Consider the following 72,089-nt stretch of genomic DNA (forward strand, 5'->3'; position numbering starts at 1 on the left):
AGCAGCGCCTGCTTCTTCACGGAGTAGTGGCAGGAGGAGGAGTCCGCGGTCCTCAGGAGAGCCGGCGCGTGCGTGCAAGCCAGTCTCGGACTCTGCAGGCGGGCGCGGCACGTGGTCCTGGCTGCGGTGAGCAGCTCCAACAGGGTCAGGAGGGTGGATAGGGTCATGGCCCGGTCTGTGTTCTTCTCATCCCCTCCTTCTCCTAGGAGCAGAAAACAAGGAGCGGTCAAGTTCGGTGAACAAACCCGGTCTGTGTTGCTGCAGGGTCTTTTCATCCTCTCCTTCTCCTAGGAGCAGAAAACAAGGAGCGGTCAAGTTCGGTGAACAAACCTGGTCTGTGTTGCTGCAGGGTCTTTTCAGCCTCTCCTTCTCCTAGGAGCAGAAAACAAGGAGCGGACCACACTGGACAGGACCACACTCGTGCTTTAATTATTTGGAAAGATTTCTCCCTGAATTGACTTCCCTGAGGTGAAGTCTGCTATTGACCCATCTCAAGCTCTGCCCTCCTTTCTTGTTCGACCAACCACAACGGTTTGACCCAACAGGGGGAGAAAAAAAAACGTTGTGATTGGAGGATTGCGAAAAGAGGATTATTATTTATACTGCAGATACTTATATAAACCACTTCACATGAACGGAATAGTAGCACAATAGTTACAGCTCTTGTAAGGCAGCTGGAGAGCAGATATGAAGAATAGAATAGAATAGAAATACTGTATTCATCCAGAGGGAAATTTGGCACTACAAATCGCTCACAGTAAGCAGTAAACATTTAGGTAGACAAGAACTAAAGTCACGAATAAGAATAAAAATAAGCCTAAGAACAAGAAACTCTCCGGGATATACATTTCCTATGTTATGTATATACATTCTAATATAAAATATACAGTACAAATATATAGTAAGAATATACAGTAAGTGAGTGTACAGTAAAGTGTAATATTGTACAATGTTGGTTTAAAAGTATTGTACAATATTACACTTTACATTGATGCAGGGGTGTAAAGTACTTGAGTAATTGTACTTCGTTACAATACTTAAGTACTGTTTTGGGGAATTTGTACTTTACTCAAGTATTAGTAGGTTTGTATACTTGTACTTTAACAAAAAAATACATACTTTTTATTCCTTACATTTAAAATGCAGGCATACAAAGTACAAAGTACAAAGTAGAAATCTCGCAGGTCCAACTATTCTAATTAGTATATTTGTTTTTCTGGCAGAACTAACGTTAACGTTATTAATCCTGCGGCCGCACTTTATTTAAAAACAGCCAATCAAATCCCCATCAATGGAAAATTAACCCGCTCATACCCAGGCTGATTGGTCCTTGTGCAAGACTAGGAAGCGGGGATCTTTGATTAAACACCTGCTATCAGAAGAATAGACAGCCAGAAAAAACGGTACCCATACTTTCACTTAATTATAATTTCTGGGTACTTTTTACACCCCTGAGATGGTATCAAGCACATTATCTCCAATTCATCACACCACTGATTCTGGTCCCAAGTAGATTCAAGATTTGAGACTATTTATCGTCATGTGCACACAGTTAAACAGGCAGTTTGCTGTACAATGAAAATCTTAAGTTTGCTAGTCCGCCCTTCACACAAAGTCACACAGATAACACAATACTTAACTAAAAATGAACAATTTAGTGGAGGCCTTCTGCATGAAGCACAAAGTAATATTGCATACAGTACATAACAATAACTGACAAATACCTCCTTCTGTTTCAGTACCTAGTCTTTCTCCGGGAAGAAGCTTTGAGCAGAGCGCACACAGGGCTGGGTCGAAGGGCGCAAGAACCTTCTCCATGACCTCTGTTTGAAGAGAGGAACTTCGGTTTAGAGGACGGATACAGCATATAAGCGTTGAAGCGACAATGTGTATAATATAAATATCTCTTATCTATATCAAAAGGAATGTCCAGTTCCACACCGGGTGGCCAGTGTTTAGTGAGAACACACCAACCTGTTTGGTGTTTCTCACGTCCCTTCAGTATAAGTTTCAGGACACTGGTGAGCGACCAGAGGCAGGCGTCCAGTTCATTACAGGGGCTCGCGGTCTGAAACACGTCCACGCACTTCTGCTCCCAGACGGGACTGGTGGTGCCCTGTGGGGTCAGGGAACAGAGAGTGACGTTAGGACTGGTGGTGCCCTGTGGGGTCAGGGAACAGAGAGTGACGTTAGGACTGGTGGTGCCCTGTGGAGTCAGAGAACAGAGAGTGACGTTAGGACTGGTGGTGCCCTGTGGAGTCAGAGAACAGAGAGTGACGTTAGGACTGGTGGTGCCCTGTGGGGTCAGGGAACAGAGAGTGACGTTAGGACTGGTGGTGCCCTGTGGAGCCAGGGAACAGAGAGTGACGTTAGGACTGGTGGTGCCCTGTGGAGCCAGGGAACAGAGAGTGACGTTAGGACTGGTGGTGCCCTGTGGAGCCAGGGAACAGAGAGTGACGTTAGGACTGGTGGTGCCCTGTGGAGCCAGAGAACAGAGAGTGACGTTAGGACTGGTGGTGCCCTGTGGAGCCAGAGAACAGAGAGTGACATGCTAGGGATGTCCCGATCCGATCACGTGATCGGGGCCGATCACGTCATTTTCAGAAGATCAGGATAGACAAAAAAAATCTGCCATTTTTTTTTTAACAAACATGACCATGTTCACGTCTTAAACTCATACTGAGGCCTTAGTTTTGGTTTTAAATTGCAGATCATCATTCATTTATTTATTGTCACACAGAGCAGAAGAATTTTGCCAAAACAAACCAATAGTATCCAGCTGCAGAACGGCAGACCAGCCAAAATCTCAGACCCAAATTACATTATTATTATTATTTTTTTTTTTAATCCCAATTTCTCACATTACATTCACGCTGAATGTTGACGTTATCCAGGTGAAAAGTTAACTTCATTCAAGCGAGGCATTGCAATCCTTGACATAAATCATTTAATGTATAATTAAATCAAAGGAAATGCGTTTGGGTCTGAGAGTGTGGCTTGTCTGCGGTTCTGCAGCTGGATACTATTCGTTTGTTTTGGCAAAATTCTTCTGCTCTGTGTGACAATAAATAAATGAATGATGATATGCAATTTAAAACCAAAACTAAGGCCTCAGTATGAGTTTAAGACGTGAATATGGTCATGTTTGTTGAATAATAAAAAAAGAATGTATCGGATCGGGAAAGATCGGTATCGGTAGATACTCAAAATCACATGATCGGGATCGGATCGGGAGCAAAAAAACGTGATCGGGACATCCCTAGTTAGGACTGGTGGTGCCCTGTGGGGTCAGGGAACAGAGAGTGACGTTAGGACTGGTGGTGCCCTGTGGGGTCAGAGAACAGAGAGTGACGTTAGGACTGGTGGTGCCCTGTGGGGTCAGGGAACAGAGAGTGACGTTAGGACTGGTGGTGCCCTGTGGAGCCAGGGAACAGAGAGTGACGTTAGGACTGGTGGTGCCCTGTGGAGCCAGGGAACAGAGAGTGACGTTAGTTTGAATAAATACCTTTCAGACCTCCAACTACAGTTGTATTCATCCCAACCCCCCCCCCCCAATACTGTACTGATCTGAACTCATACCTTTTGTTCACCTAATGTTCCAGGATCATCCCTAGATCAGACAAGCTACTGACAGGAGGTTATAGTAAAGGTTTTCATTGCTTGGTAATATACCTCAGACAGACCACCTCAATGAAAATGATAAATATACGGTATTACAGTATAATATATTATTTAGACTTTGTCTTTTCCTTGCCTCTAAACAGTTTTAGATTATGTTTGTGTTTCAATAACCGGAGGTTATGGTTGTGTGCTTTTCCAGTTTCTTCAACCCCTGTCTACTCCATGCCGCCTACGTTAACTCCTCTCTACTCCATGCTGCCTATGTTAACTCCAGTCTACTCCATGCTGCCTACGTTAACTCCTGTCTACTCCATGCTGCCTACTAGGGATGCACCGATATGAAAATGTGCCACCGATACCGATTGTTCAACTAACACAATCGGCCGATACCGATTCCGATATTTGTGGCAACAATTTTTTTTTTTATATTTTAAATCTTTTTTTGTATCTTTTTTTTTTTGTAATATATATATATATATATATTTTTTTATGAAACTACTGTATATTTGTGTTACAAATTGTGCTCACAGATATGAACATAGGCCTCTTTACTTACTTAAAAAAAGGAAACATTAAGAAATAGCACTATCTCTCTCCCAGTATGTTCTGCAGGGCTGCAGCTAGATACTAGTTCTCCCAGCATGGTCTACCTGCTGGGCTGCAGCTAGATACTATTGTCTCAACCAATGAAATTTTCAGACAGTCGATTCTGCCAATTACGTCACACACCGCTTGCACCCGCCTCTGCTGTTACCACCAATCGGCAAGCGCGTAGACATTTTTTACTTCGGCTTTTGTCCGCCATTGATTTTGAGTTGACGAGAGCTTTTCTACAACAACAACAATGGCGGCGCGGCTGACGTTTAGCTTTTAGCTCCGCAGGATGACTTAAATGAGGCATAATGATTTTACTGCAACTAATGTTATAATAAAACAAAGCCTTTCTATACATGTGTCTGATTGAAAACGTTATTAACAGATTGCAGAATGGGTAAAACTCAGGGCTCTGTGAGCAACGGAAGGAACTGAGCTAGTATGAACGCTTGCTACGTTCGGGTAAATAATATGCTGATGTTATTGAACGTGTAACACTAACTATATAACGTTAATGCCACAAAACGAATGCCTTGTTAATCATAAGTAGTAACTTTGATGCAGTAGCTTGTGTGTGTGTGTGTGGGGGGGACTGGGGACGGCGTTGTGCAGGTCGCGAGTGAACCTTTTTTTGTCTTGACGCTACACAAATTGATGGATATTTATCGGCTACTGCCATCGGCACATTTGAGCTTATCGGCCGATTGCAGTCAACAAGGCACTTATCGGCCGATACCGATACCCGACCGATACATCGGTGCACCCCTACTGCCTACGTTAACTCCTCTACTCCATGCTGCCTACGTTAACTCCTCTCTACTCCATGCCGCCTACGTTAACTCCTGTCTACTCCATGCTGCCTACGTTAACTTCTCTACTCCATGCTGTCTACGTTAACTCCTCTCTACTCCATGCTGCCTACGTTAACTCCTCTACTCCATGCTGCCTACGTTAACTCCTCTACTCCATGCTGCCTACGTTAACTCCTCTCTACTCCATGCTGCCTACGTTAACTCCTCTACTCCATGCTGCCTACGTTAACTCCTCTACTCCATGCTGCCTACGTTAACTCCTCTACTCCATGCTGCCTACGTTAACTCCTCTACTCCATGCTGTCTACGTTAACTCCTCTACTATAGGGACATCTATGGATCTCAGGGAATGTATTCCCAGTGTCAGAAATACTGTGTCTGTTACTTGGCTTGAGTAAATTGTAATGAACCAAATGAGAATATCAATTAAATTTGTTTTTATCTTTGACTGTGAATAACACTATGCTCAAATTGACCAGACCTGATAAATCTAAGCAAATTCATAGATGGAAGATGATTAAACAGAAGGTTTTGTAGAACAGTACTGAATTCTGCCATCCGGACACATGCAATTTGAAATATGATTATAGAATATAGAATATCAGGCATAAAATGGTTATGCGATTAAAATGCAATTAATTAGATTAATTAATTACAAATCCTGTAATTAATTAGATAAAAAAAATTATCGCCTGACAGCACTAATATATATATATATATATATATATATATATATATATATATATATATATATATATATATATATATATATAAATACACATATGTGTGTGTGTGTGTGTGTGTGTGTGTGTGTGTGTGGCTAAAGTGGATAGAAAACACAGTAGGCCTACTGTGCAAAAGTCTTAGGCACCCAAGAGTTTTTATATAAATTGTCTTAGATGTAAATACATTTTTTTTATTAGTGTGTCAGTAGACTACTCATAGTACATTTTCATTTAATTATTTTTTAAAGCATCTTTGTGGTTTAATAATGCAACTAATTATAACTTATTATGTATTGTTTTTACTTTTGTTTAACTGTGTTAATACTGCAATGCACTGCTCGCTGGCCTCCCGGCCACTGCCACTAAGCCTCTTCAACTCATTCAGAACGCAGCGGCCCGCCTGATCTCAAACCTACCGAAGTCGGCCCATGTCACCCCACTTCTTAGGGACCTGCACTGGCTCCCCATTGCTGCACGAATCCGCTTCAAGGCCCTCGACCTAGCATACCGTGCGGCAAAGGGAACCGCTCCCGCCTACCTCCGGTCAATGGTCTCTAACTACACACCCTCAAGACCCCTACGCTCTGCATCTTCTGGCCGCCTCAGACCTACTCCTATCCAAGCTCCGGGAGGGTCATCAAAGAGAAGTCGCCTATTCTCAGTCCTTGCCCCACAATGGTGGAATGAACTACCCACCCCAGTTAGGACAGCCGAATCACGTCCAATCTTTCGCCGTCGACTAAAGACGCACTTCTTCAACCATTATCTGAATTAAAAAAAAAAAAACAATAAAAAAAAATCTAACCCTAACTAACCGTACTGTCATGCACTTGTCCTAATAAACTAACCTACACTAGCACTCAACACTTTGATGAACATTGTTGCTCAGCTGATAGAGTTGTGCCCTTCCTGATGGCTTGTCGTACAGAACTTGTAAGTCGTTTTGGATAAAAGCGTCAGCTAAATGACTAAATGTAAAAATGTAAATGTTAATAAATAAATACAAATACAAAATACAAATATATCGTGTATCGTGATATGGCCAAAAAATATTGCGATATCATTTATCATATCTAATCTAATCTAATCATTGCACATATTCAGAATCATAATCTGCAATGAAAACATAAGATAGAGGTGTGGTTCCACTGTAGGCTTGTGAATAATAAACTAGAATTTGTATTTATTGGCGTAAAACTCACAATACTCTTCAGCTGGTAGAAAACATGCGTCGACACAGTCTTTGCAGCCAGATGAGATATCAGACGGTCTTCAGCCTGGAACAGATCACCCTGTTGGAAGAGTGGCATGAATAGACAACAATCTTCATCAACCAGCTTAAAGATGCACTATGTCGTTTTTGGAGAGTGGGAGAAGTGAACAGATTATATATATGGTGCCAATGGGTGACTTCAACCTGCCTGACTCTTCCCACTCTGCCACAGTGGTCTCTCTCCTACAATTATTCGACCCGGCGCCCACTGGCATGCACCCACCCACCCACCCACCCACAAAGCAGGCAGCTCCCTAGATCTCATATTATTCTCCCGTGACACCAGCATAATGAACACTATGGCAAACTCCCCTCCATGTATCAGAACACTTATTTTCACTAACTCTTATACTAAACCCCAAACCATCAACTCTAACTCACGCTGTCTCATTCAGACGCGCCCTGTCCCCCTCGACCCTCTCCTCTGTCAGCTCTACCCATAAAGGAACATGCCAACTTTTTGGAAAATTTGCTTTTTTGCCATACCCTGGAGTTAGACAAGCAGATACATACCCTTTTCTTCTCTGTACATGCATTTGTTCCCAATAGTCATGAAATACACTCCAAATACAATTCCAAAATACAATTTTTTCAAAAAACAACAGGGCTTTTGAGGTGATGAAATCACTGAATAATTATCTGCTTGGAAAACGAAAATGTCTAATAATTTTTTTCCCACATGGTAAATATACACAGGTCACAAGTTCACAACATGTTTTACAGGAACGTTTGGTTTTTTTTTTTTAAATATATATATATTTAAATTTTTTTATTTATTTCGAAGCTTCGAATTAAAATCGGATCTCGGCCCCAAAGCTTCGAATTCCAAAAAATAAATCGAAGGTCAGCCCTGGTCTCTAAACTACACACCCTCAAGACCCCTCCACTCTGCATCTTCTAACTACACACCCTCAAGACCCCTACGCTCTGCATCTTCTAACTACACACCCTCAAGACCCCTACGATCTGCATCTTCTAACGACACACCCTCAAGACCCCTACGCTCTGCATCTTCTAACTACACACCCTCAAGACCCCTCCGCTCTACATCTTCTAACTACACACCCTCAAGACCCCTACGCTCTGCATCTTCTAACTACACACCCTCAAGACCCCTACGATCTGCATCTTCTAACGACACACCCTCAAGACCCCTACGCTCTGCATCTTCTAACGACACACCCTCAAGACCCCTACGATCTGCATCTTCTAACGACACACCCTCAAGACCCCTACGCTCTGCATCTTCTAACTACACACCCTCAAGACCCCTCCGCTCTACATCTTCTAACTACACACCCTCAAGACCCCTCCACTCTGCATCTTCTAACTACACACCCTCAAGACCCCTACGCTCTGCATCTTCTAACTACACACCCTCAAGACCCCTACGATCTGCATCTTCTAACGACACACCCTCAAGACCCCTACGCTCTGCATCTTCTAACTACACACCCTCAAGACCCCTCCGCTCTACATCTTCTAACTACACACCCTCAAGACCCCTACGCTCTGCATCTTCTAACTACACACCCTCAAGACCCCTACGCTTTGCATCTTCTAACTACACACCCTCAAGACCCCTCCACTCTACATCTTCTAACTAGACACCCTCAAGACCCCTACGCTCTACATCTTCTAACTACACACCCTCAAGACCCCTACGCTCTGCATCTTCTAACTAGACACCCTCAAGACCCCTACGCCCTGCATCTTCTAACTAGACACCCTCAAGACCCCTACGCCCTGCATCTTCTAACTACACACCCTCAAGACCCCTACGCTCTGCATCTTCTAACTAGACACCCTCAAGACCCCTCCACTCTGCATCTTCTAACTACACACCCTCAAGACCCCTACGCTCTGCATCTTCTAACTACACACCCTCAAGACCCCTACGATCTGCATCTTCTAACAACACACCCTCAAGACCCCTACGCTCTGCATCTTCTAACTACACACCCTCAAGACCCCTCCGCTCTACATCTTCTAACTACACACCCTCAAGACCCCTACGCTCTGCATCTTCTAACTACACACCCTCAAGACCCCTACGCTTTGCATCTTCTAACTACACACCCTCAAGACCCCTCCACTCTACATCTTCTAACTAGACACCCTCAAGACCCCTACGCTCTACATCTTCTAACTACACACCCTCAAGACCCCTACGCTCTGCATCTTCTAACTAGACACCCTCAAGACCCCTACGCCCTGCATCTTCTAACTAGACACCCTCAAGACCCCTACGCCCTGCATCTTCTAACTACACACCCTCAAGACCCCTACGCTCTGCATCTTCTAACTAGACACCCTCAAGACCCCTACGCTCTGCATCTTCTAACTACACACCCTCAAGACCCCTACGCTCTGCATCTTCTAACTACACACCCTCAAGACCCCTACTCTCTGCATCTTCTAACTACACACCCTCAAGACCCCTACGCCCTGCATCTTCTAACTACACACCCTCAAGACCCCTACGCTCTGCATCTTCTAACTACACACCCTCAAGACCCCTACGCTCTGCATCTTCTAACTAGACACCCTCAAGACCCCTACGCTCTGCATCTTCTAACTAGACACCCTCAAGACCCCTCCACTCTACATCTTCTAACTACACACCCTCAAGACCCCTACGCTCTGCATCTTCTAACTACACACCCTCAAGACCCCTACGCTCTGCATCTTCTAACTAGACACCCTCAAGACCCCTACGCTCTGCATCTTCTGGACGCACTCCTATTCAGGCTCATCAAAGACAAGCAGGCTGTCCTCGCCACACAATGGTGGAATAAACTTCCCAGTTCCCAACAGTCAGGACAGCTGAAACCCACCCAAGGAGTGGTCTGGTTTGTTCTATACTACTATGCACTCAGAGTGTAGCAGTCAAGTTTGACACGGTTTGATGAACAATACCACTTACCCTTCACTGCCAGAATTGTGGCCTAGTTAGCTAATTATATTGTTATATTGTTTACACTGCCTATTTTTACTTTTCTACTGGACTATAATTGTATTACCTGTATTATGTCTTCTACTATTACCATGTACCTCCACTCCCGCCCTTCCACGTGCTGCCTGAATTTCCCCAAGGGGATCAATAAAGGAATTAGTGAATAAGATATTAGTGAAATTAAATTATTAAAAAAAAAAAATTGAGGACACCATCAAGGACCCACTGAACCAGGCCTACTCACTAGTTTAGACATGAGATCCATCTCCTGAAACAACAGTCTGGACACCTCCATGAAGTAAAGGCAGGCTTCTGGCGACAAGCTTTGAGACGTCAGCTTGGAGCTTATTTTCTCAACTAGAGTCAGGGCAGTACAAGTTAAATCAGAGCAACATAATTGCGAGTAGTCCATGGGTTGGACGTTACTGGAATCTTTCTCCAACACAGCAGGCACTAGTCCATCACATACAGCCGAGGAGATCACTGATGATAACTCGAGAGCATTTTGTACAGGACAAACTCCCTTCAAAAGACTGCTGTAGGCTTCCGCTTGAGAATCAAAGCGGTATTTCATGTTGTTCATCATATCCATGGAATGATTTCGAACAAACAACAGCAGCACAAACACAAACGACACAAAAAAAGAAAGCTACATTGAACGAGCAGCACTACAGCCACAGAGACACAACAAAAAGCATGCTTCTTCCGTATGACGGTGTACCACGTGATAAACACGGAAGTAGAATGCTATCAGAAAATGTGTTCATTTTTTTTTTAAATCAAAGCTACTACAGCAGCACAATAGCACTGCGCGTGGCTAACACTAAAAAAATTGATTAAAAAAAGAATAAAAACGAATGTGGTTTGGACGCTATACCACGTGATAAACACGGAAGTAGAATGCTATCAGAAAATGTGTTAACGGATAATGTTTTTTTTCTTTCTTTTTTTAATCAAAGCTACTACAGCGGCACAATAGCACTGCGCGTGGCTAACACTAAAAAATATGTGATTAAAAAAATAATATAACAAGAATTGTTGTCTAACGACAGTAGCGGTTGGCGCGTGGGAGCAGGATGCTGGTTTGACACATTATAACTATGACAGCGGAATTCCTGCATCTGGGAGCTGATTGGCTCGTCGCGAGTAGCGTATTGATACAATGGTGTGTTGGCTTCTTTCTACTTAGCTAGCAGCTCGTTATTATTCCAAGTAAGTCGTTGTTTTTACAATACAATACGAAAGGAACAATGTGTTTAAATAACTGTGAGTTACTATCGAAGACATTTGGATATTACTCGTATTATTATTATTATTATTATTAGTTATTGTATAAAGAAAACTCTGTTCTCCTCAGCTAACGCTACGTTAATGTTAGCCCAGTGGATCATGTTAACTTAGCTGTGTGCTAGCTTGCTAACTTGGCTAACAGGGTTAACGTTACTAGGACCTAATTGTCGCTGGTGTTACTGGCGTCAACGTTAGCTATTCATCCTCGCTATTTTTTATTCATTGCCTTAGTTGTGTGCCTTTGTTAGCAACGGTTCACCTTTGGTGTGGTGGTTTGTGTTCTTAGGTAACTAACGTGAAAAAATACCGTTACAGCTGTCTCTCAATCTATTGTTCGTTGTTTCTTTTGGATACGTCACTTATGTTACTTGGTAACATGATGAACGAATGTCAGCTAGCGATTGCCAAATAAGTACAGCGTTAACCCACTTATAAGGTAACGTTAGATGATGGTAGCTAACGTGCTAGTATCAGCCATTAGTAGAAATATTGTAACGTTACCAATAACGTTGAGGCTAGCTAGCGATATTAGCTGTTGGCTATGTTGAAAAAGAAGCATTTGACTAAATATATGCATTCATATCTGCGGTTTGTTTTTAGTTTTGCCATAACAACTAAGAGGAAGGTTTGCTTGAAGCACTTGCTATGCTACCTAGCTATAAGTTATTGCTTCTTGTTAGGGAAGACAAATGTATGTAGGTGTCAAAGGGCCATGGAACTACCTGATGTTGTCCCCTGTTGCAAGTAGTCACGTCACAGTACAACATCAATGTAGTACAACCAGGTAGTACTGTTGGGAGTGTTTCCTTTATCTTCACATAGGTTTTATTTATGTAAGGCACACTTTAGTGTTTATTGCCTGCAGTGTGCACACTTTCCACTACTCTCGCCCTTCCTAGCTGGTCCAGGTCACCTCAATTATTATCCTGAGAATGTGTCAGAGACGCTGTCATGTGTTGTTGTAGGAAAAGTTAGTCAAGATCGAAATCCAAATGATGATGAACCTCGTCTTTTTCTTCACAGGGTCAATCCCTCATCTGGCGGAGCTGTAGAACTGCCAGCACTGCTGAGATATGCCCAAAAGAAGCCCTCTTCACCAACTTGTCAAAAGGTGAACATCAATGTAATTTCCTACATACTACACATACACTCATACACCGTACTGCAGGAGCCGTTGCTTGCTCAAGGGCACTTAAAGGACCATATAGACCGCCGCAACACTTCCGGTATTCCTGAATCATGGGAGAGAGAGCGGGGGGGGGGGGGTTAATGAATGTGGATGAGAGCCTTGACAATAAGTGGTACTTGTAGCTACGGCTGTGGGGGTGCTGGAGACATGATCCAACTTTTATACGCCTCAGTCTCCCGCATGCGGAGCTCGGGGAGTAGGTGCGGAAAAGTGACTATAGCTCGGCAGAGAAAGTGCTGATCAACTTGGGATTGGTCTCTCCGTGTTCAGGAGACTCGGCTGTATAAAAGTCTCTTGGATCATGTCTCCAGCACCCCCACAGCCGTAGCTACAACCACTTAATGTCAAGGCTCTCATCCACATTCAGTTTAACTTTTACTTATCATTACCGGAGATGGTTCTATTTTAGGGTAACAGCAAGAAGTTCTGCATGTGGGTCTCATGGACAATGAGAGCTAGCATGTTTTTTTTTCTTTTTCTGGGACACTGCAACTAACAGTCGAGACTAGAGGTGTCGTGGGCCTAACTTGACAAAACACCAGTGAAGGGAGGTGCCCACTTGAAAACCCTGCTGATATGCTGCCTCTCAATACCTATCTATCTACACATTGGAGTGTGGTGGCCTTTAGGAGCCATGTGGTAGGGTATGTACTAGCATTGGCATTGTCATTACCTGGAGCTCGCTCGACAGGGCCCGCTTGATGGGGTACTGGTCTGTTGGAAGTTGCCAATGTGTTTGGGCTTTGGGGTCCGTAAGGGGCCATGTACTTCCATAGTATAATTATTTATAGGCTTGTTAAACTTCCTTTTGGCAATGTGATGGGGTTTCTTCATTGAGCACTTGTCTTTATCATTGGGGCACACGTATCATGTGTTTTATTGTAAATAGGGCGTGTGTTGTAGTTGATCTCAGCTTACCTTACTAAACGCCCTTCACACTGCCATTGGTGTTGAAAAAGGGTGGGAAATAAATAGACCATGAGACTTGAAAGTTGCTAGGGCATAGGTTATTCAACCTTGTGAATATGACAGCAACGCTTTACTCTAGCTAACACTCTACTACAAGCACATCAAACCTAAATTGGGCGCTTGTGCCCAGGTGCTCCCGGTTGATGCACAAATTTGAATGGCTTGTTGTAAGTTGTAGTCGTTTTTTTTTTGTCACAGTTCGCTACAGGTTTTCGGTACAGTGCGGGAAAGTTTGGCTTTCCATGTTCCACTCAGTGGTGATGTTGTGTGCTGTTACTGTGAACTAGGGCTGTCAACGAATATTCTATATTCAAATTAATAATCCACTTGTGAAAAAATATATATATTAGATTGTGAAGAAATAAAACCGACTTGGGCCTGAATGTGCTGCATCACTTTAATTGAGCTGAGGAACGTGTAGTAACAAATGGACAACAACCGTGACCATCGGTCACGAAGACGGTGATTTGCACTCTGAGCAATCTCAAGCCTCGGTTGGAAATACTTTGTGGAACCTCGAGACAAAGTTGTATGCAAGCTGTGTAAACTACAGCCTTTTTTTTTATGCTAACGCTATTTTGGGAGGTATAGCGTCAAGAATGTAAGTAGCCTACTTTTCAGTTTTTAGCACTTTATTGTAAATCATCCCTCAGGGTAAAACTTTATTGAATAGAGAAAGAAGCGTCATGTAGGTCCCCAATGGTTTGATTACTATTTCCCGTTTCATGCCATGGAAAAGATATTGTTTCATGTTTATCACACATTGTTCGGAGGCGTGTTGGCGTGTGTGAATGTCCTTTCTATATGCCGTAAACTTTAATTAATTTGATCTCCCGAGAGACAGCTCTTTCTCAATATAGCCCCAATTCCTCATCACACAATGAGAGAGAGGCTGCGTGTGTTGGTGTGGTGTAGGTCAGGTCTTCTAGCTCTGGCTTGTCGTTTGTTTAAATTACAGGATTACATTGTAATCTCTCAGTGGTGTGCATGGACTGAGCGAACAACATCCGGCCCTTTTGCGCAAGTTATATTTTGGGAAGGGGGTGAACTTGGAGTTTTGAAGTTAGTTCCGCATGCAAAAAAAAAGAAGTCGGCACGCGCGTTCCGTTAGTGGTTAAAGTAACGTTGTATTCGTTCGGTACACAGCACGTACTGAACCGAAGGTCCGGTACAAATACTTGTACCGTTACACCCCTACTTGTAGTAAAGTAATATAGTAACGTTAGCTAAAGTAAAGATGCTGTCACTGCTGTGGTTTTCACAAGGGTGAATTACCTACGCCTAGTGTCGTGGAATATTTTAAAGGAGCCAAGACGGTGAACTGTAGAAATTCAGATAGTAGTTTATTTTCTGTGGCCACAGAAAGTATCCTCAGTTTACAATCGGAGTAACACAAACCAGTGTAACACAATTGTCTGACCAGAAAGTGAGAGAGAGAGCTCTTGTCAGACTTGCTACACAATAAATACACAGTACCTCACTGCATTGTACCTCACTGTTACTTTTTTTTTTACTCTGTATTGTATATATGTATATTGATTGACTGAACACTTTTTGTTTACGTACAGTACTCTTGACTTTGTCTATTTTATACTTTATATCTATTTTATCTAGCACACTCTCAGGAAATCATATGGAAAAAAGCGTTTCATGGAAAAATATTCTCTATTTTACTATGACAACTATTAAAGAAACTTGAAACTTGTTTGACATGATGAAAAATTTAAAATGGAAAACATCTATGAGATTATGGGTTTTGTCATATCGGACACAAGATTGATGATGAAGACAACAAGAAAAGAACAAGATGTGATTTTCTTGATATCTAAGTCAAGCTGTCCTGACCCCTTAAGTTGTTTTAAGAACACCATCAGACTGTCGCCTGGCCTACATTTACATTTACATTTAGTCATTTAGCTGACGCTTTTATCCAAAGCGACTTACAAGTTCTGTGCGACAAGACAGCAAGAAGGGTATAACTCTATCAGCTGAGTAACAATGTTCATCAAAGTGTTGCGTGTTACAGTGTAGGTTAGTTTATTAGGACAAGTGCATGACAGTAAGGTTAGTCGGGGTTAGATTTTTTTTTTTTTTTTTTTTTTATCATTTCAGATAATGGTTGAAGAAGTGAGTCTTTAGTCGACGGCGAAAGATTGGACGGGATTCGGCTGTCCTAACTGGGATGGGTAGTTCATTCCACCATTGTGGGGCAAGGACTGAGAATAGGCGGCTTCTCTTTGATGACCCTCCGGGAGCTTGGATAGGAGTAGATCTGAGGCGGCCAGAAGATGCAGAGCGTAGGGGTCTTGAGGGTGTGTAGTTAGAGACCATTGACCGGAGGTAGGCGGGAGCGGTTCCCTTTGCCGCACGGTATGCTAGGTCGAGGGCCTTGAAGCGGATACGTGCAGCAATGGGGAGCCAGTGCAGGTCCCTAAGAAGTGGGGTGACATGGGCCGACTTCGGTAGGTTTGAGATCAGGCGGGCCGCTGCGTTTTGAATGAGTTGAAGAGGCTTGGTGGCAGTGGCCGGGAGGCCAGCTAGCAGTGCGCTGCAGTAGTCGAGGCGGGAGATGACTGTTGATTGGACGAGGAGTTGGGTGGCTTCTTTTGTCAGGAATGGGCGTATCCTTCTGACGTTGCTCAGGAGGAATCTGCAGGTTCTGGTTGTCGCTGCGATGTGAGCCTAGTGTCTTGTTAAACTATTTAAAGCTTTGTACAGAGAAATATGTATTTAGACAGAGCTATAAACATGCTGTCTGTACATTGTACACACTAATAGGCCCAGTAAGCTGTACAAATGATGTAATAGGATGAAACGTATAATATTTTCCAGGCGGCTGGGTGGTGCAGCGGTCATTGCGCTCGTCACCAACGCACGAGACACCGGTATCGAATCCGGCTGTCTGCGTTGCCTCCGGCTTGGTCCGGCCGTCATACTAACTCAATTGGCAGAGTTAGCGGGTGGGAAGTCGATGGGTGGTAATCTGGACGTTGTAAACAGCGACTCCTACAGGTCGGTTGGGGCGTCTGCACAGCAGAGACAGGAAAATGGCGGGGGCAGTGTGAGCCTCCTACACGTTACTCCTCGCCAAATGAGAGTCCGTGCTGGCAGGTGAAAAGATGCGACTGGCTGCCTACACATGTATCGGAGGGGACATACGATGGGCTTCTATCCTCCCTACAACCGGCCAGTGGGGAGCACATGCGAGCAACGTTCAAGACAGGGGAGGGGAGAATTGGCACGGCTAAATTGGGATGGGAGAAAAATAGAAAAAGAGGAGAAAAAGTGGATAAAAAAATATATATATAAGTCATGTGTCAGGGAGTATATTTCCACCCCTTTTCAACTCTAATGGCAGTGTGAAAGGTAGGCTAGGCTGAGTTGTACCACATCTCAACCTATTAACACAACATTTGTTAAAGACGGGTACAATCTCTGGTGTGAGGGAGAGAGGGAGAGGGAAATACTTGCAGCAAGCTATCTCATTGATTTGGGTTGAATTCCCTTTTGCGGCTGTTGTGAGGTTAGAGGCTGGCGGTTCAGGGTCTGGCTCTGCTGTGTTTTCTTGATGTAAAGTCATAAAATTGCATTATCCCACCCATGGCACGGGACGCCATTGTGTCTGACGTAGGGCTGGGCGATATGGCCAAAAATGTTATCGTGATTTATATAAAAAAAAAAAAAAAAAAATCATATACCGGTAGTTCGATATTCTTTTGTCATTGCCGCCATCTTTAGTGTTACAGCCCCTCACACTCCAGTTCTCAGGTTGCAGCTGGTTTGAAAGCGAAAGTACCAAAAAAAGTGCCTGTGGCTCCAGGGGCGTTGGAACAGTTCTGGCTCTGCTAGTTTCTTTTCTATCTTTTGGTGCTTTTTTGGTGGACAAACCACCACACGTGACTCGCGACTGGAGACTAGCTCTGCTAGCACACATAGCCTACTGTGTACAGACGGTTTCAAACTGTATTTTAAATTAGAAGGCAAACCAAATAAATGGACAAGAGAGAAATAAATCTCACTTTCGTCAGTATTGTCAATTGGTCAAGCAAAGCCATTACTTTAAGTTGCAGGCAAGAAAGACAAGTCTGTCCACTCTCTGGTTTTAAAGCTGCCCTGTTGCAGTTCACAAAAAAAAAAAATTAAAAGTATTTTTTTATCGACCACGTTTCATATCGATGAGGAAAAATATATCGTGATAATTATCGTTTTATCGCCCAGCTCTCTGATGATCAATACCGGCATATAGTGATACACGTATAGTGATGCATGATATATCGGCCATGGCCGTTTTTTTACACATCGGTATCGGTCCGATATCAAGATGGGGCCGATATGGGCAGATTTTTTTTAAATCTTTTTTTTTAAATCTTTTTACATGTTTTGGCCTTAAATAGTTTCAAAATATCAGTCATTTCTGAAAATAAGTTACAAAAGTAAAAAAAAATTATGCGTTTTGGAAAATAGCTCTTTATTTGATTATCATAAAAAAGTGTTTTCTATACAGAGATATCGACATCGGTAAATATCGGTATCGGCCACAATTTTCACATCGGTGCATCACTACCGGCGTATGACGGGATGTCTAACTAATGAGTGTGTGCGGTCAAGGAGGTATAATAGGAACTGTGTGCTACACAAAATGTGCAGTCCGTTTTCATCTTCATCACCATGTAACATTAGCAGGTTTTCCCCCGAAATTAGTCCCAAAATTCCCTGATCCTATTTCTATGGGTCCCAGGATGATGAGGCTTGAGCCCTGGAGAGGAGAGAGTGTTCATTCACTCCCTGCTCGCACATTTCCCTGTCAATCTGGACTATCGAACCTTAAGGTCACAGGCCTGCTTCCTTATCCTTTTAGGAAACCGATATCCCATTACAAACTAGCCCTGCATTTGCATGTGCCCTCTCGTCTCCCCCATCCCTGTCTGAAGCAGCTGCAACCATCGCCCGTCTCCGTCGTAGCCTTGGCACAGAGTGAATTAAAGTTTCACGTTTTGTTTTATTTGTCACATATAAGGTAGGCTACATGTACATTACATTGAAATGCTTGGTTCTGAGATTGTGCTTCATACAGTGAGAAAGGTAAAAAGAATAAAGACCAAACACTATACAAAATATACAAAACTAAAGTGCAAAAATGAGGTAGTGATGTAGTGTAAATCTTTTTGTAATAAATAGATACAAATATGGTGTAGTGTTTAAATTAAAGTGAATGTTAAAGGTGAATGTGTGCATGTGGATGTGTGCAATGACTATAGATGGATGGGTTAGTGTTGCATAGAGTCATTGAGCATTCTGATGGCCTGGGGATAGAAGGCGAACCAACATGTGAAATCTGAAAGCAGCAGTGTTTTATATGCAACTGGCATTACGCTGCTGCTGAAATATAATACACCACTTCGAAGTTAACTTTCAGCAACAGGAAAACAGACATGCGACTTCACAATAGTATCCTATAGTAGTGTTACACAGGGTTCGCACGAGGTCCTTGAAGTGCTAAAGGGCTTGATTTTTTGCCCAAAAAAAGTCAAGGCCTGGAATTCCTTAAACCGCCCCTTTTTTAACAAAGTGCTTAAAAAGTCCTTGAAATTCAAATCAACCATTTCGCATTAAAAGTATTCTTCACCCATGATACAATTGTTCTGAATCAAGAAATAAATTTATTTTATGTAACTAATTGTCGGAAATTGGTTTTAAGTCATAAATATTGGATCCGATTTATTTTCTATAAAAAAACAGCGTTTTAAAAGTTAATTGTATCCTTTTAAATGTCCTTTTAAAATGAAAAATCGTGCTTAGGAAAGTACTTGAAAGTCCTTGAATTTCATTTAGCAATGTCTGTGGAAACCCTGGTTACAGCAAACACAATAATTCATATCTGAAATAAAACAACATTCGGAAGATCTTGATATGTTTTAGTTTGGAATAAAGTGTTCCACATGCACCAATGGTTTATTTCTTCTTCCTGGAGGTGGCCCTTACTATGCGCAAGTCTTCTATAGTCGTGTTCGGTGGGCCAATTGTCATTTCAAAATGCACACAGACCAGCAGACATTTACATTTTAGAAGCTGATATCTAGCTCTACGTTCGTTATTGCTCTGTGCCATTTCCCCTCGCAGGTTATGTTGTGGCTACATTGAGCCGTCAATTAATGGAAGGTATATTACTCTCAGTTACTTGTATTATTAAATTAGAACATAACGTAATCATGCCTTTGCAGAAACAACAGCTTTGTGGATGGTAAAATATCCGTTGGTTAATAATAAACTATTTGTATAGCACCTTTCATACAAGAATTGCAGCTCAAAGTGCTTCACAATAGCAAAAATAAGGTGGGCATAACATTTGCACAAAATTGGCAGATCAAGAGCAATGCATAAAATAAGTACATTAAATCACATAGTTCTTCACATTAGGATCTAACGTCCCAATAGTCCTCTTTGTTTATGGTTTGATACATTTTATAATAGACAGTCAATGTAATACAAGAGCAAAATAGTGCAGTTCTGAATGACTGTTTTAAACAGTTTAAAAGCCTGACAGTCTTTCTTCCTGTTCGATACCCACACAGTTTATAACTTGACAGTCTTTCTTCCTGTTTGATACCCACACAGCTTAAAACCTGACGTCTTTCCTCCCTGTTTGATACCCACACAGCTTAAAACCTGACAGTCTTTCCTCCCTGTTTGATACCCACACAGCTTAAAACCTGACAGTTTTTCCTCCTTGTTTGATAACCACACAGTTTAAAAGGTTCACCCTCTTCAAAATGTTCCGTCTGTCAGAACGGACACAAATCTGTCTTGAGACGGACACGGTGCCAGCCCCGTCCATCAAACGGATACTACTCCTCATTGAAAGATAATTTTAAAAGAAAACAGACGTTGATGGACAAACAAAACGTATATTAATGTAGCCACAGCTGTTTCTGTGGGCAGTGAAAGCTCTGCTGTTTGTGTGTGGATCGGGGCCATTCCCACCAACTGCCACACAACAAGCATTGGTTTACAGGGGTGACATGAAGGAACTAACTGGAACTATCTGCCAAAAAGCTAAAACCTATAGTGGCTAACTATGCTGGCGCCCGAAACGGGTCAACTAACCCTGGAGCTAGCTCACACTGCAGGGTTCCCACTCGTCCTGGAAAACCTGGAAAATGTACTAAAATTACCAAATATGCTGGTAAACAATGTATGTTGTCTTGGAGATTTCTTATAGTATTTTAGCACCTCACTTAGATCGCCTATGTATAAGTGTGTGTTTTATTTGAAACTCGACTGATGGTAGGATTATACTATAGCAACACTGCCCATTTGTGGCCCACGCTTGTCTTTGTTTTGGCCAGTCATGACATTTGACAAGCTCATGCTTATTTTCCTTATTTTTTTAAGTGCTGTAAAATCCTAACTGTAATGACTATAAAACGTACATTTTGTGCAGCTAAAAAGTACATAATCTTGCGTTTTACAGCAATGTACAGCACAGCGCTACTTACCTGTTAAATGAGGTCATTTACGAGGAAGTGTTGGCACACAGGAGCTGTCGCTCCCAACAAGAGGACCTTATTGTGTACAGTTAACAGTAAGACACTTCATCATGAACCCGGCACCATTAAAAAGGAGGAATATAACTGTGGTTAAATGTGTCGATACTTGGCCTACCGGAAAATGTTATGAAGATGACCGTTTGTGAGCAAGTGCTGTAGAGGAAAAACTCTTGTCCTGGGAAAATTATTTCTCAAAAAGAGTGTGAACCCTGACGGCAGTCCTCTGGGTCTTTGTGATCTACAGTGCATGTAGAAGAATTGCATTTTAGATTGTGGCGCTTTTGTAGGCCTTGTTGACAAGTCCATGCTGTGTGCACTTATCTTAACTCTGACTTAGGGATGTTATTTTGAGGGCCGACTATCCGCTGTCATTTACCGATTGAATACCGGGACTAAAGTGCTTCCCTGTTCACTTAGCAGCAGCAGGCTGAAGGCGAATTCCACTGAAATTGACTTTAATGTTGTTGTCCTGGAGAAGTATTGATCTCAAGAACTCGTGTTTAAAATCCAGCAAATAAAAGTTTCTAGGAAAATACATGTTTACTATCGCATCAAAGCAGCATACCGTAATTCCTCTAATAGTAACCCCGGCTTGTATTTGTTTTAACTGTAGCGGGTACCAGGCTTGTATTAGGAGGAGGCCTATATTTCAAATTTTCAAACGGATCATAATGAATAAATCAACATTTTGTGTCAGTTTGAACCCAGTAAAATACCAGACACCGATACCTGTTATTTGACATTATTTGTGTGACATCTGTCCCCTGTTTCCGACCAGAGGTTAGGTGCGGATGAAGCTTCCACGTGCGACATGTAACAGAATGCTGAACCATCACTGCAGACGGAACCCGGAGCTGGAAGAGGAGCTGCAGATCCAGGCGGCCGTGGCCTCGGGGGATGTGTACACCGTCCGGAGGATGCTGGAGCAGGGCTACTCGCCCAAGATCCGCGACACCAACGGCTGGACGCTGCTCCATGTCTCCGCTGCCAAGGGGAAGGAGAGATGTGTCCGCATCTTCCTGGAGCACGGAGGTCAGCCGGGGCTTTATTTTTTTTAATAGAAGGTTCTTTCTGTGCAGCATGGAGGTCAGCCGGGGCTTTATTCTTTAATAGAAGGGTTTTTCTGGACCATGGAGGTCAGCTGGGGCTTTATTTTTTAATAGAAGGGTTTTCTGGAGCATGGAGGTCAGCTGGGGCTTTATTTTTTAATAGAAGGGTCTTTCTGGAGCATGGAGGTCAGCCGGGGCTTTATTCTTTAATAGAAGGGTTTTTCTGGAGCATGGAGGTCAGCCGGGGCTTTATTTTTTAATAGAAGGGTTTTTCTGGAGCATGGAGGTCAGCTGGGGCTTTATTTTTTAATAGAAGGGTCTTTCTGGAGCATGGAGGTCAGCTGGGGCTTTATTTTTTTTTAGAAGGGTCTTTCTGTGCAGCATGGAGGTCAGCCGGGGCTTTATTCTTTAATAGAAGGGTCTTTCTGTGCAGCATGGAGGTCAGCCGGGGCTTTATTCTTTAATAGAAGGGTCTTTCTGCAGCATGGAGGTCAGCCGGGGCTTTATTCTTTAATAGAAGGGTCTTTCTGGATGTCAGCTGGGGCTTTCTTTTTTTAAATAGAATCGTCTTTCTGGAGGTCAGCTGGGCTTCCTTTTTTAAATAGAAGGGTTTTTCAGGAGCATGGAGGTCAGCTGGGTTTTCTTTTTGAATAGAAGGGTCTTTCTGAAGCATGGAGGTCAGAGGTGTTCTGGTGGATAGAAGGGTCTCTGCTGCATGGAGCTCAGAGAGGTGTTCTGGTGGATAGAAGGGTCTTTCTGAAGCATGGAGCTCAGAGAGGTGTTCTGTTGGATAGAAGGGTCTCTGCTGCATGGAGCTCAGAGAGGTGTTCTGTTGGATAGAAGGGTCTCTGCTGCATGGAGGTCAGAGAGCTCAGAGAGGTGTTCTGTTGGATAGAAGGGTCTCTGCTGCATGGAGCTCAGAGAGGTGTTCTGTTGGATAGAAGGGTCTCTGCTGCATGGAGGTCAGAGGTGTTCTGTTGGATAGAAGGGTCTCTGCTGCATGGAGCTCAGGTGTTCTGTTGGATAGAAGGGTCTCTGCTGCATGGAGGTCAGAGGTGTTCTGTTGGATAGAAGGGTCTCTGCTGCATGGAGCTCAGAGAGGTGTTCTGTTGGATAGAAGGGTCTCTGCTGCATGGAGCTCAGAGAGGTGTTCTGTTGGATAGAAGGGTCTCTGCTGCATGGAGGTCAGAGGTGTTCTGTTGGATAGAAGGGTCTCTGGAGCATGGAGCTCAGTAGGGCTGACCTTCGATTTTTTTTTTGGAATTCGAAGCTTCAGGGCCGAGATTCGATTTTAATTCGAAGCTTCAAGATAAAAAAAATATATATATTGATAAAAATTATATATATATTTTTTTATATTTTTTTGTTGTGGGACTTGTACAGCACTTTGTTCAACTTTGTCAGTGCTGTAAAGTTTAAACATTTTTAAATCTTAGACAAACAAAACACTTGCTTTCATGAAATATTGTAAACAGTCATTTGAGGCTTTATAAAAGCAGCACAATGAACACAAATCTGTCAGTGCAGAGTCCGACCTCTTAAATAACAAACAGCATTGCTTGTTGTAGTTAACAAAGAGAGGCAGAGTTGATTTAGCACAAAAAAAATCACTTATTATTTTGTATTTTTTAATAATCACATTTTATTTTCATATTCGAATCCCATGCCCATCGAACGAAGCTTCGAAGTATTTAAGACAGCCCTAGAGCTCAGAGAGGCTTTCTGTTGGATAGAAGGGTCTCTGGAGCATGGAGCTCAGAGAGGTGTTCTGTTGGATAGAAGGGTCTCTGCTGCATGGAGGTCAGAGGTGTTCTGTTGGATAGAAGGGTCTCTGCTGCATGGAGGTCAGAGAGGTGTTCTGTTGGATAGAAGGGTCTCTGGAGCATGGAGCTCAGAGAGGTGTTCTGTTGGATAGAAGGGTCTCTGGAGCATGGAGCTCAGAGAGGTGTTCTGTTGGATAGAAGGGTCTCTGGAGCATGGAGCTCAGAGAGGTGTTCTGTTGGATAGAAGGGTCTCTGCTGCATGGAGCTCAGAGAGGTGTTCTGTTGGATAGAAGGGTCAAGTCAAGTCAAGAGTTTTAATTGTCACGGCATACAGGTATACAATGAAATGCGGGTTCTCTGCTGCATGGAGGTCAGAGGTGTTCTGTTGGATAGAAGGGTCTCTGCTGCATGGAGCTCAGAGAGGTGTTCTGTTGGATAGAAGGGTCTCTGCTGCATGGAGCTCAGAGAGGTGTTCTGTTGGATAGAAGGGTCTCTGCTGCATGGAGGTCAGAGGTGTTCTGTTGGATAGAAGGGTCTCTGCTGCATGGAGCTCAGAGAGGTGTTCTGTTGGATAGAAGGGTCTGCTGCATGGAGCTCAGAGAGGTGTTCTGTTGGATAGAAGGGTCTCTGCTGCATGGAGGTCAGAGAGGTGTTCTGTTGGATTGAAGGGTCTCTGGAGCATGGAGCTCAGAGAGGTGTTCTGTTGGATAGAAGGGTCTCTGCTGCATGGAGGTCAGAGAGGTGTTCTGTTGGATTGAAGGGTCTCTGGAGCATGGAGCTCAGAGAGGTGTTCTGTTGGATAGAAGGGTCTCTGGAGCATGGAGCTCAGAGAGGTGTTCTGTTGGATAGAAGGGTCTCTGCTGCATGGAGGTCAGAGAGGTGTTCTGTTGGATAGAAGGGTCTTTCTGGAGCATGGAGCTCAGAGAGGTGTTCTGTTGGATAGAAGGGTCTTTCTGGAGGTCAGCTGGGCTTTCTTTTTGAATAGAAGGTCTTTCTGGAGCATGGAGGTCAGAGGTGTTCTTTTGGATAGAAGGGTCTCTGCTGCATGGAGGTCAGAGAGGTGTTCTGTTGGATAGAAGGGTCTCTGGAGCATGGAGGTCAGAGAGGTGTTCTGGTGGATATAAGGGTCTCTGGAGCATGGAGCTCAGAGAGGTGTTCTGTTGGATAGAAGGGTCTCTGCTGCATGGAGGTCAGAGAGGTGTTCTGTTGGATCGAAGGGTCTTTCTGTAGCATGGAGGTCAGAGAGGAGTTATTTTGGATAGAAGGGTCTTTCTGGAGGTCAGCTGGGCTTTCTTTTTGAATAGATCTTTCTGGTCGCGGTCAGGTGGCATAGCGGAGATTGCGTTCGTCACCAACGCCGGAGACGCTGGATTCGCCTGTTCGAATCCAGCTCCCGGCGTTGTCACCAGCTTGGCTGGCCATTCACACTAATACAATTGGCAGTATTAGAGGGTGGGAAAGCTGGAGGGGTGGGTCCGGGTCGTTGTAAACAGCGACTCCTACAGTTCGGTCGGGGCGCCTGCTCAGCGCGGATAGGATCTAAGGGGGGTAGTGTGATCCTTCCACACGTTACACCCTCTCAGTGAGAGTCCGCGCTGCCAGGTGAAAAGGAGCGGTTGATTGGCTAGACGTGTGTCGGAGGAAGCACGTGATAGCCTCCACTCTCCCAGACGACTGTGGGGGGTAAGTGCGCAGCGACCAGGAAGGAGATTGGGAATTGGCATAACGATATAAAAAAAAAAGGTCTTTCTGGAGCATGGAGGTCAGAGAGGAGTTCTTTTGGATAGAAGGGTCTTTCTGGAGGTCAGCTGGGCTTTCTTTTTGAATAGAAGGTCTTTCTGGAGCATGGAGGTCAGAGGTGTTCTTTTGAATTGAAGGAGTTGCATGTTAAACGTTTCAGTGTTCATAGTTGTAGCTAGGGATGCACGATATTGATTTTGACACCGATACCGATAACTTTATGCTCCTCAAGCCGATACCGATAACCGATATTTATTGTATTATAATATTTTTTTTAACTGTATATATATATATATATATATATATATTATTTTTATCATTTTTTTTTTTTTTTTTTTAGTATTTATAAGCTCCGACGTCAGCGGTACTGCTATCGGTACTCGAGAAATTATGGAGGTTTTTTTTGAGGAATTTAAACGTCGCAAACTAATCTTGTTGGCCGTTGTCTATATCTCTCCTGCCTCTGTGTCTCTCTGCCTGCGCGGGGAGCGGGCTGCCTGCTCTCTCCTCTCTTCCCCTCCCACACACACACACACACTCACTCACACACACACACACCGAGTACAGACAGCTCTGCTCTCATAATGGCGGACAGAACGAAATGTTCAAAAGTCTGGGTCTATTTTACTAAAGTCGATGCTGACAACGCTCGTTGCCACAAGTGCAACAAGACATTTGCCAGTAATGTATAAGCGCTGGTACTTGTCAATGTGGCTGGCGGGGAGATAACGTTAGCTCCGAGTAGAGTAATGGCTGACAATCCGGAGGTAAATAAACGAACGAGAGCTTCTGATTGGTGGTAAGAAGAAGAGGTGGGTGCAAGCCGTGGGACGTAATTGGCAGATCGACTGTCTGTCTCCGAATGTAACGTGACTACGTCACAGCCAAGAAAGGGAGCGCTGGATTTGTGTAAAACTCCCTGTTCCTAAACCACACGCTATCAGTTTTACCACAGTACTGCCAAAACGGGAGGAGGCTATAATAAAAACAAGCGCCCTTCATCCAAATCCACCCACACCGGATTTCTTTTAACCAAAAAATGTATTATGTTATCGGAGCTATCAATAACGTTATCGAGTTTATCGGGATGACGTCATAATTGCTGATATCGGCCCGATAATTATCGTGCATCCCTAGTTGTAGCCTGTATTTTGATTAGGCGTATAAATCACCAGGGATCTCACAGATTCTATGCAGTTATGATTTTTAAGGGCTGCCATTCGATAATTAAATTATTCTCGTGCATCACACATTTTTATTCGACTCATTCAGAATAATCCTATAATTTGTATTTTATCTTTTTGCACCAGTTCACTGCATGATATATTGTTGTTCCATGTCATTGTTGCTTCCAGCCATACATTTCATGTTATAACTTGTGTTCCCCAATGACCCCCCATGAATTCCTGTGATCCCACTGCATACAGTACAATACATAGAAAAACTGCAAATGGTTCCCACTGTAGGCTACCGGTTCTTAATATAACAGTATGACGGAGTGCAAAAACAACACCTAATTCCAACATTCCAACACATGCTCTTGTGAGCTAGTGCATGCAAAGTCCATAAATCGGTGGTTGGCACATTATTATTTATATTTAATATTATTATCTATATTTAATTCAACTTGATTGATATTTAATTCAACTAAGGAACCTCATTTTCATATGAGACCAATGCCACACTGTGAGAACTCCTAATGAAGTTGAATTAAACGACACGATCAAGGTCTACCTCACCACCAACACTAGAGGGCAGTACACTACCAGTTTGGAAGTGTCAAACCATTTTCTCATCTGCACTCCAGTTAATGTCTGTGTGGATCTCTGTGATAGAGGGTTGTTAGATATTCAGTTGTGAAGCTGCTCAAGGCTCTTATTTCATAATGGGACTCCTTAAAAACTTAGTATTTCATGTATAAACCCACCCCTACCTTGACCCTAACCTTGACCTCATTGGACCTCATGGCCTGCCTCAATTGCCCATTGGACATGAGATACAACACTTTTAGTGAGTCCCACTTCATAGTAGTTACGACTTTATATAAATGGTAAATGGTGCATTTATATAGCTTTTTTTGTTTTGTTCCTCCCATCTTACCCATTCACTCACACATTCACACACCGACGGCGGAGGCGACCATGCAAGGTGCCGACCTGCTCATCGGGAGCAGTTGGGGGTTAAGTGGCTTGCTCAAGGACACTTCGACATGCTGCCCGGGAATCAAACCGGGAACCTTCCTATTATGAGACGACTGCTCTACGATGGGGAGGGGGCAGGGGAGTAGGCATATAGTTAATTATAGAATAGTCATATAGTTGATTCCAGCAGGTCTCTCTCTACACTCTTTGTATGGCAGATTTCTCAAGGGGAAAAGGTGTTTAGAAAGGGTGTCTTCTCTTCTGTGGCTGGCGGTCATCTCTGCCGAAATAGTCACTGCAGATCAAATCTGTGGAAACGCACAAACCATCTTATTAATTCTTACACTTATTCTTCCTTATTCTAACACATATTCTTACTTATTCTAACATGTATTCTGACTTATTCTAACACTTATTCATTCTTATTCTATCACTTATTCTTACTTAAAATATTATTATTATTCTAACACGTATTCTTACTTAAAATATTATTATTATTCTAACACTTATTCTTACTTATTCTATCACTTATTCTTACTTATTCTATCACTTATTCTTACTTATTCTATCACTTATTCTAACACTTATTCTAACACTTATTCTATCACTTATTCTAACACTTATTCTAACACTTATTCTAACACCTATTCTTACTTATTCTAACACGTATTCTTACTTATTCTAACACGTATTCTTACTTATTCTAACACTTATTCTATCACTTATTCTAACACTTATTCTAACACTTATTCTAACACCTATTCTTACTTATTCTAACACTTATTCTAACACCTATTCTTACTTATTCTAACACTTATTCTAACACGTATTCTTACTTATTCTAACACGTATTCTTACTTATTCTAACACTTATTCTAACACGTATTCTTACTTATTCTATCACGTATTCTTACTTATTCTAACACTTATTCTAACACGTATTCTTACTTATTCTAACACTTATTCTAACACGTATTCTTACTTATTCTAACACTTATTCTAACACGTATTCTTACTTATTCTAACACGTATTCTTACTTATTCTAACACTTATTCTAACACGTATTCTTACTTATTCTAACACTTATTCTAACACGTATTCTTACTTATTCTAACACTTATTCTAACACGTATTCTTACTTATTCTATCACGTATTCTTACTTATTCTATCATGTATTCTTACTTAAAATATTATTATTCTAACAATTATTCTTACTTATTCTAACACTTCTTACTTATTCTAACACTTATTCTAACACCTATTCTTACTTATTCTAACACGTATTCTTACTTATTCTAACACGTATTCTTACTTATTCTAACACTTATTCTTACTTATTCTAACACTTATTCTTACTTATTCTAACACGTATTCTTACTTATTCTAACACTTATTCTAACACCTATTCTTACTTATTCTTACTTATTCTAACACTTATTCTAACACTTATTCTAACACTTATTCTAAGACTTATTCTAACACTTATTCTAACACTTATTCTAACACTTATTCTAACACTTATTCTAACACGTATTCTTACTTATTCTAACACTTATTCTAACACTTATTCTAACACTTATTCTAACACGTATTCTTACTTATTCTAACACTTATTCTTACTTATTCTATCACGTATTCTTACTTATTCTATCACGTATTCTTACTTATTCTATCACGTATTCTTACTTATTCTATCACGTATTCTTACTTATTCTATCACGTATTCTTACTTATTCTATCACGTATTCTTACTTATTCTATCACGTATTCTTACTTAAAATATTATTATTCTAACAATTGTTCTTACTTATTCTAACACTTCTTACTTATTCTAACACTTATTCTAACACTTATTACACGGATTCGATACCGGTGTCTCACACGTTGGTGACGAGCGCTTAGACCGCTGCGCCACCCAGCCGCCCTTTCTAACACTTATTCTTACTTATTCTTCTAACACCTAACAACAAGAGCCTTTCTCCAGCTCCAACGTCATCGTTGTTTTGGTTTTCTGCACATTGTTGCAATTAGAGTGGAACTTGTGGTTTGGGGTTAGAGGTGGATTGATATCATGGAAAATATTCTTTTAGACTTCTCTCTGAACGGCTTCACTGGACCTATTGCCCTGTTTTCATTAGTACCTTATTATGTAAACATAAGTCATATTGCTGTCACATGGTGGGTAAATGCTGCTTGAAAACAATAAGAACTGTATTGAAATGACCTTTTTTGTAAATTGCCAAATTATTTACACATTTAGTTAATTTCAGTTGTCGTCATTTTAAACCCACCTCATGAACATTATTATCTACACTCTGTCTTTTGATTTACCAAACAGCCACTGCAATAGCAAAATAGCCAAATCACCAGCCAACCCTCCCCTCCATGAAACATTGAGTTTGCATTAGCAATGTGGAAGCATTAGAAATGAAAGAAGAAAAAAACACTAACCTTCTTACTTTCTTCTACTGTCTATCATGCATTCTTCCACTAATTAATCTTCTTAATATTACTGCCTACTATACTAATGTCTCTACTACTATGCACTCAACACTCGATGAACATTGTTACTCAGCTGTAAGACTTGTCGTACAGAACTTGTAAGTTGCTTTGGATAAAAGCATCAGCTAAATGTAAATGTCCTCGTTAAATAACCTCTGCCCTCTGCCCTCCAGCCGACCCCACGGTGAAGGACTTCATCGGCGGCTTCACGGCGCTCCACTACGCCGCCATGCACGGCAGGGCCCGCATCGCCCGGCTGATGCTGGAGTCGGAGTTCCGCAGCGACATCATCAACGCCAAGAGCAACGACGGCTGGACGCCGCTGCACGTGGCGGCGCACTACGGCCGGGACTCGTTCGTGCGCCTCCTGCTGGAGTTCCGCGCAGAGGTGGACCCGCTCAGCGACAAGGGCACCACGCCGCTGCAGCTCGCCATCATCCGCGAGCGCTCCAGCTGCGTGCGCATCCTGCTGGACCACAGTGCCAACATCGACATTCAGAACGGCTTCCTCCTGCGCTACGCCGTCATCAAGGGGAACCACTCGTACTGCCGCATGTTCCTGCAGCGGGGCGCCGACACCAACCTGGGCCGCCTGGAGGACGGGCAGACGCCGCTGCATCTGTCGGCGCTGCGGGACGACGTGCTCTGCGCCCAGATGCTCTACGCGTACGGCGCCGACACCAACACCAGGAACTACGAGGGCCAGACGCCGGTGGCCGTGTCGGGGAGCATGTCGGGGGCCAGCCGGCCCTGCCTGGACTTCCTGCAGGAGGTCACCAGTAAGTCCCGCCCCCTGTGTTCCCTGCAGGCCTTCTAAGGTTCAACGATGAGGGAAAGATGGAACGCTGTCGTAGTTGAACAGGTTTTTAGAAGTGGTTAAGATATAAACGGGTGTTAAACGGTTAATCTGTAAAATGGTAAACCTGTGTACTCTAGTGGTTAAACTATTGTATTATTATAGCAATGTTTCCTAAATGGAGGCTAATGAACAGTGTCGCCTCACATCTGCCTGAGAGCGCACTCTGGCTATGCTAACCTAAGCTGTTAGCATTAGTTTGCAAGTCGAACAAGTTAGCTTAATTGGCAGCTTGGCCAGAATGTGCTCGTGTGTAGTTTCCTTCATTTAGGACAGATTGCTCTGCTTCTACTTTGACTCCCAATATGCCATCTTTCAATGTAATATTGGTGCCAAAGCTCCTACAATGGTATGTTGCAAGCTGGCAAATGGCTTATATTGAGAGAACGGCGTCACAGCCAGCCTGCTGTTACCAGCCGCCACCGTTCTTCTTGGGGCCACCAGTGGTTCCTGTGTGATACTCTGGTTTACCACCTGATTTGAGCCTTTGAATTGAATTTCTTTTTACCTGGCCTTTTATTTGGCACCGGCCATTATTTGCCTGAACAAGCCCACGCCCGGTTTTTATTAGAAAATGTACTGTATATGGGAAACACTGGTGATTGCTATACCTGATCCTCACTAGGAGCCACATGTAGGGATGAGCATTTTCAGCATTTTATTGATTACAATAACATTGTGCTCGTAGGCTATATTTGAAGCGGTCATGCAAACAACCATACTAAGACCTGTTGGCGGCCCACAGCAGTTGTACAGTCGAGCCAAACCCATTTGGGTCGTCGATGTTCTAGAACATCTCTTCCACTCCCCATGTCCAGTCCTTAGGTAATGAAACTCGACGACGTCGGTCCTCTGAAAACTCCAACTGGATGTATATTAGGGATGTGCATGACTGACTAAAATCATTTTCGAATAGTCTACTGTTCTTAACCTCTTAACACATTCGGCGCCAGACTTGAGATATCCCGGGTTAACTCGCCATGCGTTGGGCGCCAGACCTGATATTTCTCAGGTTTTGGTAGTTTATTCCTTTATTCGATATTTGTATTCATTATTCATCCACGGACCTCTGTGTTACCATAGGGAATGAGTCTGAGGTTGCCAAAGAGCAATACCGGCCGCATCCCGCTAGGCGGCGGTATCGAGCACCCTTTGTAACCTTGTATCTTGGCCTGTGTAATGGCCAAACGTCTCCGGTTTCATGTTTCCTTGTCGGGCGAGGGCAGCCGTTCTCCCGGTTCCATTGAAGTGCGCAAATATCCCAGATCCATATGTTGTGGTGTGTTATGCCGTGGACCAAATGGACATTGGATGTACCAGATGGCGATCAAACAATTGGAACATTATTTTTGGAATACTCCCGATCACGGGTAGAACGATCTGACGTAAATTTTAGCTTGATCCTGCAATGCTTTTATGCTGATCGGGCTGATGACCGTTTTTAGTGTACGAATGCCGTTACTGATCAAATAATCAGAAACGACCCCCCCCCCCCCCTTTTCATGCATTCATGATGGAACATAATACCTATGATATAGATTTGATTTTGGAATAATAGCGTGTACAGGCAAGAAACGGCAACATATATATAGTGAAATTGACGTATAGGGCTATAACTCAGCATTTCATGAATTACCCTAGACCGCTCTAAAACCATACTTATATTCACCACGGTATAACACAGGAACGTATGGATCGAAAAATGTATTCTTTTTCACATATTGAACGATAGATAGGTGATGTCAAATGGGCCATAGTATTGTATCCATAGCTATAATATAGAATATAGTTATAGCTCTACAAACAAGGTGACTCACTCCTATTGTTTAAAGCGTGGCGTAGCTACAGCGGGCCCCGACTAATAGGTGGCGCAGAATGAGTTAAGCCCGACATCACGTCATAAATCAATCTCTCCAGACTGTATCAATATAAGTAGCGTTTTTTTCCCCCAAATGTATCTCCAACAGTAAACATCCTAACCATGTCACAACAGCAGTCATAGTGTATACGTTCAGCTATAAGTTTGTTTACCAATAGGTTAAATTGTTATTAATGAAATATGAGTTTAGGAATTGTATTCAATAGATCGCAAATTTTTACCGGAAATAAATCCGAGTGGCCATTTTGCTGTAGTCATTTTGATGACAGAAAGACGGGGCTTTCAATGTGCGTTGAAATTTCGAAAAACTACATCTCCTAGGATTCTCCAGCTTTCTGGAAGGAAATTACTTCCTGATTCATATTTTTTATTTATCTTATTTCTCTGTATTATATACCACAAAACTGAACGTTATTGGCATAGTTTGGAGCGCAGTTAGTTTGTCTCCCTTCTGTGAACATTTAGCAACCATCCCTGTTGAAATCGGTTTCAAAATGGCGGAGCTGTCTCAAAAATAAAAAGCTGACTGTAAATACAGTAGATTTCATTCTCGGTTCTTCATGCACACCTGGTGATACTAAATCCAAATTGAACTGTCATTGGAACGTGTAGATTTGGCCCAATCCATAGATGTGCAACATCGCTATAATAAGGTAATTTATAGGCCTCATATTCTATATTCTATAATAATATTTCAAATTGCATGGGTCTGGATGGCAGAATTCAGTACTGTATCTACAGAACCTTCGGTTTAATCATCTTCCCTTTATTAATTTCCTTAGATTTTGTACACGTGATCTCAATAAGGTACTGAACGAGCTCAGTGGCAGTTTTTCATGTCCGGTCATTTTTAGCATGGTGTTATTCACTGTCAAAGATGCAAAGAAAAATCATAATTCATATTCTCCTTTGTTTCATCACAATTTAAGCAAGCCTAGTAATAGACACACTATTTCTGACACTGGGAATACATTCCCTGAGGTCCATAGATGTCCCTAGATACCGAGAACATTCAAATGGACATTGTAGAAGTGGAGCAATCTTCCATCTACTTAGGTATGTATTTTAGGTGGATTTTCAGAAAATAGGGCTCAGGCTTAACACTTTGAGTGCCAGCCACGCGTTTTGTTGTTAGTTCATGCCGACCGTTGAGTGCCGCCAACGCTATATAGCGTTTGTTTGTCGTATTTTTTTTTATTGGCGATTTGAATTCATATTTCATCAATCGAGCCTCAGGTTAGTGTTGCAGACTCTCTCTGAGCTCAATTGGGAAGATACCGCCCCCTATCGGTCTCTCCCTGTGTAACTGCACCCCATTACTTTAGACTGATGAAGGGGGGGGGGGGGGGGGGGCAGGGGGGCAGTTTCCTCTTTACTTTTCCGTCAAGCCAACTGAAGAATCCATTGTGATCAGGGGAGGAAATTAGGCCACTTTACTCGCCAATTGCGAGTATTTTTTACGTTTGGCGAGTAATTCATGAAGAGCACTCGCCAGTCTGGCGAGTACTAGTAATTACAAAACAAAACAAAAAAATCATTCTGCAATCTGCTGATTCGCTCACTGACACAAACCGAACTCTGACTCCCCCCTTGATTCCTCCCATTTGCGCCACATAATAATCAGACCATAACCAATGAACATCATCGTTGTACAGATGCGCTCTAAGCTCCTCCAATGAACACTCGTTTTCTAGAAGATGCCGCCCATCTAGGGGAAGTGGACAGACCACTGACTGCGCGCAGACCTACAAACTCCTGCCACCGGCAGCCGGCTTGACAACGTAGACAAACTTACAAAAACACATGAGTGGATGAAAATAATTGCATGTAGAGTCGTCGCTTTCGGATATCGGTGCGGTCTGACATGGGGGCGAACAACAGCACGCGACGCGTCTCCTTCGAGTCGGATGAGAATGACAAGTCAACAACATTAGCCGGCTAGCTACCTAGCATGTAACAAGCTACCATAACGCGCATTCAACATAGTGGACTATACTGAGCGGCTTTGCTTAAATGCAGCCGAGTGACATTTTATTATTACCGGGTTTCCCAGCATATCACCACTCGCCCATATGCCCTTCACAACGGTGATGTTGTCATATTTGGCATTCAGAATACACCCGCTGAACCCCTAGCGTTGTCGATTCGGTTCCAATGTATTGTCATCTTACAGCACAAGTACAGTACAACCAGAATACATTTGGCATACAACCAGAGTGCAAATGTAACAAGTCAAGTTCAAGTTGTTTTATTTAGCTATTACATTACAGTGAAATGCTTGGTTCTTTCACTGCCCAACCCAGTATTGATTGATTGATTGAAAACTTTATTAACAGATTGCAGAATGGGTACAATACAGTACAGCTCAATACACACAATTGTTAAGGGGATGCAGACCAGAGAAGGACTTTAGTCTTGTTTACATCAGGGTCCCCCATTTCAGTCCTGTTTGCTTAATGCCTTGTCCACTTCCTCCACACTCCAATATGTTATGATGAATTGAAAATGGGGGACCCTGATGTAAACAAGACGAAAGTCTTTCTCTGGTCTGCATCCCCTTAACAATTGTATGTATTGAACTGTACTGTACCCATTCTGCAATCTGTTAATAAACTTTTCAATCAATCAATCCCTTCAACCCTGCTCCTGTCAAACCTGCTCTTTCCATTCCCTCCATCATGTCCCCCCTTTCTGATGAATATTTCCTGCACTTAAGAGTCAGACACACATTCCTAGTAGTTGAGCTGTGATGAATGAAAACTTTATTTAACAGATTGCAGAATGGGTACAGTACAGTACGGCTCAATACATGCAATTGTTAAGGGGATGCAGACCAGAGAAAGACTTTCGTCTTGTTTACATCAGGGTCCCCCATTTTCAATTCATTTTCAATTCATCATTCAGTATAACCTAGACCAGCCCAACCCAGCATCTTTCACTGCCAAGTTCAGCCCAACCCAGTCCAGAATAGTTCCCTCTTTCATGTTAATATGTGATTTAATGATGTAATATTTTGAAGAGTAGAGACAGTGTGATTAATTTACTATGATTGAAAATCAATTTAGACGAAGACGTACAAAGAAGTAATTATCACAATTAGCGATTTTTTTTGTCTGGTAAAAAATCTATTTGGCTGGTAAAAAAAATCAGATACCCGCCAGTTGGCTGGTAAGCCAAAAAGTTAGTTTCCTCCCCTGATTGTGATCGCCGGCCCGGAAAACGCGTGGATTATGTATTTACAGTACCCAACGCTGAATCAATAAACACGATCGATATTTGGAATGGCGATCAGGAATTGGAATAATCTTTTTGGATAACATCTGATCTGAGGTAAGGAATTTATTTGACCAGTTTTAGGATAATCAGAGCTGCTTTCACAGAGATATCAGCATTTGCCCTATGTGTGTGTGTGTGGCTGTGATAGCTGATCAGGAAATGAGATAATCGATATTTCAGCCCGCTTCTATAGCGTGCATAAGTACACATATACTATCGATAATCTAGCGTTTATTTGAAAACGATTCATAAATAGGCCGAAAAATTACCGTTTTTGTGTGTGCCAGAATATTCCAGTAAATGCAGATTATCACGGAATCTTTATATTTTCCTTGAAAATGAGGGCTTTTCAAAATGCTATAAAACGGAAATGAAGCGATAAAAAAAAAAAAAAAATCCGTTTCAACAATGTTGACTGCAAACAAGTCATTGATAAGCGACGGGCAGATTAGACACATAATTTAAGACAGAGATTATGCGTTCACAATGCTATCATTGAAGTGGGTGGTGGCATTCAACCACGTTTTACCATGTTAACCAGTGGCACTGGAAGTGTTAAGAGGTTAAGACCGAATATTTGAAAATAAAATTATAATAATAATTATATATTTTTTTTCGACTCCGACATGAAAATCGAATGTGGAGACTGGCAGGACTAATAGAAAGTTCTAACTCATCCCTAATATACAGCTCTTTGTCTGAAGAGTCTCTTTCTAACTCATCCCTAATATACAGCTCTTTGTCTGAAGAGTCTCTTTTGTGCGCGCTGCCGGTGGTTGATGTTACACAGTTTGTAGTTTATGTCACAGGGAAAAAGCAAATGCCCGTTCAACATGAAAAGGAGTCTGTCGTCTGGGTGAAAGGAACGGATTCCAAGTTCCGCACGAAAAGCGACCGAGCCGTCTTGTAAGCCGAGAGGAGGAGGAGGAACCTCAGAGAAATGTAGTGAGGGAGAGAGGGAACATATCCAACGCAAGGTTATAATGACCAGTGTTCAGCTGTCGAACAATCACAGGTTGGGGTTTGGGAACAGGAGAGCACATTACCTGAAGCACCAATGATTTAGAGAGGCACAATGCCTGCATTCCTCTACTTCTCACTGTACTTTGATATCAAAGATATCAAAGGGCTCTGCTGCGCTTCAGACAGACCCATTCAGAGAGCCCCTAACGCTCCGCCGGATCAGGTATCTGCCGGGTTATTGATTACAGGAACACCTCCGTGGATTAACTCATCTCCAACACAAGATGACTGGCAGCCAGCTCTTTTGAAGACCATTTACAGACATATCACTGTTGCGCCCTGTAGGTTTTTTCTCATGTCGGACTACCCAGGTCTGAACAGTGCTTTTAAAGTCCCATGTGAAAGCTCTATACAAATAAAATGAGTTATTAATGGTGTGGTTGCACGTGCAGCTCATATGAGACTGTGCTCCTTAACGCCAATTATATATAAAAAAAAAAAATAAAAGATGAAGGAAATATTCCCTGAATCCACGCATTTCACACGCCTCTGGTCTTGGACATCTCTGTCTAGATTTATGAGCAAGTGTTTGACTATAAGATTCACTTAATGAGATCATACCTCTACCTCGGTTATATTCTGAAAGAAGTGCAGCCTAAATGCTCCAGACGGGCTGTGTTATTCCTATGATCCTAGAAAGATACGTCTAGATTTGTATAACATAACTCCTCTCGTTTTGAAGACCTGTTACAAACGCAACACTGACTACTAGGGGTGGGAATCACCAGAGGCCTCACGATACGATTCAAAATATATTGCGATATGCTGAGTATTGCGATATTAATATTGCGATGTATTACCTTTTTTCACCTGCAAAGTAAAACTTTGTCAACCTGTTTTATCTAATCAAAAAAATAGTCTGTTCATCTCACTCACTCTCTACTGAACGTTCAATTAACGCTTAAGTAGCAAAACGTTACACTATAAAATAAAGTCTGTTCATCTCACTTCAATCATTTTTATTGCAGCAAATGGGATTACGCACAGGGTATACAGCCCAGGGTTCCAAAGGAACCATACCACAGGGTATACAGCCCAGGGTTCCAAAGGAACCACACCACGGGGTATATGGCCCAGGGTTCCAAAGGAACCGCACCACAGGGTATATGGCCCAGGGTTCCAAAGGAACCACACCACGGGGTATACAGCCCAGGGTTCCAAAGGAACCACACCACGGGGTATACAGCCCAAGGTTCCAAAGGAACCACACCACAGGGGTATATGGCCCAGGGTTCCAAAGGAACCACACCATGGGGTATACAGCCCAGGGTTCCAAAGGAACCACACCATGGGGTATACAGCCCAGGGTTCCAAAGGAACCACACTAAGGGGTATACAGCCCAGGGTTCCAAATGAACCACACTAAGGGGTATACAGCCCAGGGTTCCAAATGAACCACACTAAGGGGTATACGGTCCAGGGTTCCAAAGGAACCACACTAAGGGGTATACGGCCCAGGGTTCCAAAGGAACCACACCAAGGGGTATACGGCCCAGGGTTCCAAAGGAACCACACTAAGGGGTATACGGCCCAGGGTTCCAAAGGAACCACACTAAGGGGTATACGGCCCAGGGTTCCAAAGGAACCACACTAAGGGGTATACGGCCCAGGGTTCCAAAGGAACCACACTAAGGGGTATACAGCCCAGGGTTCCAAAGGAACCACACCAAGGGGTATACGGCCCAGGGTTCCAAGGCTGGTGTGAAATCACCCATAGAAAATAATTTTTTTTTTATTTTTTTTTTACTCTTGCTAGCTTTTATGTTCTTTTACAATGTAGCGCTTTGGGATTTGCTCCACAACTATAAAGCGCCCTACAAATCAAATATATTATTATTGTATTAACTCTTTGGGCGCCACCCACTTTCCCCATCTGTACCACCTGGTGCCAGCATTATTAACCATTTTAGCGATGTTTGCATCGTGTGTTCTGTATTCTAGCTATGGAGACAACAGTATGGCTCATTTGACAGGCATTGTTCATAGTCCATTACTGACTAATCAGTTCATTTCTACACACTGTAGATTACACGGCTATTACACGCTAAACATTGCCCTTTCCAAAATAATATTTTTTCATAGATCGTGAGATATGACTCATTATATGCAATAAGCCCAAATCGTTCTGGTTGATCGCCTGAAACCCCAAATACTCCCAAATCAAAGGTATATACCATGTACATATGTGTCTTCACAAAATCATCAAGGGGGGGGGGGGGGGGTCGTTTTAACTAGAAACTGCTATCGTGTTTGTCGAGCATGTTTTACATCCGGTAAAACACGACACTGTGATCGTTACAAAAACATGTTTCAGGTTCGGTAAAATAGACATAGAATATACCTTACCTTAGCCAGAAGGTATTCCAAAAAGAATAATTCCTAGTGATCGCATCGCCGTCGCGATTACCCGGGTACAGGGGAGGAAATTAGGCCATTTTACTCGCCAAATGAGAGTATTTTTTATGTTTGGCGAGTGATTCATGAAGACCACTCGCCACTCTGGCGAGTAAAGACAATCGGCAGAGCCAACGTTAGGTAGCTAGTCACATAGATATACCTCCGGCTTGGTCGGTCGTCATACTGACACAATTGGCAGTCAGTGGGTGGGAAGCCGGTGGGTGGTATCCTGGTCGTTGTAAACAGCGACTCCTACAGGTCGGTCAGGGCACCTGCACAGCAAGGGAAGGAACTGGTGAAGGTAGTGTGATCCTCCCACACGTTACACTTCACCAACGAGAGTCCGCGCTGTCGGGTGAAAAGAGGCTGCTGGCTGTCTCCTATGTATCGGAGGAAGCATCTGATAGACTTCAGGGCTCCCTAGACCGGAAAGTAGGGGGCAAATGCGCGCAACGACCAGGAAGGGGAGGGGGGAATTGGCATAATGACTAAATTGGGATGGGAGAAAAATAGGAGAAAAAGTAGATAAAAAATTTAAATAAAAGTTGCTTACTCGAGTCGTGAGTAGTACGTTCATTGATAGCAGGAAAATAATGTCCACAGCCACTCCGGTGTAAAACAAAGATATCCAAACGGTTTATTTCTCTTCCACAGCGAAGTCCTCTTTACAGAAGTGATCCTAAAGCTATTTTCCTACACCAAAACGTGTTTGGCTGTTTACTGCCACGAAATATATTCACTATTCACGTTACTACTACAAGTTAAGAAAACTGTATTTTCCCAGTCTCCAAAATCACAGCTGACTCGCCGGCTCTTAACCCATTCAGTGCCAACCACGAGATTAGTCGTGTTAACTCGCCATGCGTTGAGTGCCAAGACCCGAGAAAACTCTGGTTTTAATCGTTATTTCTTTTATTAGCAATATCCATTAATTTTTCATCCATCCAGCCTGACGTTATCATTGGGAATGGGTCTGAGCTCGAAAAGGGCAAATACAGCCGCCTATCGTCTCCCGGATGGTATTGCACATCATTGGATTGGGTGGGGCTGTGCATCAGAAAAAAACTCTGCTCCCGGGGTTTCCCTTCTCGGGCAAGCAGTAGCTGTTACCACATTCACTGGGGAGGCTGGGAGCAGCTTTCGATTATGTGTTTTGGACTATAACGTTGGATCAATAAACGCGATCAATATTTGGAATGGCGATCAGGAATTGGATTAATCTTTTTGCAGAACATCTGATGTGAGGTAAGGACTCTATTTTACCAGTCTTGGGTTAATCAGATGTTTTTTTCTCCGCCAGTGTGTGTAACGTTAGCGTTGACCACGGCATGGATAATAGATTTTTCAGCCCGCTTCTCTAGCATGCATAAGTACACATATACTATTGATAATCTAGCGTTTATTTGAAAATCGATTATTTTAAATCAGCCGAAAAATTACAACGTTTTGTGTATTCCACTAAAGAGCTATTATCGCGGAATTTCTCTGGAATTACTAGAAATCGCAAACTATACTCGTATTCAAAACGGTATAAAACGGAAATGTACCAATGAGAAAACTATCCGTTTCCTACATGTTGACTGCAAGTCATTGATAAGCGAGGGGTGTTTTAGACCCATAGCCATAATTTAAGATATAGTTTAAGCGTTCGCAAATTTCCCCGTCCTCCTATTGACTTCCTTACTGGCACACTAGCCCTAATATGGTCAAAGGGGCGTGGCTCTGAATGAGTTAAAGGGAAAGTGACACTAATTTCCTATAAACAGTTCTGAGCTAAATAAAATCCAAAATCCAATCAATATTCCTAATGCCGTTTCAATGCAAGGTTATACAAATAAACATTATAAACATTCCCACTAAATATAATACAATAACCTGAATATACAGCTAAGCCCCATTGTATTCTGAAATGTAGACTTTAACAATGTAGGCAACTAAGCCAATAGAAATAAGGTATAACTTATGAGTGCTTTGGCTCCTATAAATACAGTACAGCTCAATACACACAATTGTTAAAGGGATGCAGACCAGAGAAAGACTTTTGTCTTGTTTACATCAGGGTCCCCCATTTTCAATTAATAATGAATTGTAAGTAAGGGTGCAACTTGCTCTGTGCAGTCCATTCTTTGTGGATCTAGCCCCTGGTGTCCTGGCTGTACGGGGGAGAAGCGGGGCTCTGATGGTAGTCAGACCTGGTGTCCTGGCTGTACGGGGGAGAAGCGGGGCTCTGATGGTAGACAGACCTGGTGTCCTGGCTGTACGGGGGAGAAGCAGGGCTCTGACGTTTGACAGACCTGGTGTCCTGGCTGTACGGGGGAGACGCGGGGCTCTCATGGTAGACAGACCTGGTGTCCTGGCTGTATGGGGGAGAAGCGGGGCTCTGACGGTAGACAGACCTGGTGTCCTGGCTGTACGGGGGAGAAGCGGGGCTCTGATGGTAGACAGACCTGGTGTCCTGGCTGTACGGGGGAGAAGCGGGGCTCTGATGGTAGACAGACCTGGTGTCCTGGCTGTACGGGGGAGACACGGGGCTCTGATGGTAGACAGACCTGGTGTCCTGGCTGTACGGGGGAGAAGCGGGGCTCTGATGGTAGACAGACCTGGTGTCCTGGCTGTACGGGGGAGACGCGGGGCTCTGATGGTAGACAGACCTGGTGTCCTGGCTGTACGGGGGAGAAGTGGGGCTCTGATGGTAGACAGACCTGGTGTCCTGGCTGTACGGGGGAGAAGTGGGGCTCTGATGGTAGACAGACCTGGTGTCCTGGCTGTACGGGGGAGACGCGGGGCTCATGCTGGTAGACAGACCTGGTGTCACCTGGCTGTACGGGGGAGACGCGGGGCTCTGATGGTAGACAGACCTGGTGTCCTGGCTGTACGGGGGAGAAGTGGGGCTCTGATGGTAGACAGACCTGGGCCCTCATTCATCAACGTGTTCTACGCACAGATCTGTGCTTACCCTGTGCGTACGATCATTTCTAAGCAAAGAGTGGGATTCATCAATTTCGATTTGAACTTGACTCCGTGCTTACATCTACGCACAGGTCGGACCTGGCATACCTCGCGCCCAGTGGTAGAATATCGTTACTACGCATAAGCACTCCTCAGTCCTGCATTAGTTTCAAGGCGGAAATAAGCTTCCGTGCATTAGTGTTCAACTTCTGTATGACCCGTAATTCATTATAGTTCATTGTAAAATAGCGACAGTAGTGTAATTATAACGGGCTCACACGCAAACAAGAGGTTGGCCTGCTTGTTTGGCACGGGGGGGCAGACGCAAAACACCAACCTCCAACCTCCAAACGCGATTAGATATTGTTTCGAATAAAAAGCAAATTATTTTGTGTCATGTTTCCAAATAAGATTGGTCACGAAATGCTTTCTACTTCAATTTGTTGGTTAGAATAGATGACCTCCGTTGAAACTTCACTGAGACTAACAGTCTATTTGTGAGCTCCCGCACAGATGTGATGATAATAATAACAATAATAATAATAGCTTCATTTTATATAGCGCCTTTCAAGAGACCCAAGGTCGCTTTACATAGATAGGGGGGGGGGGAATAACAAAGTAACAAACATAGTGGACAGACACACAACATATATATATGATGATGGAATTCATTCAAGATCCTCTCCACCCTCGGGTCTTTGCCACCGCGGCACGGTCCATCGTGATATTGGAGATGGATCGACCAATAGACTTGTTACTGTAGCTGTCAAAGCTCCATCACAAATGCAGTTATGTGAATAGAAAGGGATTCCACTCAGTCAATGTTGCGATGCGCATTTGCCTGATACATGTTATTGCTGGATGCCGGGAGGAAGGCGATGCTGAATGTTTTCAATTCATTAAATAAAACGGATACTTTTTGCAAGGGTTTACTGACTGTCATACAAATGATCAACCAACTACATACTGTAACTTTTCAGTGCACGTTCTTATTTACATTGTGACAACAGCCTTGTGAGTTCCCGCAGTGACCCGCACACAGACATGATGGAATTCAAGTTCATGTTTGTATTGATCACATATAGGCAGGCTACACATGGCGTATAGGCTACATCATACATGGCAGTAAGATTCATTGTTCTTGTATAGCTCTCGTATTATTGTTTATGTAGGCTACCCAATACTGACATCAAAATGGATTGTAGTATGCCTCTAGAAATCATATGCAGCAGGTAGAAAATTGACGGGAGATCCATCGCGATTTGGAATCAAATTGAGGAGAACTTTAATCCCTGGGTATTAATCAAACAACACAGGAAAAGGCAGTCATATTCCAGCGCGGTCTTTATTAGCCGACAACAAAATAGATGCCTCTAAAAATCATATAGCCAATCGAACACAAAGGCATTCATATTACAGCACGGTTATAATGACACACAACCAACGCCAAACAGTGGTCAACGAACGGTCTTTATTAGTATTTTGAGCTGTCCAGGCAGAATTGCAGCAATGTTCTTAGGGAGTGTTGATATCTGACATCACCGTTTACAAATCCGCCTTTTATTTATCCCATAATACGCGATAGTGTCTTCTTGGTTCGACAGCAGTGAATTCTCCGTGGAGTTTCTCAGAGATCCGCTCGGGTCAGTCCATTATTTCACATCCCATGGGGGGTGTTTCCTCACTTTCATGACCATATATGGATAATCATGCACGAGCATTGACGGTAGAACAAAGTTCTACGGAGGAGCGTAGAGCCTGCGTACGCACAGTGTGATGAATCCCGACTTCCCTGTGCGTACACTAGTTCTACATTCCGTGCTTACGTGTGGAAATAGAACATATTCTACGTCCACGTTGATGAATGAGGGCCCTGGTGTCACCTGGCTGTACGGGGGAGAAGCGGGGCTCTGATGGTAGACAGACCAGGGCCCTCATGTATCAACCTGACGTACGCACAGATATGTGCTTAAGCCGTGCGTACGACCATTCCTAAGCAAAGTGTGGGATTTATCTATTTGAACTTGTGCTTGACTTTGTGTGTATATTTAAGCACAGGTCGGACCATGCGTAGTTGGCGCCCGGTGGTAGAATATTTTTACAACGTGGAAATAAGCACTGACTGCGCTCCGCGTAACTCAACTCGTTATTATTTTGCGCATATATTGCAGAAATACGGGAACGTTTTGATTATATTTAAAAGGCTTTGCCATTGTTAAACGTAATAAGTGGAACCCCGAAGCTGTAAGCAGAATACAAGTCATATGAACACCCACGATATAAACGCATTGCAACGAGAACAGACAGAGGTTATTTGTTGAGTGTATGTGTATACAAAACCCTTGCAATAAATGTGTCTTAAATTAATGAAAAGCATACATGCTCTGGACACAGAGCATATATTGTGTGGGTGATATCATTCATGACTTGTATTCTGTGTCAAAGCCTAAATCAAAACGTCCCCGTATTTCTGCAATCTATGCGCAAAATAATAACGAGTTGAGTTCTAACAAAGAATGTATTACATGCTGGTAGGCTGATAGAGTAAACTATGAATATGATATAAAGGTATACTGGTCCGTCCGCGAGGATATCGAGGACTCGAGTTGGGGGACCCTGATGTAAACAAGACAAAAGTCTTTCTCTGGTCTGCATCCCCTTAACAATTGTGTGTATTGAGCCGTACTGTATTGTAGTGTTGTCACGATACTGGAATTTCGACTTCGATACGATACCTTGAAAAGTATCGATACTTTCGATACTTTCAATACCCAAAAAAAAAAAAAAAAAAATTTTATTATAATATATATATATATATATATATTTTTTTAACAAATTTTGCTTTTGTTGCTGGTTGATTCTCCTCAGCTTCTCTCTGGTACTATACGAGAAGATAAATAAATTTTTAAAACCCTTTGTTTATCTTTAGATCAGAGAGAAAGAGAGAGTGGCTGCTGGAGATTTTAGGTCTACTGAGCGCACCTTTCTAGTTATGACCAGAGAGCGAGCGAGAGAGAGAGGGAGAGAGAGAGAGAGAGATTTCTCCGGAGCTATGCTCGGAGCATTTATTAACGTTACATTTTCAACAACATTGCGTTAATAAATGCTCCGAGCATAGCTCCGGAGAAATCTCTCTCTCTCTCTCTTCCTCCTCCCCCTCACAGCCGGGCAGCGCAGCCCTGTCTTTTCAGTTTGTAAACAACGCTATTATTAGCTAACGTTAGCTGTCGTTCCTCCGTTAGCTTAATGCTAGCTAGCTGGCTACCTATTACTTCATGGAAACGGAGTAACGTCAAGCCGAGCCCACTACACCAGTACACGCATGAACTCGACACAACTACCCCGTTTCCAACGAGGAGGCTGCAGCAGCTTGTGTCTGTTGCTCTGAGCGAGGAGGAGGAGGAGGCGGAAGGGCAAGGCTCTGGCAGCGCGTCTGTCAACAACTTGCGGGAGCAAGCCAGCTGGTACCGATACTGCAGAAAGTATCGGTACTTCGGGAAATGAGTATTGAAGCCGTTTTAAATATTCAGTATCGATATGTATCGATACTTCGATATTTTTGACAACACTACTGTATTGTACCCATTCTGCAATCTGTTAAATAAAGTTTTCATTCATTCATTCAGCCATTAACTGGCGTGTTCAACTTCTGTATGACCCGTAATTCATTATAGTTCATTGTAAAATAGCGACAGTAGTGTAATTATAACGGGCTCATGCGGGAACAAGAGGTTAGCTTGCTTGTTTGGCACAGGGGGCAGAAGCGGAACACCCACCTCCAAACGCCATTAAATATTGTTTCAAATAAAAAGCGACATACTATTATTTTGTGTCATGTAATGTTTCCAAATAAGATTGGCCACAACGGAATGCTTTCTACTTCAATTTGTTGATTAGAATAGATTACCTCGCTCCGTTGAAACTTCACTGAGCTCAGCACACAGACATGATAATAATAATAACAACAACAATAATAATAATTAGGGATGCTCGATATTGGCTTTTTTACCGATACCGATATTCCGATATTGTCCAACTCTTAATTTCGATACCGATACCGATACCGATATCAACCGATACCGATATATGCAGGGTTTCCCCCCAAAAAAACTGAATAATTTCAGGTAACTAATAATTTCACTGGATGCATTCAAAAGGCTTTCTAAATGTAAGCATTATCTGTGCAAAATATGATAATTAAAAAAGTAAAAATTAACATTACATATCTCTTGTTGTTGAATTAAACCAACATGCATACTTTTGACAATAAATAAAATAAGAATTGGTTCTTACTTGCTTGCCTGGGTAAATAAAGGTTAAATAAATGTAAAAAAAAAAAAAAAAAATTATTTTTTTTTTTTTTTTTTTTACCGATATCGATATTTTCCGATATCACATTTTACTGCCGATATCGGCCGATAATATCTGTCGGCCGATAATATCGGACATCCCTAATAATAATAGCTTCATTTTACATAGCGCCTTTCAAGAGTCCCATGCAAGGTCGCTTTACATAGATGGGGGGGGGGGGGGGAATAACAAAGTAATAAAGATAGTGGACAGACTATGTAAATATGATGATGGGATTCAAGTTCGCGTTTTTATTGATCATAGGCATGCTGTCATAATCAAACATTCTAGAACATTTGTCGTCACAGATCATGTCATAATAGAACATAGGCTACATGGCATGGTCCATCGTGATATTGTGTAGACTGTTATTACTGTACCACCCATTGTGACAACAGCCTTGTGAGCTCCCGCACACAAACATGATGGAATTCAGTTTGTATTGATCACATAGGCAGGCTACATCATACATGGCAGTGAGATTCATTGTTCTTGTATATGCTCTTGTATTATTGTTTATATAGGCTACCCAATACTGACATCAAAATAGATTGTATGCCTCTAGAAATCATATGCAGCAGGTAGAAAATTGACGGAAAATCCGTCGCGATTTGGAATAAAATTGAGGAGAACTTTAATCCCTGGGTATTAATCAAACAAAACGGAAAAAGGCAGTCATATTCCAGCACAGTCTTTATTAGTGTTTGCGCTGCCCAGGCAGCAATGGTTAATAGATATCATATCCGACATCACCGTACGTGTACACGTCTGTCAGCCTGTCTCATAACACGCTTCCCTCGGTTTAGTCCATTTTTCCACATTTCATGGGGGTGTTCCATTACCGTATATGGTTAATCGGGGCGGTTTTGGTATGCAAATACGTGAAAGTGTGCACGAGCCTCGGCGTAGGACCAAGGTGATATTTATCATGACAGGTGTGCGTAGGACCTGTGTACGCACGTGTGATAAATCCCGTTTTTTTTGTGCGTGTACACATTCTAAATTCTGTGCTTACGTGTGGAAATTAGGGCTGACCTTCAAAGCTTTTTTTGGCAATCGAAGCTTCGGGGCCGAGCTTCGATTTTAATTCGAAGCTGCGAATTTTTATTTTTTTTTTAATTAAAAAAAATATTATTTTTTTTTATTTTTTTTATCTTATGTTGTGTGACTTGTACAGCACTTTCATAAACGTTGTTGTTTTTAAATGTGCTCTATAAATAAAGTGGGTTGGATTAATTAATTAAGTAGCCCCTTTCGTGACTGAGCCAACAAGGTTTCACTCGGCTGTGTGATTTAATTCAAGGTGGATCGCTGTTGTCGTTTGAACAACTTCAGATTTCATGGGAACTACCAATCCCCCAAATCAAGAATGTTTAAGATGAATGAAGTAAGATTTTGATTATTTGAAATATGGCCTGTGTAGACTAAACTATGCACAGAATTATGTCAGTCTACAAGGTCCGGATTCTACATGGTCCGGCAATGTAGACCTTGTAGACTCCACTACAGACCAATTATCAGTGAATGTTCATGCATTTTTAAGAAGGGCAACTTCCACAAAAAAACAAAGAACTCACCAAAACATCTCAGTAGCACCGTATCTAAATTTTATTTCCTATTTTGTTTATTCATCCCAGCATCTTTCTTTCTTATGTGTGGAATTCTACAAGGCATGTAGGTGTATATGTATTTGAGGATGATATCCTTCAAACAGGCAATAGTGATGATATAATTTGGGCAGTGCTGAGCTGGGTTACTTTCCTCCAGTGTATTTGTCCCCCGGCCCCACCCAATGGCCCCATGCACACACACACACACACACACACACACACACACACACACACACACACACACACACACTTACATTTAGTCATTTAGCTGACGCTTTTATCCAAAGCGACTTACAAGTTCTGTACAACAAGACAGCAAGAAGGGTACAACTCTATCAGCTGAGTAACAATGTTTATCAAAGTGTTGCGTGTTACAGTGTAGGTTAGTTTATTAGGAAAAGTGCATGACAGTAAGGTTAGTCACGGTTAGATTTTTTTTCTTTTTTTTTTTTTTTTTTTTTTTTAATCATTTCAGATAATGGTTGAAGAAGTGAGTCTTTAGTCGACGGCGAAAGATTGGACGGGATTCGGCTGTCCTAACTGGGATGGGTAGTTCTCACACACACGCACACGCACACACACACACACACACAAATCGAAGTAAAAAGAAAAATTGGGAAAATTTTTTTTTTTTTTTTTTTTTTTTACTTCGATTTTTTTTTAATGTTCGAAGCTTGTGCCATCGAACGAAGCTTCGAAGTATTTAAGACAGCCCTAGTGGAAATAGAACATTTTCTGAGGAAACTTGATAAATGAGGGCCCTGGTGTCCTGGCTGTACGGGGGAGAAGTGGGGCTCTGATGGTAGACGGACCTGGTGTCCTGGCTGTACGGGGGAGAAGCGGGGCTCTGACGGTAGACAGACCTGGTGTCCTGGCTGTACGGGGGAGAAGTGGGGCTCTGATGGTAGACAGACCTGGTGTCCTCCTGACCATGTCACCTCTGTGTGTCGTGTGTGTGTGAGCGCGCAGGGGAGACGCGGGGCTCCTGTGACAGTAGACAGACCTGCAGCTGTGTCCTGTGCCGGGCCCTTTGTTGTGGTTTCTTCCCCCAGCTGGGCTGCGGGTTTTTCCCATGGCCGAGAGGGGAACAGGGAAATCTCCACGGCAACAGGAGTGGCTCCTCTTAAAGCTGATGACACCTGCAGGGCTGACTTCCTGGAGGTTTCTTCCCAAACAGTTTGATAACATTGTGTGGGTGCGGTTTGACCTTGGCAGCTGCTGAAAACCTCAGGAAGACGTTTATAAGAGCATATTCTATTACTTGATACATGTAAGAAGAGGGTTCTTTTTCTGGGATTCAGAGATGTGCCTTTGGCAATTCTTTGGTTTGTGCAATTATAATCTTAATTCATATTGATATTAGAGTGTGAAAGGATGCAATGTGGGTGGTTTTTAAATGCACTATCACTCTACATGTAATGAGTCAAGTAAGATAAGATATTCCTTTATTGATCCCCATGGTGAAATGCAGGCATCATAGCAGCATGGGGGGGGGGGGGTGGAGGTACATGGTAATAGTAGAAGACATAATATAGGCAATAAAGTTATAGTACAATAGGAAAGTAAATTAAAAAGTAAAAATAAGTAAGTGAGAAAGCTGACCTGAAGACATCTCCCACACGGCCAGAGACTAGATAGTCAGACTACTAATTAGTCCAGTAGAATAGCTTCCATAACCGAACACTGTGGCTAGTTTTGCTCTTTTAACCAGGACAACGGCTTTGACTGTGGTTCCTCTGCAGGCCTGGGATCGGATCTTTCCTGCATCTCCCTCACCGTGTCCACCCTCTTGGCCTTCCTGCTGTCTCAATAAAACATAAAACAAACATTAACCCTTTCACTGCCACACGACAGAAGGTTTACCCTTTTAACCCCCTTTTGTGGTGTCTGCAGTAAAATAATTATATTTATTTAGATTTTTACGTCTATTATTTTTGTGATTCTATTGTTATTGTTAGTGTTATTATTGTCCTGTGAAGTCGTGTCTATTATTATTATTGTGTGGTGTCATGTGTTTTATATTTCATAATTTTATAAAAAAAAATTAAGATTTGCTAAAAAAGGAATTACAAACACTAGGAGAGTGGGCTTCCTGCTCTCCTTTTATATGTAAACAATTAAAAACTAAAAGAGCAAGACTAGTTAAGCTAGACCACGCTTGTTTCAACAATGGGGACCTTCAGTCAGTTAGGGACATTAGTTATTGTAGGCCAAAAAAAAGGCACTACCTAGTACAAAGATTATAAACTTCATAAGCCACATAGCATTGAGAGACAAGGAGATGAAACATTAGCATATTTTAACTTTTGTCATGTAATGACATGGATAAAGGCAGAAACATTCAATTACAGCAACAACAAAAAATTATATATATATGATGGGTCAGGGTATTGTGGTTGACCAGTATCGTTTATAATTGTATTTATCTTCACGTTATAAGGGGTATGTAAAAGTATTGTCTGTTTAACTATGTCATCTTTCAGGAAAAAAATAACTCATGATGTTTTTGTTGTTCTCTTTCAGGACAACCTAGAACTCTTCAAGATCTGTGTCGGATAAAAATCCGTCACTGCATTGGCCTTCAGAGCCTGAAGTTCTTGGAAGATCTCCCTATCGCTAAGGTCATGAAAGACTATCTAAAACACAAGTTTGACAATGTCTGACGGCGGGCGTGCTCGGAGCCAACGGGAGAACGCTCTCTGGTTTCAGTAAAGACTATGCAATCATTGTGTCCCTTTTCCCTTCTCTCTGAAGCTGGGTGGAAAAGGTGCACAGGTTTGGTTTTGTACACTTCTAAAAAGACGTTTCTGTTAGTCCAGTTCCACACGCAGATGAGTGAAGTTCGTACCTCTTCTCCTGGTCCACGTAGTTTTTGTACTTGGGAGTGCTTGGGAGAGTTGAGAAATTGATCCATCTCACGTTAGCCTTTCAATCATGCCTGGTGATTGATGAAATAATGCAGTAAGTATGCTTGTTGTGTGGGGGGAGATCTTTTATTTGATGGCAGTTAAGATGATATCGATGGCTGAAAGGCAAAACCTCCTAGCTGCTAAATTTCAAGATTCTTCATTTTTCTTTTTGGATGATGAGAAACCTCCTATCTGCACCTACCGTAGTCAGTCTCGTCTGCAAGATATCTTCCAAAAGCCAAATGCTGTGTATTGTATTGGGTATCCTCAAGAGTGACATTTTCAGATGGGAGGTTTTGCGTCGATATTACCGTTGACATTGTCGCCCATAAAGGTCGGTTGATATTGTCCTTGATTTGTTAGATTGCCTTCTGCTCCAATGAGGTTATGATGTTTGTTTTTAACAAATGACTCAAAACATCCAGATATTTCTAACGGTAGTGAGAGAAGAGTAATGCTGCTCTTTCTATACATAGAGGCCACAAGTGCATTGGGAAGCACACATAATGTTATCGAAATCCAAAGAGTCCACAAGGCACGTTCCTCTAGAAAATGAAAACCAAGTAGTTAATGCATATTGCACAGTTAATACAAATAAAAATAAAAAGGCAAATGCATTATGACTTGACTTCCAAAGGCAATCTTGCATTTTGTCCTTTATGCTTTGCCATATGAATTAATCGATTCAACAAAGGGGTTTTACATTTTCTCAGAACAGTGCCTTGGGTTTCTTCAATTTATACTTTAACCTCCCCAGTACTTTGGCTAACTGACTAGTTTGCTTGTTAACATAATATCCAGGGTAGCTAAAGGGCTCTAGAGAAACACAAGGTGGATCAACCATCAGAGTGGTCATATTGCCTCATCCCTTTATGCTATCATACAGGAATACGTTGCACAAATGCCTTTGTTACATTGTAATGACTCTAATAAGAACATTACATGAACAAGATAACTGTTGTTTTGAAGTTAAATGTAGATTAGTTGAATACGACTTGTTTTATACTGCCTGTTTGAACAACTAAACCATACTGCAGTCCTTGATTTCAAAGCAACACATTGTTCGACCATACATCAAAGTCTTGCAAACTAGTCTCATTGTTACTATAATTTTATGAAAAACATTCACATAGTGCAAAATCTCCTTCTTAACGAGGAATTTTTTTATTGTATTGAGTCTTACATTTTTCTTTTTAATTTCTTTCATTATTTAGAAAACATTTAAATCTCCCAATGAGGTAATTTAACTCAATCCTTGAAACAAGGTAAATTGGACAAGTGACATTATCTCCTTTAGCAGATTTTTTAACAAGAAAAATAATTCAAAACTCAATACAAGATCAGATTACTTGTTTACGTGTATTGTGATTTTTTTTGCAGTGTATAAGGAGTTGTGTATTCACTCAGTCAAGTGTCTATGATGGTTAACATGGACACACAATCACTAGAAGCAAATTGTAAATAATTGTCATATTGTACAGCAGATATTTTTGTAGATTTTATTTAAACGATGATCTCCTGTATTAATGTATTTGGAATTTGTTGGAAAGTATTGTGCTTTGTTTGGTGTGATCCATGTATTGGTTATTTTGTGTGAGTGATAAGTCCTTCTGAGAGTTACAATATTCAGGTTTTCAATAATAATTTTGAATACAGTTTTTTTTTTGTATTTTTATTTTAGGGAAGGGGCTTTCTTAAAATGACATTGTCTCTTACAGGTAACTGATATTGAGACCAAACTGTGAATCATGTTTTATTAGATACTAACAAAAAAAGATATATAGGGGATGAATAGAGAATTTGGGGCCTAAAGAGTGTCCAAATCCACTAAAATATTCACATAACAATGAAGTTTTGTCTTTGTGTCTGAATAAGTAATAAAAACTCTGTAATAAAAAGGATGTAATGCAAATAAATTGTGTTAAAATTGCTAACGTTTATGTTGGCGCCCTTCTTAAATTCGAATAGCTTCATAGCATATCAATTCATTTTCAGCGTGGTGAAATTATTTGATTATCATTTCAATCGGATTGGGTTTTCAATGTTTTAGAGTGCCACAAATCCATTTTAAAGATGTTTACAGGTTTTGTTTGTTTTGCACCACGTCTGTAATTACACATCAAGGTTGTTGTGCATGTTTCTTGAGGGTGATATTTCTATACTTTATGGTTGAACTAACTACAGCAGCTTCTCACTACTGTGAGTAGTTGTGTATATTGCTTATTTGTGCATTATGGTTTCAGGCTTTGATCTAACAGGTCTCTGCTCTTCTCTTCACTGTCCATTCAGTATAGTCTGGATGGCACACAATTATTTAGCAGACTCATTCAAACCCAGCTGCTTTGGCTACAATGTGTTCCATCCATGTTGGCTCACAGCTCCAACCAATAGAAGTGGGTTATTCCAAAATGCCATCCATTTTGTAAAGAATGCTGATTACAACTCATCTGTTGGTATCTTCCAAAATAAGAATGATCCCAAGAAATTGTTTCTCTTTTGGATAAATTCCCGGTCATATTGTGCACCTATTTAACAATGTATGCCAAGAGAATTACAAAAACTCGCATTTCTTCATTATTATATCAAAATCCAATCGTGTTTTCTGCCTGTAAAACAAAATTGTTTGTGTGCTTACGTAAGCATGTACGAGCAGTGAGCATAAAAAATTCAATAATCAATAATATGACATCCACCCATCAATCAATGTCACTTTTAGCATGCACAGAGCTAAGTGTCCAATCAAATTCCTCCCTTTATATCCCTCCCATGGAATCATTATTTCCCCGCCCTGCTTATCCTGTTTAATTCAGAAATATGTCACGATATGGAAGCTAGATGCTCTCAAAACGCCATTTCATTGTGTCTTTAAGAAAGCTAATAACCTCATAGTATTATATGCTTTTAAAGCCAGCCATTACTTTTAAAAGAGCCGGTGTCATTTCTTTGCAAATGGGGGATGTCTCATTTTGGAATGAAACACTGTATTTTGACACCCCGGCGTCCCCAGATGAGAGTAGAAATGCAGGGAGACCATTTGCTTTCCGTTTTTCACTCCCATTCCGTCACGGTCCCTTCCCCCTCCGCAGTTCAGTTACATTTCACGTGGGACTCCGTTGTCCATTTACACTGTATCTGCTTCTAAATAAGATACAATGCCATTTTGTACGGCGTGCAGGTTCCCCCCGGTGTGAGTGAGTTTGGTGCACAGGTTGGTGTACTGTGTGATTGAGGCTGTGCCCTTTATCTGAAAGCTCATACTGCATACTTCTAAGTGCACAGTCAAAGCTCATATACTGCCTACTTCTAAGTGCACAGTTTAACTACCAGCTGTGAACGTCACGCCGTCGAATTACTAAAATATTGCACAAACTAGGGAGTACGACGCGTGTGACTCCGATGTCTGTCTTGCATTATGGAATGAGATTTAATATGTTGAGTTTCTGTCTATTCCTAGTGCATACTATTAGTAGGTAGTCTGCATATCTGTGCTGCATACTATTTAGTAGGTAGTATGTGCATTCCTACTACCCGATATTTAGGTATTGTGTATTTAGTGGGTACCACCAGTACGAGCTTTCAGACAGACTTTGCCTTTTTTTAGCGCCATTGGTCGCTCAGCAGACTGTGGGTCAGTTTAGTCAGGGAACAGCTCATGCATGTCTCTCAAACAAGTCTTCCACACCATCAACTACTGAATGTACATAATATGCAGATTTGCAAATTGTAAAAATGTGTGAATAAACTGAAGATAACATTCCTGGCTTTTGTCGCTGTGTGATGACGTGTCGGTTTAAGGGAGAGATGGGAGTTTCACTTCATACCAGGAACCAGTGATGGACACTTGTAAGTTGTTGAAACTGTATTTGTCTTATTTTACTTATCTTAAACCTCGCAGTTTCAATATATCGTCAGATTTATTTAGGTAGCTTGGTATAAATGGTGCATTTATATAACAGCTTTTATCCAAAGCGCTTTACAATTTGTTCCTCACATTTTACCCATTCACTCGCACATTCACACACCGACGGCAGAGGCAACCATGCAAGGTGCTGCCAACCTGCACATTAGGGGCTAAGTGTGTTGCTCAAGGACACTTCGACACGCTGCCCGGGAGAAGTGGGAATCGTACCGGGAACCCTCCGACTACCAGACGACCACTCTACCTCCTGAGCCACTGTCAAATACTGCCGTTATACAGATATTTGCTTGAAACCGGGACAATCCCAGACTAACTGGGACATCTGGTCACTGTACAGTGGCCACATAGCAGTATTTATTTAGCCTAGCCAAAACAGGCTAAAACATTGGTTTGTGCAAGCTTACATAAGCACACATCATATTTAGTTTTACAGGAGGAAAACGTGATTGGATTTTGTTATAAGAATTCTATGTTAATTTGATTTCTTTTGGCATATATTGTTAAAGAGGTGCACAATATGTGATCTAAAGTGGTAAAGAAAGTCATTTTTTATTGAATCTCTACTTCTCGAATACTTCCTTACTGTTATTGACTACAACATTTGAACCCATTCGGGCGGCTGGGTGGCGCAGCGGACATTGCGCTCGTCACCAACGCAAAACAAATGGGGGACCCTGATGTAAACAAGACAAACGTCTTTCTCTGGTCTGCATCCCCTTAACAATTGTGTGTATTGAGCTGTACTGTATTGTACCCATTCTGCAATCTGTTAAATAAAGTTTTCATTCATTCATTCAGAGACACCGGGTTCGACTCCGGCTGTCGGCGTTGCCTCCGGCTTGGCCCGGCCGTCATACTAACTCAATTGGCAGAGCTAGCGGGTGGGAAGTCGAAGGGTGGTAGTCTGGTCGTTGTGAACAGCGACTCCTACAGGTCGGTTGAGTCGCCTGCACAGCAAAGTCAGGAAAAATGGTGGGGGCAGTGTGAGCCTCCTACACATTACTCCTCGCCAAATGAGAGTCCGCGCTGGCAGGTGAAAAGATGTGACAGGCTGCCTCCACATGTATCGGAGAGGACATGTGATGCAAGGCTTCTATCCTCCCTACAACCGGCCAGTGGGGGGCATATGCGAGCAACGATCAGGACAGGGGAGGGAGAATTGGCATGAGAGGTAAATTGGGATGGGGAGAAAAATCACAGAAAGAAAAGGAGGAGAAAAAGAAGAAAAAAAACATTTTAACCCATTCACAGTTGGTTACGCAATTCCTGATTTTGATCCTTGAATTCTCTTGGACTTGAACACTCAACATGGGAGAGTGTTCTGGTGGTATTTCCTGTTAGGAAATTTGTATATCCAATAAATGTGACACCACATGAATGCAGAATAATGGTGCGTTTGGTCGGTCCTCCTCAACTGATAAAGACGTATATATATGGGTGTGCAAATGAGATCAGTCAGATCCAAGGCAGCAGACTATTCAACATCTCTTTCTTGATGCATGTGGTTTGATCAATCTTTAGGATTTCCATATATGTCTTATTTCTTTTTTTTTTATCCACTTTTTCTCTTTTTCTCTTTTTCTCCCATCCCAATTCCAGTGTGCCAATTCTCCCCTCCCCTGTCTTGAACGTTGCTCGCATATGCCCCCCACTGGCCGGTTGTAGGGAGGATAGAAGCCTTGCATCACGTGTCCCCTCCGATACACGCGGAGGCAGCCTGTCACATCTTTTCACCTGCCAGCGCGGACTCTCATTGGCGAGGTGTAACGTGTGGGAGGCTCACACTACCCCCGCCATTTCCTGTCTCTGATGTGCAGGCGTCCCCAACCCACCTGTAGGAGTCGCTGTCCACAACGTCCAGATTACCACCCATCGACTTCCACCCGCTGACTCTGCCAATTGAGTTAGTATGACGGCCGGCCCAAGCCGGAGGCAACGCCGACAGCCGGAGTCGAACCCGGTGTCTCTTGCGTTGGTGACGAGCGCAATGTCCGCTGCGCCACCCAGCCGCCGTATGTCTTATTTCTGATAATGTCTCATGATACCCTATAAATATGCAGGATAAATTGTGTTTGCATTACAAAAGGTGAAAGGTCACTGATACACAACTTGTAAACTTGGGTATGATGTCACTTGCATGAGTTTACCACCGGTATTTACCACTTAGTTGGCCGTTCGAGTGCAATTTTCTGGTGGGTTGACAAGGATGTGCCGAATGCATGAATTACTCTCCATCTCTGCCTGGAAATGAGCACAGAGTTAAAGGACGTAATCAGCAGTTCCCCGTACAGTGTTACACCCTTGACAGGCATTTTACAATTTGGTCATTCAGTACTTGTCACTGAGTCACTGAGATTTTCAAAGATAACCCATTATTTTTTATTTATTACTTTTTCCTTTTTTAAACCACATACAGTATATTAGTGTGGTTTGGGTGGTGCCGCGAGCATCTTGTGGCAGGAAGGAGGAAATGGAGGATTTAGAATGATTTATACAACTAAAGAGGATAAGTCACTCTTTAAAGGGCATGTTCAGTTCAGGGGGGGGGGGTTCAGCCTATCTCTCCAATCGATGAATTTGTGATGACGTTTTCGTGCCAGTGTTTTTGCTTCTGAGAAATTGACACCAGCCTTGTGTTTCCCTATGCGCCTATTCTCGGTCCTTGCCCCACAATGGTGGAACGAACTGCCCACCACAGTTAGGACAGCCGAAACCTGTCCAATCTTTCACCGTCGACTAAAGACGCACTTCTTCAATCATTATCTGAAATTTTAAAGATAAAAATAAACTCTAACCCTAACTAACCTTACTGTCATGCACATGTCCTAATATACTAACCTACACTGTAGCACTCAACACTTTGACAAACATAGTTACTCAGCTGATAGAGTTGTACCCTTCCTGCTGTCTTGTTGTACAAAACTTGTAAGTCGCTTTGGACAAAAGCGTCAGCTAAAATGACTAAATGTAAAAATTTAAATGTTTGCTAGTGCATGTCAATGGGGGAATTAAACTATGTATCTCAACAGTGAATACAAACCATTGACACTTACCCTATAAACTCTAGTAATAATCAGATTAACAGATAGATGTTCAAAAGAACGTAAGTCTAGTGTAATATTGTGTCCCTCCCAATCTACACCCACGTTTTGGGAATTATTTCCAAAAGAAGCTAAGCTAGCCTGTGTTTACATTTACATTGAGTCATTTAGCTGAACGCTTTTATCCAAAGTGATTTACAAGCTCTGTACAACAAGGATACATCTCTGGCTGCTAAGGGTAAATGATAGTGTTCGTCCACCAGTGTCGAACTTGAGCGCTACACTCGTGAGTGCATAGTAGTGAGTGCACCCTACGCCATAACAATGGACTGTAATGGGATTAGAGTTGAAAACTTCAAAGCTGAAGACAGTATCAGTAAACGTTTGTGATTTGCATGCAAGTAACACATAATGAACAAACGAGTATTATGTTGTGCCCTAGGCACCCTTCAGACTACAATCAGTGGTGATGAGAGCAGCAGAGCACAAAGCACAGCGAAGCACAACTGGGCTTTCACAAGGTACAGCAGGGCGCAACCTAACGGCTGCCATCAAAGAGTGAGCCTCTGGCACCACCCAACCAAGGCCTGATCACGTTTGGAGGTCAGTGGTTTTAGTGGCTAAAGTTGAAAAATTATTTAAACTTCAGGCACAACTGCCTTGTGGGATTCCAAGGCAGCGATCGCAGTCACGCACAACCGTTTAGGAGTCGCGACCGCATCCTTTGAAAACGATGATCAGCCGTAAAAGAATGTGAATCCCTAACCTACCCACCTTCAAAACCACCCTCAAAGAGCACTTACGGGAGGCTGCAATTCGAAACTGGCCCCCGTAAATGTCCAAACCCCCCCCACCCCCACACCCTCCGAATGTACAGTTTCTTCCCCCTCGAATGTATATATTTTCTTTATGGATCTCTGTCTCAACTTAAACAGTACTATATTTTTGTATATTGTGTATGTCATAAATGTCATGATATATATCTGTAATCTGTATGTCGTGTAGGTCATAAATGTCCTGATGAATTGAAAATGGGGGACCCTGATGTAAACAAGACGAAAGTCTTTCTCTGGTCTGCATCCCCTTAACAATTGTGTGTATTGAGCCGTACTGCATTGTACCCATTCTGCAATCTGTTAATAACATTTTCAATCAATCAACCAATCAATCTTGATCAGTGCAGTTCCGTATTATGAGCACGGAGAGCGTTCACACCCCAGCTCCACCTCGTGTTCTTTTGAAGCTCTACCTGTAACGTAACGAAACCCCGTTTGACTGGTTCTATGACACTTTGAGAGACTTGCGGGCTGTGATTTGAGAAAATACAAATTGCACTCGATGACTGCAGATCTTCTGGGGACTTCCGAGGGCAGAGTCGTCCCTTGTCTTTTAGAGTTCATATAGAATTAATGGTTTTGCTTTGATATGATATGATACATTTATTTATATTGCTTTGAGTTTATCCACCTTATTTCTAGGCAACAGGGATGCTTAGTCTTTTCTTTTTTTATTATTATTTATTATTATGTTTTTATTTGTTTGTACTACCGGGCAGTCCGGTAGAGGGAGAGAGAGAGGAAGAACGGGAAACAGAGCGGGGGGAAGACACTCTGCAAATGACGCCGGGTCCGGGAATCGAACCCGGGTCGGCCGCTTTGCGACGCAGCGCGTTACATGGGTCGCCACTTGGGTGCCCGGTCTTTTGACTTCTGATGAGCGTGAAACACGGCGCCGATGCCTACAAATATCTTTATCACAAGAAGAATGAGCTTACAAAGCTATTTTATGTATATCGATTGATTATCTATTCGGTTTGGGAATATACACACAAACTGCAAACGAGTGGGCTATCTTTGTTCCAAAGGTTAGCGACAGGAAGTGAAAACACTGAGGTGAATAAGGTGACTGGGGGCGTCACTGTGTGGATCCGTGCGGCACACAGATGTACTGGCTCTCAATCATCCAACGGAAGTGTCAGAGGCAGCTGATAACACATGGCGAGCGTTTGAATAGGATGTGGAAATTCAAATTGTGTTTGTTACTCTATCATACACACATCTCTTGTTGTCTGCATCCAGGCCGTGTGTGTGTGTGTGTGTGTGTGTGTGTGTGTGTGTGTGTGTGTGTGTGTGTGTGTGTGTGTGTGTGTGTGTGTGTGTGTGTGTGTGTGTGTGTGTGTGTGTGTGTGTGTGTGTGTGTGTGTGTGTGTGTGTGTGTGTGTGTGTGTGTGTGTGTGTGTGTGTGTGTGTGTGTGTGTGTGTGTGTGTGTGTGTGTGTGTGTGTGTGTGTGTGTAGGTGTGTGTGTGTGTGTGTGTGTGTGTGTGTGTGTGTGTGTGTGTGTGTGTGTGTGTGTGTGTGTGTGTGTGTGTGTGTGTGTGTGTGTGTGTGTGTGTGTGTGTGTGTGTGTGTGTGTGTGTGTGTGTGTGTGTGTGTGTGCGTGCGTGCGTGCGTGCGTGCGTGCGTGCGTGCGTGCGTGCGTGCGTGCGTGCGTGCGTGCGTGCGTGCGTGCGTGCGTGCGTGCGTGCGTGCGTGCGTGCGTGCGTGCGTGCGTGCGTGCGTGCGTGCGTGCGTGCGTGCGTGCGTGCGTGCGTGCGTGCGTGCGTGTGTGAAAGCTTAAGCTATAAATCTCTGCCTGATAGTCATCACCACCCAGTCTGTTCAGGACAGGCCTCCCCTCTGACACACAGCCAGGGGCTACAGTTTCACAGGAAAAGATGTGTGTGTATGTGTGAGAGAGGGGGAGAGAGAGAGAGAGAGAGAGAGAGAGAGAGAGAGAGAGAGAGAGAGAGAGAGAGAGAGAGAGAGAGAGAGAGAGAGAGAGAGAGAGAGAGAGAGAGAGAGAGAGAGAGAGAGAGAGACACACTGTGCCATTAAAGCATTGCATTTCTCCCAGGAGTGTGTGTGTGTGTGTGTGTGTGTGTGTGTGTGTGTGTGTGTGTGTGTGTGTGTGCGTGCATGAGTGTGTGTTTGTGTATTTGGCATGGGGGGCTGTTATGTTTTCAATTCAGCATATTTGAACATGCATTCAAGAAATGTAAAAAAGGAGTATTTAGTTTACATTTCCTCCCCAGACACATATCCCTTTACTTCCACTACGTGTCCCTTTCCTTTAGTTTCCCTATTCTCTCCTTTCATCTTGAATCCTGTCTCTAATGGAGTCGTTTATGCGTTCACCTCTCACTCTGCTGCTGTCGATTAAAAACATTGTAAGTACATTTTCTTTCTTTTGAATGTCTCTTATATGGTGGAATTTGAATTGGTTATTCATGGATCATTTTACTTTTGGCTCATTGCTTGCTGGCTGCCAGCTGTAATATGAAATGCTATGCTACGCTAGCTTCGTATCACAGCTAGTGAAATTAATGTTGATTGAGTTGAACTTAAATGGGCCAATTTGTCAAAATGTTAATGAAGTCTGCCTGCTTTCTAGACGCTTTGTTTTATAAAAAAAATAAAGTGTTACCCAATGTAATTTCACCAGCTGTGATACCTAATGGTAATTGGTGCATTTATATAGCGCTTTTATCCAAACCGCTTTACAATTTGTTCCTCACATTTTACCCATTCTCTCACACATTCACGGCGGAGGCGACCTGCAAGGAGCCAATCTGCTCAAGATGAGCGGGAATCAAACCGGGAACCTCCGGATTACCAGACGACTGCTCTACCTCCCGAGCCACTGTCGCCCCCCCCAGCTAGCTAGCTAGCTAGCTAATGTAGCGTTACATAATACAGCCAGGGAGCAGCAAGCTCATCGCCACCATCATTTGAGCTTCTCCTTCAGGTGTAAAATATGTCTGTTTTTTTTTCTCTGAGATGCATTGTTTTTTTGTTCTGTTTCTTATCACTTGAATAGTTCTTGCTTTTTTATTTTTTATATTTTATATTTGATTTCTGCTGTATGTAAAGCACTAAAGCACAGTTTTCTCTGTGAAAAGCGCTATATAAATAAACCTGTTGTGGTGACTACATGTACATTCCTCCTTTCTCCATTTCTTGTCTGTTGCACTTCCAGACGTTAGCATCCTCCTCTGCAGCTAAAAACATAACAAAAAACATAACATTTAAAAGAAAAATATCACCATCTTAGGAATTACATCCCATTTGTGTGTATATTCATCCTATTCCTTGTTTTTCTAACGATGAATTATCTGTCTGAAACAAGAAAGTCATTTCTGATAAGAGCTTTTATGGAAATACTGTTTTCTGGAAATGCAACAGTTGAGAAGTGGAGAAAGGCGTGTTCTGGTCACCATGACAGTTTTAAACTGTAAGGTCGATCTCTGTAAGGTCGATCTCATGGCAGTGAGCCAAAGATAGAATTATCCTCGTGAAACCTAACCAGGGCATACAGGCCCACCCATACCTTAACCTTTTATAAGAAACATTTCTGCCTTCAGAAGGTTTTATAAGGAACATATCGTTTCTGCTTTCTGAACGTTTTATAAGGAACATGTCGTTTCTGCCTTCAGAAAGTGTTATAAGGAACATGTCGTTTCTGCCTTCTGAACGTTTTATAAGGAACATGTAGTTTCTGCCTTCACAAAGTTGTATGGAACATAGTTTCTGCCTTCAGAAAGTTGTATGGAACATAGTTTCTGTCTTCAGAAAGTTGTATGGAACATAGTTTCTGCCTTCAGAAAGTTGTATGGAACATAGTTTCTGCCTTCAGAAAGTTGTATGGAACATAGTTTCTGCCTTCAGAAAGTTTCATAAGTAACATGTCGTTTCTGCCTTCAGAAAGTTTCATAAGGAACATGTCGTTTCTGCCTTCAGAAAGTTTCATAAGGAACATGTCGTTTCTGCCTTCAGAAGGCTTTATACGGAACATGTCGTTTCTACCTTCAGAAAGTTTTATAAGGAACATACTGTATAGTTTCTGCCCTCAGAAGGTTTTATAAGGAACATGTAGTCTCTGCCTTCAGATATCATTACCTTACTCATCTCATCTATGTTGTTATGTTAGATATATTACTGCTTGCTCAATGCTCAGCCATAATGTTAGATTCTCTAAATGCCTTGTATATGTGGATTGACTCCACCTTAGATAACTGAAATCCTGATGAAAGAAAGAAAAGAAAATCGATGTTCGCTTTACAAGGTTTTCATACGACGGCTTCGAGCGGCTCCCACCGGCGGGCCCAGTGAACCCCATCGCTGCCGGACAGCCTGGTGACCTAATGGCAGCCATGATATATTTACGTCTAACTTTACCAAACAGAGGTTGCTATCGCTGAGTACATCACCGGTAGCGTTACATGATAAGACAGTGCTTTTCCTCTGTGGGGCCGAGGGGAACAATAGGAGCTCTGTCGGGCGGCCGAGCAAATCAGGGAGCTTGTCTAGAAACCAAAGAGTGTCATTCCAAACCCAGATATCTGCCATTCAGGGGTAAAGAAGAGCTGCTTGGGTCTCTGGTGTCCAGGCCGGTGCTCTTTGGGGAACAGGCAGACGTATGATGAAAGAACACTAAGTAGTTAATGAGCCAGTAGGGAACCACCTGAAGGGACGACATTTACATTTACATCATTTAGCTGAACGCTTTTATCCAAAGCGACTTACAAGTTCTGTGCGACAGGTCAGCAGGAAGGGTGCAACTCTTTCAGCTGAGTAACAATGTTCATCAAACAGTGTTGAAACTTAGGGGCGGTCAGGTGGCGTAGCGGAGATTGCGCTCGTCACCAATGCAAGAGGCTGCGGTCTCGACTCCCGGAGTCAGCATTGCTTGGGGCTTGGGCTGATCGCTATACTAACCCGTTTGGCTGGGTTAGGGGGAGGGCTCTGGGTCAGGTCTGGGCGCCTGCTCAGCGGAGGCAGGACTTGAGGAAGTCAGCGTGACCTTCCACACGTTACACTTCACCAATGAGAGTCCTCGTTGCCAGGTGAAAAAATAGTTCAGGGTTCCCTTGTACCGACCAGTAGGAGAACATGCGCACAACAACCAGGTAGGGGAGGGGGGGAATTGGCACAACGACAAAAAATTGGGACGGGGAGAAAAACAGAGAAAAATCTGAGAAAGAGAGGATTAAAAAAATAATAATAATAATTAAAAAAAAAAAGTGTTGAAACTTGGGTGCTGCAGTGTTGAGTGCATAGTAGTAGAGACATATTAGTATATTAGGTAGTAATATAGACATGGACGATTCATTAGTGGAAGAGTGTGTGATAGTAGAAGGTTTCGGCTGTCCTGACTGTCGTGCTCATAGCTCAACTCAAATGCTCCTAGTGATTTAGTTCATGGTATACATCCCTAGTAGGCTTGCCACGGTAGTCAGTGTTACCAGTGTTACTTGGTGTTCAGGCATCCACCGAGTACATTTCTTCCCCACAGACAGCGTTTTATTTGATTTTCTATTATTTTTATGAATTTATTTAGTTGTGTGCCCACGTTCATCGAATAAAAAACGTTAATTTGTAAAATACTAAGCATGTTATCAATACTTAGTCAGACAACATTATAAAGTGAACGTGTCTCTGTGCAGCTGAGTACAGAGTAGCTTAAGTTTCACTTTAACTGAGAGTAGATTTAACTTTGCATGAAGGAAGGAGACAGGAGGCGACATGACAGGTGACACAACGATGGCAGAGGATTTGGAAATAATTCAGATTACCGTAAACTCTGCAGCAGATCGACTGGAGAGCAGTTCAGATGACCAGTCCAGACCAGCAACAGTATGTTTGACTGGAGAGCAGTTCAGAGGACCAGTCCAGACCAGCAACAGTATGTTTGACTGGAGAGCCGTTCAGAGGACCAGTCCAGACCAGCAACAGTATGTTTGACTGGAGAGCCGTTCAGAGGACCAGTCCAGACCAGCAACAGTATGTTTGACTGGAGAGGAGCTCAGAGGACCAGTCCAGACCAGCAACAGTATGTTTGACTGGAGAGGAGCTCAGAGGACCAGTCCAGACCAGCAACAGTATGTTTGACTGGAGAGGAGCTCAGAGGACCAGTCCAGACCAATAACAGTATGTTTGCATGATGCGCTAAAAAAGGCTGCAGCTACATTGATCTGTCAGTGATCCGCCAATAAACAGATTGAAAGTTTTACGGAAGGTGTCCATTGGCATAATGTTAAAGATTCAAGTAAGAGCTCTACGAATATTGAGCGTAACTTTGTAAAATGTCCGGTGTCACCAGTAATACCGGTGTCGTCACGAGTTTATTAGTCATGATTTCTAGGGCTGACCTCGATTAGTCGAATAGTCGACTAATTGATCCAAAGGAGCCGTAGTCGACTCCCAACCTCTTAGTCTTATTTTTTATAATTTTTTTATAAATCATTCTTTCCAAAAACAAAGAGGCCTAGAAGCGTGGCTAACGCTAATGGCGCACATACCAGCGAGGCTAACTGCCTAAGAAAGCGGGCACAGAGGCACTGAAAGAGGATTTCACACACTAGACCTCTTGAGACAAATATCAAAATGTATCCATCAGTGGACCAATTGCATGCTTTCGCAGAGGACAAGAAGCCTTCAGTCGACTTCTTCACACATTAAGCACCCCCCACAGCTCAAATGGAATGATCCCCCCAAAAAAAAAAAATTATAAAATAATTTAAAAATGTATTATTATTATTATTTTTTTTTTTTGCATTTGGGTGGTAGTCGACTATCTGCAAATTTTGGCCAATCAAAGTCGACTATACAAATCCTTAGTCGGGGACAGGCCTAGAAATGTCACATCACCGCAGCAAACCCAAATCCCTAGAGATAGAAAGCATGTGATAGCCTTGCAACGCTGGTAGCCTCATGTGTTTTATCACTCCATTTAGAACTAAATAAACATTTGGAAAAGTTTGGCCAAAAGTTGAGAGCCAACAATAGGGATATTTTCATGCGAATCAGTGTAAAAGCGGCAGATCTGGCCCAGATGTAACCCAGGGCGTGTTGTAATGATTTAGTGAGAGCACCCGAGCCGACCCCCCAGAGGTCACCATGGCAACCACATCCAAATCCGCAAAAGGCTTCAGCTATAACTTTTGAACCAGATGAGCTACGAATGCAGATGTGGTGTCTATTTTGACCATTAGAAACACATTGGAATGTTTTAATTATTTTTTTATTGATTGCCTAATCTGCATATTTCCAAGATATGAAAATGAACCCTGAACCCTGAAAATTAACCCATAACTTTTGAGTCTTTTGACAAACTTGGTGTCCATTTTATGCTTTTTGAACATTAAAAAAGCATTGGAATACTCAGATGTATGATTATTTAGTGATACTCTAATTTGCATATTACCAATATGGTCGCATCCCAAACATCTTTTTTTAACATACGTTAACTCAGATTGAGTGGAGAGTTGTAGGAACAAGGTCTAGAACTAATGAAACCAAAGCATACAGTATGTATCTTGTGTAATTGTATTAAAACAATTATACAAAATAGTAGAACATACTCGTATTGATACATATACAGTGACAGCCAGTACAGTACATGCATCAAATCGAAATGCTATCAATACTGACAAAAGGTACTTAGAATTTTTACAAAATGATAAATAACATAAACAAAAGAACAACAAAACAAAAGAAAGAAAGTGATATGGTGGACGGGCCACGCAGTGCTCTGTGGAAAGAGGAAACAAGCCAGAGATAAGACTTTATTAGCTAACAGATACCAATCGGAAAGGAGTCCCCTTTATTTATGCAGGTCAATTAAGAACAAATTCTTATTTACAAGGATTGATTGATTGATTGATTGATTGATTGATTGATTGATTGATTGATTGATTGATTGATTGATTGATTGAAGAGAAAGACTTTCGTCTTGTTTACATCAGGGTCCCCCATTTTCAATTCATCATAACATATGACATACATGACATACAGGTATACAGTACTGTTGCATCTAGACATTTATGATATACCAGATCTACAAATATACAGTACTGTTTATGTGTACAAAAGGAGTCTAAAAAGAGAGTATATACATTTGAGGGGGAAGAAACTGTACATTGGATGAGGTTGGGTAGGTGGGGGGCGGGGGGGGGGGGGGGGGGGGGTTGGTAGGTGGGGTGGGAAACTGTACATTGGAGGTGGTGGTTGGGTGGAGTACCAAAGCACCTCAGAGGCACTAAAACCAAATTACAAACATCTCAAAACAAACTAGTCAGACTACTGCTTGACCTGACTCCTAGAACCCACCTCACCCCTGCACACTTTGCCAACCTAGGATGGCTTAGAGTAGACAACAGAGTACAGCAACTTGCAATGGGCCTGGTCTACAAGATACACTACACGACCAAGGTACCCATGTACATGTCAAAATACTTCCCAAAGGTCAGTGAATACCACGATCACAACACCAGAGGGAGCTCCACAAATCATGTAAAACCCAGATTCGGCTCAAACAAGGGACTAAACACGTTTCGCAATTATGCCACAACAATGTGGAACGCCCTACCCAAAGCTGTAAAGGAATGTAAATCACTACCCACCTTCAAAAACACTCTCAAAGAACACCTACGGGAGACTGCAATTCAAAACTGGCCCCTACAAATGTCCTAACCCAGTTGTACAATAAAGACCAAGCATGGCTTTGTCAGTATTCCAATGTACAGCCCCACCCAACCCCACCCCACCTACCCAACCTCCTCCAATGTACAGTTTCCATGTCAAATGTATGTCAGTATTCCAATGTACAGTGTCCCCCCCCCCCCCCCCCCCCCCCCCCCCCCCCCCCCCCCCCCCCACCTCCAATGTACAGCCCCACCCCACCTACCAACCTCCCCCAATGCACAGTTTCTATGTCAAATGTATATACTCTTCTTCTGGATTTTTTTAGTATCACAAACAGTACTGTATTTGAAAATCTGGTATGTCATAAATGTATAGATGTAGCAGTACTGTCTATCTGTATGTCATGTGTGTCATATGATGAATTGAAAATGGGGGACCCTGATGGAAACAAGACGAAAGTCTTTCTCAGGTCTGCATCCTCTTAACAATTGTATGTATTGAGCTGTACTGTACTGTACCCATTCTGCAATCTGTTAATAAACTTTTCAATCAATCAATCAATCAGTGGGGGGGGGGGGTTTGGTAGGCGAGGTGGGGAAACTGTACATTGGAGGGGTTGGGTTTGGACATTTACAGGGGCCAGTTTCAAATTGCAGTCTCCCGTAGGTGTTCTTTGAGAGTGGTTTTGAAAGTGGGTAGTGCTTTACATTCCTTTACAGCTGTGGGTAGGGCGTTTGTCGTGTATTCTTAATGAATATCTACGGTTAATTGCAGCACAATGAGGTTGCTAACTGGATGGAGGAAAAGGAGAGCGACATAAAACATGGTCCTCACCTGACTTAGTCAGCTGAGAAATAAATGTGTATAGCCAGACAACAGGAACTATGGTCCAAACTCATTTATTTGCAGAGCGGCCAAGAGTGGATAATGCATTAGTTACATACAGGAATGTATTCAGCATAATACATGATTGTACAAAAGGTTTGATGAGGTTAATCACAATAGCCCAGACACGGTGGCTCTCACATCAAGACAGTCTTGCACATTAATAGTATTCATGTTATGTATGAACTAGACCAATAGTACTCGTTGCCACCACATGGTAAACCTGGTCTAAGATAGACATCTTCCTCTAAGTTATCACAAACAGTGATTATTCATATACAGTTTACTTACGTAGCGGCAAAGTAGAACATGGTCTGTGGAGATGGAGGCGCAGACTCAGACCCCCTGGGGAACGGTCGTGGCAGGTCATGAGCTGGCCTGGCCTCTCTCTCACCAAATACATTGTTTTATACCCTGACTTAAAAGATAAGATAAGATAAGATATTCCTTTATTAATCCCCTTGGGGAAATTCGTGACACACACATACAGCTCAACGTCTCATTAATGATATTAACAACAACACAATCATTACATTTTTACAGTAACAATGGCACAGCATAAATTCAACAGACATGTACATTTGTTGACACATGTCATCATTACAGGGCCCTGTTTCTTGTACGTGGTTCAACTAAGTCGATCAAGATGTCATTATCCAGCTTCAGTTAACCCGATGTTTGAAGCCGGGATTTCCTGTTCCACGAAGGTGGATTCAGTCTCGTTAACTCAAGCCAGACTTGCGACTCAGGCTAAATGCGCGCGGCCGCTTTAGGTGAAAAGCCAGCACGTATCGATGGCAGAGATCCTGATTCTCTAACGGCATTGATTGATTAATTGATTTAAGACTTTATTGACAGATTGCAATACGGCTCAATCGCCTCGCCGACAAGTTAAATGCGTTATCTATAGGCTAATTTTAAGTCCCTCATTACCTCAATCAATCAGATTATATTTCTTTAAACTTGCCTGCTGGATTGAATAATCAAATGAGATCTTGCTAGCGAAAATAATTAGTTAACTGTTATACAGAATTACGATACGGCTCTCTTACCCATTGATTGATGTATAGTCAATCTTTAACTTATCTCCAATGTGGTCTAACGGGTTGTTCTTTTGACTTTCACACAGACGACCGGGGTTCGAGACCCTAGTCGTCTCCTTCTTTTTGCAATATAGGAATAATTCAATTTGGTGCACGTTGAGAGCTATATAAAGAATGACATCCTCAATGCATGTAGATTTATAATATTTTAACTTAAAACCAGGCTACTTTGGCGTATAATCATTAATATTATATTCAAAAAAATCATATTGGAAACACCGGGTTTTGAACCCCGGTCGCTGGGTTGGCAGGCTTGAGCACTACCGCTGCACCACTGTGCCAGATGGGATAAATTCATTGTTTATACATTAATGAACGAGAGACCCGTGTTTAGAATATCCTTTGTTTTGAATGAAGTTTATCTCTTTATCCTCATTCATTAATGTGACGTCAACGGCTCATTCAATTTCTCAAATCCGTCAAACAGCGCATCTCATCAGACATCTTAATCCCAGTTACAATTAAAATAACCACATAATGTGTACATCGCACGAGCGAGCGCCACCGTCGCCACGGTATATATAACGTGCATTATTTAGGACAAAGTGAATTTAGTATCAGCATTTTGGGTCTATTTTACATTTCAAAAGCCCCCTCTGGAAGAATGGAGCACAAAAACGTAATTCAGAATGGTATAATGCAGATCGTAGACTGTGGGAATAGTTTCAGGAAACGGGCTGTCACTTTCTTTGCGGGGGCGTGGCTCTGCGTGATCCGGCTAACTTGAACTTGAACTCTGCTTTCGACCAGGCTCAAACTTTTGGATCTGTTGTCATGGTGATTTGGAAAATCCACTTACATGGAACCGGAAAGTCCGGCTAACTCAGTTATCCAGTTAAAGTTATCCGGCTAACTCAGTTATCCAGGTACAAGAAACAGGGCCCTGGAGGCCTGAGACACTGTATGCGATAGTCGGCTGCATTCCACCATGTAGAAACACAGTGGATCGGGCCTGGTGAACTGGAGGGGGGGGCGGAGTGGAGGGGGGGGGGGCATTGGAGATTCGGGTAAGGAATTTGGTTGTGGAGCAGTCAAGGGGGGCCCCCACCGTCGCGCATCAGAGGCAGCCTGCCACGGCGTGGCGCCAGTTGAGTTACAACAACAGGGGCGGATGGGGGGGGGGGGTGGGGGGGGGGTGGGGGTAGGGGGGGCCTCATCAATCTTATCGCTTCCAGACAGTACAGTTTGTCTCCTCTTTCCCAGAAATCACACATCGCCGGAGAGTCAACTCCTCCGCGTTGACCTTGGCCTCGGTTCGTTCCACAGCAGAAAGGATAAGGAGGGTGTGGGAAGGGGGAGGGGGGGGGGTGATAACATGACATGCAGCTCGAGGCAGAAATGCCGCATATAGTTAGAATCAGGTCAATTTTGTCTAATCATCGTCACCATCGTCGTATCCCCTGTTACGGTACGGTGGCATCTTTATTTTCACGTCCCTAATTTCCGATGTGATATCCAGTATGGCCTGTGACCGCGAAAGTTCCTCTGCATGGTTAGAAGCAAGTCTCTCAAGAATTGTCTTCAAGCATGACGACATGGCATGTTCGTCTACGTGGTAGAGTTCGCCTCTTTCCAACATGGTCTTGGAGCTCAATTGTTCATCACCGCGCAGGGTACTTAGGTCAGCGATTTTCTTAAACAGTTCCATTAGGTTTTCCTTGATCCCGGCCAGATCCCTGGCCAGGGAAATCAACTTCTTCCGAATTAGCTTCAGGCAGTACCAGATCCAGCAGCTGACGGTGCCCAGGCCGAGCAGCATGACAATTAGAAGATATACGTCCTCAACGTCGTTTATCTCCAGCGGGAAAAAGCATATTGCGAGCCAGGTCCCGTATGAATTTATGGTGTATCCCGCCTGATAGCTCCCAAGAGGGCATAATGGGTCATCCGCATTCTGCTTCCTTGTAGAGAATATGCGATCAATCGCTGTAAAAGCCCAGCTTATTAGATCCATATTACGGTCAAAAGTCGAGTTGAGTTGAGGATTCTGTTGTAAAAAAGAAAGAAGAAAAAGGTCAAAACGTCTGAGCGTTTCCAGCGAGTGCAGATCTAGGCTCCGGTGAAACGAGCTGTAAGGGCTGGTACGGACGTCTCCAAACCGATAAGAGAGAGGCCTTGAGGTGTTTCTCTGGAGGAGGGAGAGGAGATAAAAATGCGACTGCTCCTGGGAAGAGCAGTCCTTGCTTCCACACATGGCGTTTCTCCTTAGATGACCTTCTGGGGGAGGCTGGTCAGCCCCCCCTGACTTCCTTGTTGG

General features: G+C 42.6%; 1 protein-coding gene across 1 annotated transcript; it reads left to right on the forward strand.

Moving 5' to 3' along the window:
- Positions 1–11,129: 11,129 nt before the first annotated feature.
- asb7 (ankyrin repeat and SOCS box containing 7) lies at positions 11,130–53,301 on the forward strand. The gene is made up of 5 exons (XM_084307308.1): positions 11,130–11,193; positions 12,295–12,382; positions 21,755–22,008; positions 30,347–30,952; positions 51,037–53,301. The coding sequence occupies exons 3-5, from the start codon at positions 21,768–21,770 to the stop codon at positions 51,174–51,176; spliced, it is 987 nt and encodes a 328-aa protein (XP_084163434.1). The 5' UTR covers positions 11,130–11,193; positions 12,295–12,382; positions 21,755–21,767; the 3' UTR covers positions 51,177–53,301.
- The last annotated feature ends 18,788 nt before the right edge of the window (positions 53,302–72,089 follow it).

Source organism: Notolepis coatsorum (assembly GCF_963971535.1).
Source record: "Notolepis coatsorum genome assembly, chromosome: 2".
NCBI classification, from domain to species: Eukaryota; Metazoa; Chordata; class Actinopteri; order Aulopiformes; family Paralepididae; genus Notolepis; species Notolepis coatsorum.

Excerpts from the sequence above, each read along its gene's own strand:
- asb7 (XM_084307308.1), top strand. The coding sequence starts at position 21,768 with ATGAAGCTTCCACGTGCGACATGTAACAGAATGCTGAACCATCACTGC. Across the intron at positions 22,009-30,346 it reads CATCTTCCTGGAGCACGGAG|CCGACCCCACGGTGAAGGAC; the intron begins GTCAGCCGGGGC and ends TCTGCCCTCCAG. Across the intron at positions 30,953-51,036 it reads CTTCCTGCAGGAGGTCACCA|GACAACCTAGAACTCTTCAA; the intron begins GTAAGTCCCGCC and ends GTTCTCTTTCAG.